Source organism: Martes martes (genome assembly GCF_963455335.1).
Source record: "Martes martes genome assembly, contig: SUPER_18_unloc_2, whole genome shotgun sequence".
Lineage (NCBI taxonomy): Eukaryota > Metazoa > Chordata > Mammalia > Carnivora > Mustelidae > Martes > Martes martes.
In genome coordinates, this window is record NW_027666703.1 from 23,700 (window position 1) to 94,719 (window position 71,020).

A 71,020-nucleotide genomic window follows, 5' to 3' on the forward strand; every position below is an offset into this window, starting at 1 on the left:
GAATGTGGGAAATCAGAGCCTTGTTTCAAATCTCCTGGTTTGTAAATGTTAGTACCCATTTTTAATTTTTTTTATTTTTTTGAATGCCCCCGTGAAAGCCTTCTGCTGTCCTCCATTGCCTGTCCTGGTGTCTTGGGGCCCTGGCCGTGGCTTGATCACTCCTGACAGCTCCCCAGGGCTCCAGATGCCTGTCTTTTTTTTCCCTGCCTTGGTCTGGAGTGCACCCGAGAAAAGGGGCTGAACAAAGTGTGGGCACTGTCCCTGTGGCTGCGGTGGTGGGGCTGTGGCTGCAAGGGCCCTCCTGGGATTTTTCCACTGTCCCCTGCCTCCCGGGCCAGCCTCTCTCCTCCCCCTTTTCCCAGCCCGTCCCAAGCCCGCCTGTCCCCAGCATGGAGGCGGGCCAGTGGGGGAGTGGGTGAGTGGGTGAGTGAAGCAGGACAGTGCAGGGCTCCTGTGGCTCCCCTACCCCTCCCTGCGATGGGCCCCCCTCCAGGTGAGGGCCCGGATGAAGACTGCAGGGGCGGAGCTCCAGGCATGCCATCCTCCCCACATAGGCCTGCTCGGAGTTCAAGTTCAAGGGTTCAGGGCTCGGCCCAGCCTCTCCTTTGCTTGGGAAGATCATTCTCTTCCTCTGATTCCCCACTGCAGTGAGGCTGGAATTTGGAGTTTGACCCGCAAGGAGGCTCTCAGCTGTAGGCGGTGCAGGAGAAGGTGGCCACTGTCCTCTCAAGCTCTGGCTGTGAGGGGAGAGGAGCCCAGGTGTCCCCCCTTCTTGCAGCCACCCTTGCCTCAGAAGCCACGGACGGGCCCCCAGGCAGGTAAGCCTGGCCTCTGGAGGAAGGTAAGATTCCCTGCCTGCCCCAGGCCCAACCTGACAGGCATTCTCCGAACTGGGGAGGCTGGTGTGGGAGCAGGAGGCTGCCGTGGCCTGGAGGACTCCAGCTGGGAGTGGAGGGTGGGGGCACGGCTCTTCTCCTTGGAAAAGGCTCATCCCATACCAGGGGAGTGGAGTGCTTTTGGGGGTGAGTGGGGTGGGGACAGCTGGTGGCACCAGGCACAGGTCCCTGTTACTCTGCATCCCAAGTTCAGACACTCAGCTCAGGAGTCTCAGATTCTTGTCTGTTAAAGGAGATTGTAAACCGCAGCCCTGCCCAGCCCAGCCCAGCCTTGCCCAGCCCAGCCCAGCCCAGCCCAGCCCAGCCCAGCCTAGCCTACAGGAGTGGTGTCTCCCAAGGCCCCAAAGAGAACTGCAGGTGGAAATATCTCTGTAAACAACAGGAGGCTGGAGGGATTCGGTGCAAATTTGAGTTTCACTGAAATGTGCTGGGCATGTGAGGGGGCTTCCCTTCCTGGGCCTGGCCTCGCTGGACAGTTACCCCTGAGGACACGGCCACCTGAACTCACAGACAAATGGAGAGCCGTTAAGAACCATACCTGAGTTTGCACAAATCATGAGTGGCAAAGCTGAGACCCAAGCCTCCCAGCCACAAGCTGAGCCCCAAGGTCTGGTTTTTCTGCCAGTGTTTGGCTGGATGATTCTGGGGACACAGAGGAGAGAGGTGCTTCCCCAGGTCCAGGGGATAGCACTTTGGAGAAGAGGGGCCACAACATGTGAGGGTGTATAGTAAAAGCTCTGAAAGCCGGCTTCAGGGACACCAAGCGAGTAAGACATACACAGTCCCTGCCTTCAAAGAGCCTCTGGTGTCGCAAGCACGGGCAGCAATGACCTGTACAAACCAGATATGGTGTTTGATTGACAATGAGGAAATGTCATGTTTGCTGTGACAGCAGATCGCTTAAAGACCCAATTTAATTTTTTTTAAATTTATTTATTTGTTAGAGAGAGAGCGAGCGAGCACAGGCAGACAGAGTGGTAGGCAGAGGCAGAGGGAGAAGCAGGCTCCCCGCGGAGCAAGGAGCCCAATGTGGGACTCGATCCCAGGACTCTGGGATCATGACCTGAGCCGAAGGCAGCTGCTTAACCAACTGAGCCACCCAGGCGTCCCAAGGACCCAATTTAGATTGAGGCTAGGGAAAGCTCTTCTGGGAATGGGACAGTAGGATGAAATCCAAGGGATGGGGAGGAGCTGCTCAAGCCAAGGCCATAAGGAAGAGCGTTCCAGGCAGGGGGAACAGAATAGCAAAGACCCTGAGGCCAGAAGTCACAGCTAAGGAAGAAGGCCAGTGTGTGGGGAGGGTGGGCCACAGAATTGCTGGTCAGTGGCCGTGCTCATCTGTTGATTGTGTCTGGTTTATGGTCCAAGATCCCTCTGGCCACCCTGTGAGGGGCGGATTGGAAGGAAGGAGGTCCTTGCTCGCGCTAGTATAGATGAAAGCTCTGGAAGTAAAGGTGAGGGAAAATGAATGGGTTCAGCCACGCTAGGGGAGTAGAATGGAATGAATTAGGGGCCATCAGATTGTGGGAGTTGAGAAAGAGACACTGTAAGTGCTTTCGTGCTGTGTTGGCATGCCGTGGCTGCTGCTGTCCTCAGGCACGTGACAGGTGCTCACAGACCACTGCCAGATAAGTCAATGAGTGAATCCATGACTTTAGGCTCTCGAGTGACCCATGTGAGGGTCAGGGTGGGCGATGTGGCCCTGCGTGAGCATGGTCTCCGAATCAGACGCATTTCATTGGGAAAGGCCATGTTGTCATTTGGAGGCTCAGTTCTCTAGGAAATCATGAGACAAGGTAATCACTGAAGGTTGTCACCCCTGGAATTTTCCCTGCCAAAGGTTCACGTGCCAAGCGGTGGTTTTGAGCTCAGGGGTTAAGCCTGGGCTGGACCTGGGTTCAGTCATTTACCAGCACTGTGACCTTGGGCCCGGGGCCTTGGCTTTGTTTTCCTCACCTGTTAAATGGGGTTAATCCAAGAGCTGACCTCTTGGGGTGCTGTGCATTTAAAATGAGATTCACACACACACACGTAGGTGGTAAGGATCTGCTGGACCACAAAATCCAGGCTCTTTTGTGTGTGTGTGTGTGTGTGTGTGTGTGTGTGTAACAAGGACAGAGACAGACCCAAGTATTCTAGACCTAATCATGTTATATAATGAACTTGCCTAACCTGTGACAGGTCTGATTACTGTCTCCATTTTTTTTTTAAGTAGGGGCTTTTTAATGTTTTTTTTAAAGAGTTTTGTTAATTTGTTAGAGAGGGCACAAGCAGGGGGAGGGCAGAGGCAGAGGGAGAAGCAGACTCCCACTGAGCAAGGAGCCCATTGGGGACTCGATCTCAGGACCCTGAGATCATGACCTGAGCTGAAGGCAGACACTTAACCAAATGAGGCACCCAGGCACCCCAAGTAGGGGTTCTGTTTCTTTTCTTTTGTGATGAAATGTTTCAAGACACACAAAAGTTAAAGAATAATGTTGGAACCCACCCCCTGTCTGTGGACGCACGCAGGGGAGCCAACCTACAGAACCAAATGGCCCACAACCCTACCTGCGACCACATCTCCCAGTCTTGTCCTTCCGCTGGGGTGTGGAAAATTTCCACATCTGCTATGGCAAATTATGTAAGGGCTACAACGCAAAGGGTGAGCAGCCGTCCCTGGGTGCTGGGCTTCCTTTGTTCTCTGGCCTATCGGTGACTGTGAGGCCAGGGTGTTCTCGCGAACAAAGCCAATGTCACAAGGCTGGCTTTGTCCAAAGCCGCACTCCCCTTAACCCGGCCCTCCCACACAGAGGGTCCCTCAAAGGAGGCGAAGCTGGAGCCCACCCAGCTTGGCCATCCTGGCCATCCTGGAGCAGTGCGAAGGTCTCTCATGCACAGGGCTGCACGGGGCTGGCAGAGGAACCCACCAGGACGGGTCCCAAGGCTGCCTTGCTCACTGCTCTGTCCTCTCTGTCTAGCACAGAGCCTGGTACCCGGCTGGTGCCTCATAAATGTGTGAAAAAGCAGAAGGATGGAAGGAAGAAGTGAAAGAGGAGAACAGATGGGAGGAAGGAAGGGGATAAAGATAGAGCAGCCAGTATTGGGTAATGCCAGCTCCTGCAGTTTAGGACCTGGGTTCGAATCCCACCTCTGCCATTTCCTGTGCCCTAGAAGCAAGGGGTGGGACCCAAACTTCCATGACTTCATGCTTCCCTTTTGCACCTGTAAGGGGACTGGTAACCGTGTCTCCCTGGCAGAGCTGACCAGATGCAATAAGACGACAGCTGTGAAGTGGGTCCCATGCCCCACACTTGCACAGTGCTCACGGGTTTGCCGAGAAGGGGTGCATTAGCCTGTGAGCCTGTGGCCGAAGCGGCAGCACTGGGGTTCCCAGCTTCTCTGGTCCCTGCTCCTGTTCCTGCCGTGCAGAAGGGCCAGGCCCTCCCGGCCCCTGGCGGGGCCCCCACCTCCCTGGGACTCAGGAAGAGCCTGGAGTCGGTGCCAGCCTGCCCAGGGCTGAGATGAATAAGTTGTTTATCCGCTCCCACCGCCCTCGGTGCCTGGCGGGCAGAGGCCTGCAAGGGGCAGCTGGGGGAGGGCCTGGTCCCACGGTTGTCCCAGTGCCCGCCCCTCCTTCCTCCCTTTCAAACCTGGTGGTTCTAGAACAATCTACCCTACCACCCAGTTCAGCAATCAGTCTCCACCTTGAACTGCTTGCCAAGCTCCTAGCCGTCACCTTCCCCAAAGCCCCTAGATTTGGAAGCTGGAGGTTGAAGTGTTTAAAAACACAGGCTGTGAAACTATACAGTTGTGGGTTCAAGTCCTGACTTTGGACATGATGCTAAACCTCCCAGAGCCACAAGTTCCTTGCCTCGCCTGTGGTGTACAATCACACTACCTAATAGGGATTTCACCCCTGAGATAACCTGACAGACCTTCTAGCCGCCTTCTCCCCAAGCCTCCGGAGTGTGCCTCTCCCTCCTTAATTATTATTATTTTTAAAGATTTTATTTCAGAGAGTGTGAGTGGGGAAGAGGCTGAAGGCGAGAGAGAGAGAGAGAGAGAGAGAGAGAGAGAATTTCAAGCAGACTCTGCATGGAGTGCTGAGCCTTTCGCAGGGCTTGATCTCTTGACCCCAGAATCGTGACCTGAGCCAAAACCGAGAGTCGGACACTCAACCGACTGAGCCACCCAGGCTCCCCTTTCCTTTATGGGCTTCTGTTCCCACTGCAGAGATTGTAGCCTCCTTCCCACTTCCTTGCACAAAGGCTTTGCAAGTGTCCGGTTTAGTTGGGTTCGTCCGGAGCACGTTATTATCCCATTTCACAAATGACGATGGTCATAAAATCTAGACTGAGGGGTGAGGGGAATCCTGGCTTCTGCTGCTTCCTTCCTCCCACATTAGGGCACAGTAAGTGTCTGAGCTGGGCAAGCCCAGTCGTGGCTGTCTTCCCTCTCTCTTCCCTCTTCCTCTCTGCCATCTTTCCTCTCTATCGGTGCAGCGGATCCCTGGTTGCTTGGGTCCTTCCTTCCCGGGAGAGGGCCACCACATCCAAGGTCTGAGCAGCCATGAGGATGCTTCCAACAGAACAAAGCAAGGGGCAGCCCCAGGGAGAAGTCTAGAGCGATCCTTGGCATGGGAAGGAACTTAAGATCCTGGAGTGCCCCCCTGAGGCATCTTGTCTAAGTGAACTTCCAGTTGCCTCATTAGGGCATAGCAGCGAGGTTGTTAAAACCACCGGCAATGCGCAGAATAATAGCCTTCCCATCCCATAACAGAATTATCCGGCCCAAAATGTCAATAGTTTTGAAGCTGAGGGAATTTACTCTAGAAACAAAGACCATCCTGCCCAGGTAATCAGGTTGTTCTGTCTGTGGGCAGCTCTGATCAGAAGCATGAAAGTACTCCCCAGTCCTTATTACCCTGTCAACTAATCACCAAACCCTATTGATTTTTAACACCAAATTACTTCTCGGATCCTCTCTCGCCCCCTCTCTACTTCATCTCAAGTCTGAGTCATTACGCAGTGACCTTGCTTCTGCACAAGCCTCCCCTACCCCGATCTGAGCACGTGACTCCCTGGTCCCTTATTCTAGAGCACAGGCGTACAGCAGACACATTGCTGCCTGTCAGAGATGCAGTGAACATGTATGGGAGCACTTTTGGTTGTGACCATGATTTGGGGGTACCACGGAGGCCAGAGATGCTAGACTCCCCGAAATATACGGAACTGCCCCATGCAACATGAACTTTCAGAATAGTCTACCAAACCTTCGTGTGGGTGAACAGCAGGCTTATAACTGAGACTAGAACCTACCTCCAGTTTACAAGAAAAACAATATGTTGGCTTTTTAAAACAAAATTTTTAAAGCAAAGAGTGTGCCTGCTTTTATCTTCACAACATTGTGTCAAATATTTTTTAGAGTGCTTGGTCTTAAAAAGATGGCAGGCATATCGTGGTAATTTCTTGACCTTTTTTTTTTTAAAGATTTATTTATTTGAAAGCACATGATGGGGGGAGGGACAGAGGACAGCAGACTCCCTGCTGACCAGGGAGCCTAATGCGGGGCTTGATCCCAGCCCCTTGGGATCATGACCTGAGCTGAAGGCAGGTGTTTAACCCACTGAGCTACCCAGGCACCCTGTACTTTTTCATAACATTTAAAATCATAGGGGCACCTGGCTGGCTCAGTCAGTAGAGCATCTGGCTCTTGATCTCAGGGTCATGAGTTCAAGCCCTGCATTGGACCTGGAGCCTCCTTAAAAAATAATGGAATCACAAAGTATGCTTACAAATTTAAGCATTTTGATGTATATACACTCAAACAACACACTTGAATGATCTGGGTTTGAATTGCATGGGTCCACTTAACACATGGATTTTTTTTTCACATGGATTTTTTTTCTTGATAAATACAGTGCAGTATTATAAATCTATTTTCTCTTATTTTTTAAATATTTTATTTTTTTCTCTATCTTTATTGTAAGAGTACAGTATATAGTACATATACAAAATATGTTAATCAACCATTATTAGTGAGGCTCCTGGTCAGCAGTAGGCTGTTTGTACTGAAGTTTGGGGGGATCAAAACTACCTGTGGATTTTTGGTTGCACTGGGGGTCAGCGCCCCTCACCCCCATGTTGTTCAACTGAGCTTCTGTGCTGCTGTTCCTTCGCAAATTTACTTTTTATTCTGAGTTTGGGGAGTAAAATGGCTTCTGACTTTCTTATTTCTCTTAAAATCAAAACTTATTCAGCATCGTAGGTGCAAGTGTCTGACGGCTCTTAGGGTCCGCCCACGGATGTTGCATGTTGATGCATTCATCATTTTATCATTAATTGCTTTCCTTTTATTTCTCTTGGAGTTAGAGCATCGACTTTTTAAAGCTTATTTATTTACTTATTTACTTAAATTTTTAAAAGATTTTATTTATTTATTTAATTGGCAGAGAGAAAGAAAGCGGGAACACAAGTAGAGGGAGTGGGGGACGAACAAGCCTGGGATGAAGCCCCGCATCCCAGGACCCTGGGATCACAACCTGAGCTGAAGGCAGAGGCTTAATGACTGAGCCACCCAGGGGTCCCTACTTATTTATTTAATTTTTTGGGAGGATTTTATTTATTTATTTGAGAGAGAGAGAGATTGAGAGAATGAGTGGGAGGAGGGGCAGAGGGAGAAGCAGAACCCCTGCTGAGCAGGGAGCCCAATGCAGGGCTCAAACCCAGGACATGACCTGAGCCAAAATCAGGAGTCGGACACTTAACCGACAGAGCCACCAGGCACCCCAGAATCTGGTGGTTTCTTAACTGTGGCATGCTTGTTCACACCTCAGTGTGTAGATGCTGTTGTCTTTGCCTGGGATGTCCCCAGGCCCTGCTTACACATCCAGAACCACTGACTCATTTTTCAAAACCCAGCTTATATGCTCCTGTTTGGATCTCTCCATTGACAATGAGGTGGTCCTTATTGTCACCCACTGCATCTTGTAGAAAATCTTATTAATCGTCATAATAATAATGGCCAGAATTTATGGGGCACGACTGTGTAAGCAGTGCACCTAGCCCTTCGTAGGCATGAGCTCACCACAGTCCCTCAGTATACACTCTCATTGCCCATTTAGAGAACTTGTCCCGGTTCTCAGGACTTCTCAGTGGTGGGGCCAGCTCTGTGGCTTCTAAGCTCAAATCCTTAACACATCTGCCACTAAGCACCTCCCCTATATGGAACATCTTTGTGCTGTTATCTCATGAGTGAGTTTCCCCATTACTGGGCTGCCCAGCATAGAGGTCAGGGACTGAGTCTTTTCATTCCCAAACCCCCAGAGTGTAGTCACACATTAACACAGGAATAAGTCAATGCCCAGATCACTGATGGTCAAAAAAATCACCCTTTGAAATTTTATTAGTTGCCAATTACCAGCAATGTAGCAACTTGAAACAACACAGGGTTATTGTTGGGGCCAATTCCACATTAAAACCTGTTAAACCCCTAGGGCCTGCCTGGGCCTACTTAGCCATAGTGAATCCACGTTGCCTGGGTAGCCATTTTGTTGTTTAATAAATGCCTCAGCAGTTACTGATACCGGTTCCAGGTAACTGTTACTAAAACACACACCTAAAACAAGGCCAGACAGGTGGAAACATCCAATCAGCCAAAGCCACATATGTAGATGTCTGCGGTTGTGCCCTATAAAACTAGCCTGTAAGACCCAGGGGTGGTCACTCTCTTTGGAGGTGGCCCTGGCCGGTCAGTCTGACTTCTAATGCTTGGCATAGAATAAAGCTTTGCATAACTTTCACTTTGTCTCAGTCTCATTCCCCTGGCCGGTCAGTCTAACTTCTAATGCTTGGCATAGAATAAGGCTTTGCATAACTTTCACTTTGTCTCAATCTCATTCCTTTGATAACGGACCCAACAGTTATTATCTTAGGGTTCTGCAAGTCAGAAGTTCTCAGTGGGTCTCACTGGGCTGACATCAAGGTGACAGCTGGGCTGAATTCCTTTTCGATGCTCTAGGGTGGAATGCATTAATTTGTGTTTCCAGCTTCTAGAAGCTGCCTGAGTTCCCTGGTTTGTGGTCCCTATTTTTCCATGTTCAAAGCCAGCAACATTTGGCCAAATCCTTCTCGCGCTGTCATCTCTGGTTCTCTCTTCTGATTTCCCTTCACTTTTTTTTAAAAGATTTTATTTATTTATTTATTTGACAGACAGAGATCACAAGTAGGCAGAGAGGCAGGCAGAGAGAGAGGAAGGGAACCAGGCTCCCCGCCGAGCAGAGAGCCCAATGCGGGGCTCGATCCCGGGACCCTGAGATCATGACCTGAGCCGATGGCAGAGGCTTTAACCCCACTGAGCCACCCGGGCGCCCCTGATTTCCCTTCACTTTTAAGGATTCTTGTGTTTGCATTGGGCTCACTCAGATAATCCAGGAAAAATCTGCAAATTTAGCTGTCCTCTGGTCATGTAGCTTAACATATTCACAGGGTCTGGGGATTAGAATGACACATCCTTGAGGGGAACATTTATCTGCCCACCACAGAAATCCCTTAAATTGCACACAAGTACAGGATACTGGGTAACAGCTTAGGATAGTTGTTCAAAGTATGGATTCGGGAGCAAGATCATTTGACTTCAAATCCCAGCTCTACCACTTGAGCCGTCTTACCTTAAGCAAGTAGCTCGACTTCCCTGTGCCTCAATTTTACCATCTGTAAAATGGGGATCATGACAGTAGTGCTCACTAATATTAAACACTTAGAATGATGCCCAGCGTGCAGGAGATGCTACATATATCACTAAATATGTGCACTTTCATGAGCCATCCATCATTCAAAGGAATAAGATCGTAGTGTCTAGCTGACCCTCAGACAAAGTTGTCAGCCTGACCTACACCCAGCTCAGAGGTTCCTCAGAAATGGGGAGTAACTCAGGTGTCTTGCTTTACTCACACTCCTGGAGTGGGAAACCATCTGTGCTATTCACACTGTTTATTCTTTTTAATATTTTGCCAATTGGCTGAATTGCTGAACTATCAGCGGGTGATTTGATGTGACTTCACTGAATTTGCTAAGTGAATGAGTGAGCAGATGGACAGACAGATGGGTAGGTGGCTCTGCCTTCTTGGGGGATGTGTCCCCACACACATCCCTCCATGGTTGTCCTCTCATCTGGGTGCTCCGAGGAGGCAGCTGTGGAGCGGGTGAGAAAAGGACCTTTGGTTCTGGCATCTGACAGGCATTTGCACTTCCCGCAGGATTGAGCATTTGCTCAGAACCATGGAGAGCAGCTCCAGCAGCCCTCAGCCCACCCAGTCCGATCCCCTGGAGGCTTTTCCCCAGAGAAACCTGGAGCCAGGTGACATCGCCGTGCTCGTTCTGTACTTCCTCTTTGTCCTGGCTGTGGGACTATGGGTAAGCCAGACCAGGGGAGGCAGGGGAAGAAACTCGCCCAAGGTCATCAAGTAATCTGGACTTTATGCTTGTAAAAATGGACTGAGTGTGGATCGTATGTCAGGTGCTGTCTTAGGCACTTAAGTTTGTGTTACCCCATGTACTTGCACAGATGTGTACAAAGAAGACACTACTACTGTACCCATTTTATAGGTAAGGAAACTGAGGCTCAAAAATCTAAGCTCCTTATATGTTAGTAAGTTAGCAGAGCTGCAGTTAGAATCTATATTTCCTTCACTCCGAAGGCCATGATATTTCTTTCTCTTTTAAGCGAGGGTTTTGTTTTGTTTTGTTTTAAAGACAATAAAGCCTCATGGTTCAAAAATAAAAGCAACTTGAAATGACAAACAGTGAAAAGTCTCACTACTGCCTTTCCCTCCTCAGGAAACTACTGTTATTAACTTGTTCGCACATTAGTTTGAGTTTCCTTCTGGAAATCCAAGCAAATATTATCGTTGTATTTACCTCTTTCTTAAATAGGAAGTAACTTATTATACACATTGTTTTTTTTTTTTTACCTTGCTATTTTTCACCTATCATGGTCCCTTGGCTGTCTTCATATCAGCACATAGATGCTTCCTTGCCTTCTGAAAGGTTGCACGGGATTCCATAACATACTTGTACTGTATCATTGGGATAGAGGGTCATGTGGACTGCTTCCTGTCTCTTACTGTTACAAATTATGTTGCAGTCAGCAAATCTTGTACACTCACTATTTTGGATGTGTGCAACTATAATGTGGGATAAATTCCTACAACAGATAAGATTGTCAGACCGAAGGATGTATGAGTCTGTAATCATTCAGACCTAGGTCTGAATTCCTAGCCCTTCTGCTATCTAGAAATATGGCACAAGATAGGTAACTTTGAGCCTCTGATAGGTAAGTTCTGAGCCTCAGTGTCTTCTTCTGTTAGATTGGTCTAATGACACCAACTTCATAGGAGATGGTAGGGATTACCCTGAGATGATGCCCTACAGTATTTAGCGTAGTGTCTGCGTGCTGAGCTACTGTGTCTCTACGAACACTCAGTAAATGGTACCCATCATGAGCTCTCCTAGATAAGCCATGGGTTGAGAACTCAAACACATTGTTGAGCCATAAGTATGCAGAGCAGGGAGTGGCAGGGGTTGGATCGGCCTGAAGAATTTACGTCTCTTCTAAAGCATTCAAATTAAAATCTTCTTAAACCATGGGTTTAAAAAAAAGACCCAAACTATATTTGATGTCCAAATCTGGCCTGCTGGACTCGCAGCAGGTAATTCATGGCTCAGGCACTCTGGGATGCCTCTGATTATTTCCCACCTTCTTCTCTGTTTCAGTCCACAGTGAAGACCAAGAGAGACACAGTGAAAGGCTACTTCCTAGCTGGAGGGGACATGGTGTGGTGGCCAGTAAGTGATCTTTGGTTCAATTAAAGTCATTTCTCAAAGATTCTTCGAGGGCTGATGTTCTGTTAGGCTTTGGTCTCGCAGGACTCTGGTTGTGTGTTTTGTGGAAGTCATGGTCTAGAGGAGGCTTAGCTCCGGTGCAGATGTATTTGAACAGAAAGAATTCATCAACTCACCCAAGGGAGAAATCTAATTAGGCTGGTTTCAGGGATGGCTGAGGGCAGGGGTTCGAGTGATGTCACTAGGACCTGGTGTCCTTCCCCATGCCCGTCCCTTTGTTCCTTCTTTTCTTCCTTCCATCTGTCCGTATCAACTTCTCTTCTTCTGGACAGGCATTATTCCCAAACAGGGTCGACTTCATGGCGATAAGATGGCAGACACTGCTCCAGACTTTTCATCTTCTCAAGCTCAGTCCAGTGTGGGAAGAGCACCTGCCTCTATGGCGGCATCCCTGGATGATACCTCATCTCTGGTTGGGTCCCTGCCCACCTCTGTGCTGGTCACTGTGACCAGGGTCGTTTGATCTGCTAATTGGCTTAAGCCTGGGTCACATAGTCAATGCCTGCGCTGGGTGGGGGAGCCTGGAACCTCCCCCCGAAGCATGTGTGATGAGAAATGAGAGGGGGCTAGAGGCCATTACTGAGACAAGGTAGAATAGATGTTGAGGACACAAATGACAAACACAGTCGTCGAATTAGTATTTTCTTTTTTTTTTCAACTTTTTAAAAAATATTTTATTTATTTATTTGACAGAGATCACAAGTAGGCAGAGAAGCAGGCAGAGAGAGAGGAGGAAGCAGGCTCCCTGCTGAGCAGAGAGCCCAATGCGGGGCAGCATCCCAGGACCCCGGGATCATGACCTGAGCTGAAGGCAGAGGCTTTAACCCACTGAGCCACCCAGGTGCCCCAGTATTTTCTTTTCAAGTGGATCTAGGGGCATTGCCAAGTGCATATACAAACATGTGTACATGCACACATACACATACATGCACACACACACGTGCACTCGTATGCACACAGGTGTCTACTTCATGGGCCCTGCGAAGGTGGTCTGGGATAATAGTTTGCTTATAATTGCCTAAAATAAGGATGAAATCTTTGAACTAAGAAGAGGGAGGACATCTCCCATTTGCAGTGAAGGCATTCACTGCAAATCCACTCAATATTCATTACAAAACATATTCTCCCTGGGGCACCCAGGGTGACTCATTGGTTAAGCGTCCAGCTCGGTTTCAGCTCAGGTTGTGATCTCAGGGTTGAGAGATCAAGCCACACGTTGGGCTCCTCACTGGGCATGGAGCCTACTTGGGATTTTCTCTCTCTCCCATCCATCCCTCCCTTTCTCTCTCTCTCCCTCTCTAATATATATATTCTCTGAGAAATATGTCTGGTACTATGCCCAACACTGGATACATCAGTGAGCCAGTCTTCACCCTCCAGGAGCTCTTATAATCTAGTGTTTCCCAAATTATGAGTAACAGTTACCCAAAGATTTTTCAGTTGCCTGCTGACACAGCATTAAATATCATCAAATGACATAGTGTGAATATACTCCCTTTCCTATTCTCTGTCAATCCTCTTGACTGTACAAAAGAAAAAGTCACAGTTTGGTACTAAGGTATCTTCACCTTTCTGTCCCTGGCTAATCTCTATGTTTAACCAAGAGAATGCAGGCCTCAGAGAGAAACTAGCTAGGATTCAGTAACAGAGATGGTGTCCCAGTTCGATGCCCAGAAGAGAAAATGTAATTGACCCGGCTTGGGCCAAGTTGGTCAAGTCTGTCTGGTCCAGTCCATTGAGACCAGGGATGGAGGTCATTGAGTATAGGCTTGGCCACTTACTGTTCTACCAGAAAGAGGGCTATCTACTTTGCTAAGTTAGAAGCAGAACTGGAATAGAACACAGGCTTTCTGATTCTCATCATGAAGCACCTTCCACAAGACCCTGTCATCCTTTCCCCAGAGACACTGCATACAGTTGTTCATGTCATGCACTGCACAACCGTATGGCACACAATTCATATTTTAGCCACCACAAATATGCGTATTTATTATGCCGGTATCTGATAGAGGGAAGTAAAAGAGTCTTGAGGAAGAAGAATTTTTTTCTAATTTGAAGAAAGAAAAAGGTGCCACATAGGCTAGGGATGACCCTGCCTTCTCTACTTCTTCTGTCTTGGTCCCTCCGGAGCATGAGAAAAACTGGGGTTGGGGAGAAGGTACCATAGACCATCAGTCCAAGATCTGACTTGTCCATCTGCCCACAGGTGGGCGCATCCTTGTTTGCCAGCAATGTGGGAAGTGGACATTTTGTTGGCCTGGCAGGGTCAGGCGCTGCTGTGGGCCTCTCTGTCACTGCTTATGAATTGAATGTAAGTATTTTACCAACGTGCATACAGCTCCCCTTTGCCTACCAGAGAGTCCTGGGGGACAATGTGAATTCCCTGTACTTTCATTTATTTGTTTTTTTTTTTCAAGATTTTATTTATTTATTTATTTGTCACAGAGAGAGAGGGAGAGAGAGAGAGAGAGAGCACAGGTAGAGGCAGAGGGAGAATCAGGTTCCCCGCCAAGCAAGGAGCCTGACTCGATCTCAGGACGCTGGGATCATGACCTGAGCTGAAGGCAGCTGCTTAACCAACTGAGCCACCCAGCCGTCCCTCATTTATTTATTTTTGTTAAAGATTTTATTTATTTATTTTAGAGAGGGAGCACGAGCAGGGGGAGGGGCAGAAGGAGAGAATCCCAAGTAGTCTCTGTTGCTGAGGGTGGAGCCCAAGGTGGGCCCCGATTCCTGGACCCCCTGAGATCATGACCTGAGCTGAAACCAAGAGTCGGAGGCTTGACCAACCAAGCCACCCAGGTGCCCCTACCCTGTACTTTTTGAGAAAAACAAGCAAGCACCAAAGGCAGACCTGGTCAGCAAAAAAATCAGCTGGTTCTGCAAGCTTTGGCCTTGTCTGGGTTTGCTTGATCCTGGCCCGGAAGACTGGGACCCCAAAAAACCAATATGTGGGAGAAGAGGGCTTAGAACCTCTCCCTTGTGGATGCAGAAGATAGAAGGTATCAGGGGACCCGAGAGTATGTCTGTATATTAGATCCAGTTGGCCATCACATAAATGTAGTGTGTGGTTCAGTGGTTCTCGACCTTCCTGCCACCACACAGAGACTCCAGAGATAGGACACATTATCCTGGGTAGCAGGGTTCATGCAGGGTATGATTTTCACTGAGGGGGCGGGCGTACACTCTTAGTAGTGAGTTTCATCTTCACAGTGACTAACAAATTTTTTTTAAACAAGCTTTATTTATTTATTTATTTATTTATTTATTTATTTATTTATTTTTACGTTGTCTCCACGCCCAGGGTAGGGCTTGAACTCACCACCCTGAGATCAAGAGTGACTCGCTCCACCCACTGAGCAAGCCAGACGCCCCCTCAGTGACTAAGATTTTTACAGTGCTCATTTTGTGCTGCAGACTTAGTACCCTACACACAGTACCCTAGGATAGGGTTCACTTAGCAAGCCCATCCAGGATCATTGAGGGAGGGCCACCCCTGGATGGCGGGGGATGACACGAGGTTTCGGGGGACACTGAATGAGGAGTCACAGGAAAGCTGCTATTTCCATGCTTCCCTCCTTCATCCCCTTCTCCCATTTCAACATGGAAATATGATGGCTCAGGGAGGTTGAGCTACTGAATCCGAGACAGAGCCAGGCCAGGTGACCGCCAAGTGCAGAGGGAATTCCAAACCAGCACCTCGATGTGCCTGACTCTGTTTTCTCGGGCAGGGCCTGTTCTCTGTGTTGATGTTGGCCTGGATCTTCCTGCCCATCTACATCGCTGGTCAGGTGAGTTGGGGTGCTCTGGGATAGGAAGAGCCTTTGGGAGGGCCACCCTTGTGTTCCCTCCCTCCCACCTGAGGACATCCACTAGCCAGTCCCTGGGAACTCCCCCACATGGTGAGGGGTACTGCCCAGGCGAGACCAGGGAGCCCCGTCCTTAGCAGCTCCCACCTGCTGCCCTGTGAAGGAGGTGCACACAGGCTTTCAGAGGCTGGAAGCAACAGGGGCTCAAAACCATTTTTTTTTCTCAATGCCAAGACACAGACACAAGACTCACAATGTCTTTTAAATGTTACTGCTTTTCTTCCTTTGCGCAGAAAACTATACAGACGGAGTTATTTCTGGTGGATGTGAAAGGTTAACATTTTTGTTCCCAAATGACAGTGCTTTAGACTTTTCGAAAAGGTAGTTTAAAAAATTGTTTCTGATCCGACAGCTTTACATCAGTCCTCCTGTCTAGACTTCCTTCTGTTTTAGGGATCCTATCACACAGGCAAGATTGTACTGTCCCATCGTGGTTTTAATGATGCAAGAACTGATTTTCACTTTTTATTGTGGCAGTTAAAAAAATACACAAAGTAGGGAGACCTGCTGAATGATAAAAGGAATCCTTTGAAAAATTACGTTGTACCAGATGTAGTGTGATCCTGTGTAAAGGGCAAGGGTACATGGGTGAATAACCTTGGAGATAATACGGAGTCGGAATAAGATAAGCAGGGCCGTAGTGGGTGGCTGGCAGGGGGCTCCCACCTCCACCTGGGACTAGCTCCCATGTGGGCAAAATATCTGGGGTATAATGACCCTGGGCTGGGACTGAGGGTCTCTGGGCCAAAGCATCAATAATTATGTATTAACACCTCCTGTGGAAAGGGGTAAAGATCGGTGGAGATGCAGGTTATTTCCCAGGTAGGGCAGCCAGACATTCTCGGCCACTTTCTCTGGCAAGAAAAGGTAATGTCATCTGCTGAGAGTGAGGAAGGAATTCGGGGGCTGGAGGTTGAGAGGCGGCGGGAAGACTTGAAATGGTAGCTGTGGTTGCTTCTAATAGGACAATGGGGGAGCAGGGACTCCTGGGTGGCTCAATCAGTTAAACTGACTAACTCACTCGTTCGCTCTGTCAAATAAAAATCATTTTAAGAAATAAAAACAGTGAGTAATTGGTAATACAATTGGGATGGGAGTGATAGATGCATATATTCCCCTGCACAGAACCTCAATTCCTCCACACCCCATCCGTCTGCCCCCATTTTCTCCTCCTTTTTTTTTTTTTAAAGATTTTATTTATTTGAGAGAGAGAGTGAGCACAAGCAGGGGGAGAGGGAGAAGCAGATTCCCCGCTGAGCAGGGAGCCTGACTTGGGACTCGATCCCAGGATCCTGGGATCCTGACCTGAGCCGAAGGCAGACACTTAACTAGTGAGCCACCCTCCTAACCCCATTTTCTTCTCCCCTCTTAAGTCTATGATTAAGAAGACCATCAGTGCTGCTGAGTTGGGAGAGGAAGGGGGGAGGGGAGGGGGAATGGTCAGTGCCGGGAGGCCACGTGCCCCAAATCAGGTGGGTGGTGACAGCTCAGCTCTGGCCGCCAGGTCACCACGATGCCAGAATACCTAAGGAAGCGCTTTGGCGGCAACAGGATCCCCGTCATCCTGGCTGTGCTCTACCTGTTCATCTACATCTTCACCAAGATCTCGGTAAGGTGGGGACCCAGCCTGGCCACGTCCCTACAGCATGGTGAGAAGACCGAATACAGTCATTGGTAGTGTGTCCTGCCCATGCATTTCCTCTCCTTGGGCAGGCTTCAGGGGGCTTGGAGGATGGGAGGGGTCGGGGAAGAGGGTACGCTCAGGGAGAGGAAGTTGGGAGAAAAGGTGGAGGGAAGGACACCTCTTTCCACTCCTGCCAGAGCTCTGGCAACGTGTCAGGATGGTGAGGGTTGAAGAACGGGGCTCTGAGAGCCCTGCCATACCTCGGTGGGGAGCTGTTCTCTTCCTCCCGGGATCGGGCAGTCATCAGGTATTCATCAGGTGTGCGGAGGCCCATGGAGACTGTCCCACCCTGGCCTTTGGTTGGATGGGCAGATTTCGAGAAAGAGGCCAAGAGCAGACCTGACTCGTGCTGATGCTGTCTCCGCTTCCAACTGGGGCTGGGGAGAGCCTACCCCAGGTGCGGAGAGTGGGAGTGGATGCAGTGCAGAGGAATTCCATTCAATCCAAACAACAATAATTGATTCTATGCCAGCAGCAGGCTTGAAAGATAGACGTTAGATGACAACATTCTTCAGAACTTTCCTCTCGGTCTGGGAAGCTACAGATGTAGGAAGCCTTCACAAGGGAAGTTACGACCAAGGATGATTACCAGCTAGGGAGAGGGGGCCTGGCATTCTGGATGGATAGACAGGGCTTGCTAAGGGAAGCAGGGAACGTGAAGGGAATGAGGGAAATGAGGTCAAGGGGCAAGCAGACCATGAAGCCTGAAATGCAATTTTAATGTTTTTATGTAGATACTAGTTTGGGGTTCATGGGGGCAGAGCCACTGAAGAATATTAATGGGCAGGAGAAGGATGACATGATCATGGCAGTATTTGATGAAGGTTGCAGTGTCGAGGACGGAGAGTAGAAGACCAAGAGTAGAAGCAGGAAGGCCACTGAGGAGGTTGTTGTATTAGCCCGGTGAATGGGTGTCAAATGTAATGGCCCACACGGCTCCAGTTTGAGACCCCCGATCTGGGAAGAGGTGGCTGAAGATAGGGCAGTAGAGAACTCTTCTGTATTTGCCAGAATCCAGGCTTAGGGGAGCCTGTGCTGAAAATGTCCCTCCATTCATTCATCCATCGATTTCGTGTCTCCCCAGGTGGACATGTATGCAGGCGCCATCTTTATTCAGCAGTCTCTGCACCTCGATCTCTACCTGGCCATAGTCGGGCTGCTCGCCATCACGGCTCTGTACACTGTTGCAGGTGTGTCTGAATAAGGGGTGATGCTTGAGAGCCTGTGGCCTGCCCCCATCTTTTCCTGGCCTATCTTCTGATGTTCCCACGTGTTAAAACCATTCATTCATTACACCTCACTCCACGACCCCCGATGAGATGATTTCTCTTGGCCGTTGTCCAAGGGAAGAGGGTTCCCTTTTAGAAAGAGGATTTAAAAACACACCAAAACTGCATCAAGCTATTTCCTATTTATTTATTGAAAAACTATTTATTGAGAACTGTCAGAGCTGAGCATGTTTCTCCACACAGACCCTGGAAAGCTAGTTGGTAAGCGACTCTAATTCTGGAGGCTGAGGTTGGGTGGTCTCCTCTTTCCCCATCAGAGCAGCATCACAGGAGAGAGACCAGCCTCTAGTAGGCCCCGGACAAGTATTTGGTTTGGAATATTTGCCTTCTTATCTTCACATTCTGCTCCAGCTTCATCCCGCTCTGCCCCCTCTTGGTGTAATATAATTCATTCCACAAATATATCTATATATTACCTAGCGTGTATGAGACATCGTGCTAGGAAATGGGGCACGGCAGTAAACAAAACAAATTCTTTACCCAAAAGGACCTTATATTCTAATGGGGATGGGGAGACAGACAACAGAGCATGAAAACCAAGAAATAATATCAGGACATATTATAATCTGATAAGTGCGCTGAAGGAAGTTTAAGCAGGATGAGATGGGGAGTGATAGGATAAGCAGGTTTGTTGTTTGTTTTTGTTTTTTTTTTCCACAAAGAATGTTCAGGAAAGGCCTTTCTGAGGCCTTCTTGAACCACATTTAAATGATATGAAGGAAGCTCTCAAGAGAAGCTCAGGGGAAGAAAAGTCCAGGCAGAGGGATGGTCACATGTAAAGACTCTTAGGATGTGAACATGCTTGCTTGGGGAACAAAAGGGTGGTCAGTGTGGCTGAGGCTGAGTGAGGAAATGGTTGTTCAAGTGCATCCTGCTTGGCTCTGGGGGGCCATTCCCACAAGCCAGAGAGGGATGTACCCCCGACCCTGTGTGGTACAGCATCCCTAACGATGCGCAAAAGGCCAGCCGTTGGCGCCTTGAAGGAGACAAAATGCACCTGGGTTTTATTCCAAGTGCCATGCATCTCCACTGGTGGCTCTAAGTGGAAAAGCAACCAAATTGAAAGTAGGCAGAGGCCCCTGTAGGATCTCAGGGGGTTCCGCACTCATGGAGGCCATGTGCTGGGAGCCCCAGGAGAGAGAAAGGCTAGTGGCCATAGTCAGTTTATCTTGGCCTTTCCTTGTTTGGGGAGTCTGTGTCCCCATTACGCTGATCTCTCTCAGGACAAGGGACATGCTGTTTTGTTTGCCTCTCTGTCCCTTCCACAAAGAGCTTGGCAGGGTGCTCACGAGAGATTTGGGGAAGGATTGAATAAGACACTGCACCCAGTGCCTGGCACGTGGTAACTGCTCAGTAATCATCAGTATAGGAACGATGCCAGCTTCTAGTGGCAGGATCTCGGGCTGGATAATTGCAACAGAGGGTCAGGGCCAGAATGGAGGCCGAATCTCTCTCCATGTTTGTGACGGGGACCCTATTCATGCTGGCAAGGAGCGAGGAATCAGAGTGGAACACCGCAGCTCTGTGCACACTTTTTGCACACTGACACTGCCCACGAATAAACGTGCTCACATGAGAGAATCATCTCTTTCCCCTTTGGGAAGAAGGAAGCAGGAAGTATGGTACAGGGAAGAGACTGGGAAGATCACCCTGTCCAGATGCTGATGGACTTGCTGCCATTATATGGTCATGATCAGCTGGTCTCACCTGGCTCAGTGGAGAAGGGGAGGTCGATGACATCTGGAATAGCTGGCTGGGGCAAGGTGGCCTCCCTCATGCGGCTGGTGGTTGGCGTGGGCTCTCAGCTGGGCTTCCCCTGTGTGAGCCATCACCCTCAGGTAGGCGAGGGTGGGCTTCGCCAGCATGGAGGTCTCAGGGCAACAGGAGAACAAGAGCAGAAGCTTCCAGGGCCTTGAGGCCTAGGCTTTGAGCTGCACAATATCACTCCCGCCATATTCTGTGGATCAAAGCAACCCATTTGGCCAAGCCTCTCATTAAGAGGTAGAGAAATCAGCTTTACCTCAACATGGAAGGAACAGCAAAGCCACACTCCCAAATGGGTATGCGCTCAGGAAGGAGACACTGTGGCCATCTTTACACACAACACTAAGTCTCCTCAGGCAGGTCTTGAAATTGCAGGTTCTGTCTGCTCCCCAGGGTAACTCCTCTCTACCATCATACCTGACGCTCACCTCGTGCTTATCCCCACCCCTACCCTCAGGTGGCCTGGCCGCTGTGATCTACACAGATGCCCTGCAGACTCTGATCATGCTTATAGGAGCACTCATCCTGATGGGCTACAGTAAGTGGGGCCCCAGGGTCACTTGGGTGGATGGCAACCGCTCTCTTGGTGACATCTGCTTTCATCACTGTGATCAGCAAGCCCAGGGTCAAAAGCATACCACGGGGCGTTCCTGTCGTGGGGAACTTCCTTCAGGCATGTTATTTTAGCTGGAAGAGAACTCAGCTTATGGAAACTTACTGTTTTGGTTTTTTTTTTTTTTAAGATTTATTTATTTTAGGGGGAGGGGGAGGAGAGGGCATAAGAAGAGCGAATCTCCAGCAGACATTCCCCCCCCAACCCTGAGCAAGGAGCCTCATGTGGAGCTCCATCCTACAACCCCAAGATCATGACCTGAGCTGAAATCAAGAGTCAGCTTCTTAACCAGCTGAACTACCCAGGTGCCTCGACATTTACTGTTTTTTAAGTAAAAATAAATAGTTCTTCCAACGTTGATATGGAAAAGTGATTAATAAATAAGAGGGGTTGGGGTGCCTGGGTGGCTCAGTGGGTTAAAGCCTCTGCCTTCGGCTCAGGTCATGATCTCAGGGTCCTGGGATCGAGCCCCGCATCGGGCTCTCTGCTTAGCAGGGAGCCTGCTTCCCCCCTTCTCTCTCTGCCTGCCTCTGCCTACTTGTGATCTCTATCAAATAAATAAATAAAATCTTTTAAAAAAAATAATAAATAAATAAATAAGAGGGGCAAAGGCACAGCTCTTCCTTACAGAAGAATTCCAGTGAATAAATACAGACAGACGCAAAGCTAGAAAATCACCGTGAGGACATCACAGTGATCTGCAGGCAAGATCAAACGATAAATTCTCAAGTTGGCAGGTGAAAGTTCATGAAGACACAGGATCTTTGCATGGCCTCAATTGTCATGCCCAAAATATTAATTGCAAAGGGAAAAATAGCCACGCTCCAAGGGAGCAAACTAGCTCACACCGCTGTAGCTAAATGATCACCGGGAATTAGGCATTGATATCGTGTAACTCCTGATATGGGGAGGAGGGTACAATGTATCCTCTGTGCCATGTTTGTCAACAAGACATAACCTCAGCTTCATCAGAAAGACCATCAGAAGTCCAGATTGAGAGACATTTTACATAGCCTAACCAGTTCCTCGTAAGTACTAAAGGCATGTAAAATAAAGACAGACTCAGGAATTGCCTAGGATCAGGGGTAGAGGGATATAAACAAGAGTTTTACCTTAAAATGGTGACTTTCTACACAGTTTCCATTTTATTTCTGTTCTTTTCATCTTTACAATAAGACTTCAAAGTAATCATGGAATAATTGTTTCACAACACGGACAGAAAAGGCTTATTATTAACTTTACCAAGAAGTGTTTCAGACCCTTAGAAGAAGAAAAACTTCACTGGTGTCCCATGTGTAAAGAGGAAATACAGATGAGTAACAGTTATGTGAAATGTCGCTGTCCTAAATACCAAACCTTTGAGCCTTCCAGGGCCACATGAGCTACTTAGAACAGGTTTTCAGAGGCAAGAGAGAACCAAAATAGATCTGCCAGGGTCTATTATTCTTAGCCAAACCTCTAGATCTTTCTCCATGAAAGGATGGGTTCTAGATGCAGAAGTTCCATTACTTAATTCATTATGGTCAGGCAGGAAAGAGTTTGCAGACCAGCCCCCAGGAATCCTCACCAATCTGTTGTATCTATTAGATGTTTGCCATCTAGTTGACCATATATGTGTGGGTTTATTTCTGTGCCCTCAGTTCTGTCCCATTCATCTATGTGTCTTTTTATGCCAACGCCATACTGTTTTGATTTCTACAGCTTTATAATATAGTTTGAAATCAGGAAGTGTGAAGCCTTCCACGTTGTTTTTCTTCCTCAATGTGGTTCTGGCTATTCGGGGCTTTTGTGGTTCCAGATGAATTTTAGAATGATTTTTTTTCTGTTCCTGTAAAAAAACGTCATTGGAATTTAATAGGGATTGCACTGAATCTATAGATTGCGGGGCATCTGGCTGGCTCAGTCCCTGGAGGATGTGACTCTTGATCTCAGGGGGATGAGTTCAAGCCTTACTTTGAGCATGGAGCTTACTTGAAAAAAAAATCCATAGATCACATTGAGTAGTGTGGATATTTTAACAATATTCTTCCAACTTATGAACACAGAATATTTGCCCATTTATTTGTGCTTTCTTCAATTTCTTTCATCCATGTTTTATAGTTTTCATTCCTAAGTATTTTAGCCTTTTTGATGCAATCATAAGTATGATTGTTTATTTAAATGTCTCCTTCCAATCATATGTTTGTGTATAGAAATGTAACTGATTTTTGTGTATTGATTTTATACCTGCAAATTTACTGAATTCGTTTATTGCTTCTAACAATTTTTGGTGGAGTCTTCAAGGTTTTCTCTATATAATTCCTGTGTTCCACAAACAGAGACAATTCTCAAGTACTTGGAGATTTTTCAGGTATATTTCTGTTATTGATTTTTATCTAATTCCACTACAGCCATAGAATATATTTTATATGATTTTGTTTCTTGTGAATTTGTTGAGGTTTGTTTTGTGGCCCCGAGACCTTGCCTGATTTGATGAACATTCCATATGTCCTTGAAAAGAATATGCTGCTGTTGGCTATACTGTGTTATCAGTCCCAATTAGGTCAAGAGGTTTGACAATGTTCAATACTCTATCTTTATAATTTTTTTCATCTATTTTCTCTATCAGTGATTAAAAAAGGGGTATTGAAGTTTCCAATGATAGTTGTTGATTTGTCCACTAGTCTTTGCATCATTTACTTTGAAGCTCTACTGTTAGGTGAATACACATTTAGGAGTGTTATACATTCTTTTTTTTTTTTTAAGATTTTATTTATTTATTTGACAGAGAGAGAGAGATCACAAGTAGGCAGAGAGGCAGACAGAGAGAGAGAGGGAAGCAGGCCCCCTGCTGAGCAGAGAGCCCGATGTGGGGCTCGATCCCAGGACCCCGGGATCATGACTTGAGCCGAAGGCAGAGGCTTAACCCACTGAGCCACCCAGGTGCCCAGGAGTGTTATACATTCTTAGTGATTCAATTTCTTTATCATTATGTGATGTCCCTCTTTGTCCCTGGTTGTATTCTTTATTCCAGGGTCTCCTTTGCCTGGTATTAATTTAGCCTCTCCAGCTTTTTCTTTTTCTTTTCTTTCTTTCTTTCTTTTTTTTTTTTTTTTGATTCAAATCCCCAAACTTACTTACTTACTTACTTTCTTTCATTTCTTTTTTTTCAAATTTTCTTACTTTTTCGGTGTTCCAAAATTCATTGTTTGTGCACCACACCCAGTGCTCCATGCAATACGTGCCCTCCTTGATACCCACCACCAGGCTCACCCATCCTCCTACTCCACTCCTTCCAAAACCCTCAGTTTGTTTCTCAGAGTCCATAGTCTCTCCAGCTTCATCTCCCCCTCTGATTTACCCCAATTCACTTTTCCTTTCCTTCTCCTAAGGTCTGCCATGTTATTCCTTATGCTCCACAAGTAAGTGAAACCATATGATAATTGACTCTCTCTGCTTGACTTATTTCACTCAGCATAATCTCCTCCAGTCCCATCCATGTTGATACAAAAGTTGGGTGTTCATCCTTTCTGATGGAGGCATAATACTTCATTGTATATATGGACCATATCTTCTTTATCCATTCATCTGTTGAAAGGCATCATTTTTTTTATTTCTTTTCAGCATAACAGAATTCATTGTTTTTGCACCACACCCAGTGCTCCATGCAATACGTGCCCTCCTTAATACCCCACCACCTGGTTCTTCAACCTCCCACCCCCCGCCCCTTCAAAACCCTCAGATTGTTTTTCAGAGTCCATAGTCTCTCATGGTTCACCTCCCCTTCCAGTTTCCCTCAACTCCCATCTCCTCTCCATCTCCCTATGTCCTCCATGTTATTTGTTATGCTCCACAAATAAGTGAAACCATATGATACTTGACTCTCTCTGCTTGACTTATTTCACTCAGCATAATCTCCTCCAGTCCCGTCCATGTTGCTACAAACGTTGGGTATTCATCCTTTCTGATGGAGGCATAATACTCCATAGTGTATATGGACCACATATTCCTTATCCATTCGTCCGTTGAAGGGTTCTTTCCACAGTTTGGTGACCGTGGCCATTGCTGCTATAAACATTGGGGTACAGATGGCCCTTGTTGAAGGGCATCTTGGCTCTTTCCACAGTTTGGCAACTGTGGCCATTGCTGCTATGAAAATTGTGGTACAAATGGCCCTTCTTTTTTTTTTAAGATTTTATTTATTCATTTGTCAGAGAGAGTGAGCACAGGCAGACAGAGAGGCAGGCAGAGGCAGAGGGAGAAGCAGGCTCCCTGCTGAGCAGCTGAGCAAGGAGCCCAATGTGGGACTCGATCCCAAGACCCTGGGACCATGACCCGAGCCGAAGGCAGCCGCTTAACCAACTGAGCCACCCAGGCATCCCAAATGGCCCTTCTTTTCACTACATCTATATCTTTGGGGTAAATACCCAGTAGTGCAATTGCAGGGTCATAGGGGAGCTCTATGTTTAATTTTTTTTGGAGGAATCTCCGCACTGTTTTCCAAAGGGGCTGCACCAACTTGCAATCCCACTAACAGTGTAAGAGGGTTCCCCTTTCTCCACATCCTCTCTAACACTAGTTGTTTCCTGTCCTGTTAATTTTGGCCATTCTAACTGATGTAAGGTGGTATCTCAATGAGGTGTTTTTTTTTTTTTTAAGATTTTATTTATTTGCCAGAGAGAGAGAGAGAGAGAGTACACACAAGCAGGCAGAGAGGCAGGCAGAGGCAGCGAGAGAAGCAGGCTCCCTGCGGAGCAAGGAGGCCGATGCGGGACTCGATCCCAGGACCCTGGGATCACGACCTGAGCCGAAGGCAGCGGCCTAACCAACTGAGCCACCCAGGCATCCCTCAATGAGGTTTTGATTTGAATCTCTCTGATGGCTAATGATGAACATTTTTTCATGTGTCTGTTAGCCATTTGTATGTTTTCTTTGGAGAAGTGTCTGTTCATGTCTTCTGCACATTTTTTGATGTGATTATCTGTTTTTAGGGTGTTGAGTTTAAGGAGTTCTGGGTCTTAAAGATCAGCCCTTTGTCTGTAGTGTCATTTGGGACTATCTTCTCCCATTCCGTGGGTTGCCTCTTTGTTTTGTTGACTGTTTCCTTTGCTGTGCAGAAGCTTTTGATCTTGATGAAGTCCCCAAAGTTCATTTTCACTTTTGTTTCCTTTGCCTTTGGAGACATGTCTTGAAAGAAGTTGCTGGGTCCAATGTCAAGAGGTTACTGCCTATGTTCTCCTCTAGGATTTTGATAGGTTCTTGCCTCACGTTGAGGTCTTTCATCCATTTCGAGTTTATCTTTGTGTATGGTGTGAGAGAATGGTCGAGTTTCATTCTTCTGTACATAGCTATCCAATTTGCCCAGCACCATTTATTGAAGAGACTGTCTTTTTTCTTGATTATCAGTGTTTGAATAGTATATATTTCTTTTTTTTTAAGATTTTATTTATTTATTTGAGAGAGAGAGAGCACAAGTGGGGAGGCAGGAATGAGGGGCGCTTGAGTGGCTCAGTTGTTACACGTCCGCTTTGAGCTCAGGCTGTGATCCTAGGGTCCTGGGATGGAGCACTGCATCATGCTCCCTGTTCAGCGGGGAGCCTGCTTCTCCCTCTCCTGCCTGCCACTCCCTCTGCTTGTGCTCTCTTTCACTATCTCTCTCTGCGTGTGTCAAATAAATAAGCAAACATCTTTTTAAAAAAGTTGTTATTACAGGGGAGCCTGGCTGGCTCGGACGGTGTAGTGTGTGATACTTGATCTCAACTTTGCGAGTTTGAGCCCCATGTTGGGCACAGAGATTACTTAAAAATAAATAAATAGTTACTAGACCTACTGCTAGGTCTTACTGTTTAAAGGAGCAAATAACTACTAAGCCACAGTTTTAATGTTTTGATGACTGCCTTAATATGTATGGTTTCCTTTATAACCCTACGTGTTTTGTATTATGCATCGGTTACTAATATTCTGAGAAGCAATACATAGTCGCTACCAGAGGCATCAAAAGAAGGTGACTAGCTTTCTTGTCAGCTCTGCTCTAAGTAGGATGTCACCCATCCAGCCATCCCCTTACCCTTGCTGGGGGTTGCTCTGAGTTTCTGGCCAACTTGGGCTTCCTCTGCATTTTAGGTTTTGCTGCAGTTGGCGGGATGGAAGGCCTGAAGGAGAAGTATTTCTTAGCCGTGGCTAGCAACCGGAGTGAAAATAACAGCTGCGGGCTGCCTCGAGAAGATGCTTTCCATATATTCCGAGACCCTCTGACATCTGATCTCCCGTGGCCCGGGATCCTCCTTGGAATGTCCATCCCGTCCCTCTGGTACTGGTGCACGGATCAGGTACGGGGCGTCTGATGAGGGAGCACCCTCCAGGATGCTGCTTTCTTTGTGGGGCTAGAGGCTGGGCTGGTTTCCTCTGTCTGTTCTCTTGTTTGCATCCCCTTTCCCTCTCCCCCCCGCCCCCACCCCCAAGCTCAACTACTCCTTCCTTTCTACTATTCTACATTATTTTACTTCTTGAACTTGTTCATGGGGTGACAAATCCAGGGCTACTAATATTTGCCAAGGGGAACTGGTTTTTGTTTGTTTTTAAAGATTTACTTATTTATTTAGAAAGGGAGAGAGAGAGAGAGAGAGCAGGGGGTGTGGCGCAGCGGGAGACATTCACAAGCAGACTCTGCCCTCAGCGCAGAGCCTGACGTGAGGCTTGATCTCAACATCCTGAGATCATGACCTGAGCTGAAAAGCAAGAGTTCGATGCTTAACTGGCTGAGCCACCCAGGCACCCCTGCAAAGGGGAATTCTTAATACATCTTGCTAACGTCTGGAAAGATCCAGTAAGCAAGAGATGATACATTTTAAATGGAGATTAAAATTGATATCTGGTATCATTTACTCAACAGATATTCACTAGGTATCCTCTTTGTACCAGACACTTGGAAATCAGGAGTAAACAAATCAGACAGGGCTCTTGTCTCCTTTGGAGCTCACCTTCTTCTAGTGGGGGGTAGACAGACAGTAAGAAAATTATATGGAATATTTAAAGGTGATAAATGTCATTTTTTTTAAAGCAGGGTAGGGAAACAGGGGTTGAGAAGGTGGGAATGCAGCTTAAAATAGGGTGGCGGGGTCCTGGGCTGGCTCAGTCAGTGGAGCATGCAACTCTTGATCTTGGGATTGTGAGTTCGAGCCCCACTTTGGGTGAAGAGATTACATAAATAGAATATATAAAGCATTTTGAAAAATAAATAAAACAGGGTGGCAAGGGGAGGTGGGACTGAGGAGTGACCCTTGGAAAAACAGGCCTCAAAAAAGAAAGGGGCTCGCTGTGATAGTTGGGGAACATTTGCAATGAAGGCAATAGCCAACATGTATAATAAGCCCTTTTGTGTTAAAGGGGGGAAGGATAGAGTCAATATTTGCATTTCTTATATCTGCGTGAAGCAGCTCCAGGTGGATGCAGGTAAAACGAAGAGTGGATACTCGTGGGCAGGGAGATAGGTGTCATTTTTTTTTAAGATTTTATTTGTTTATTTGACAGATGGAGATCACAAGTAGGCAGAGAGGCAGGCAGAGAGAGAGGGGGAAGCAGGCTCCCCGCCGAGCAGAGAGCCCGATGCGGGGCTTGATCCCAGGACCCTGGGATCATGACCTGAGCCAAAGGCAGAGGCTTAACCCACTGAGCCACCCAGGCGCCCCGATAGGTGTCATTTTGTTGCATACCTGTTTATACTTGGTCAGGTTTCAAATCCAGTGAATGTATCACCCGTTGAAATGTGTAAGGCTGAAAAGATAAGTTAACAATGGACAATAGTGATAGCACTTAAACATTTACTGCTGCTGTACTGTGGCCAGTCCCTGGTCTAACCATTCTACATGAATTAATTCTTTTTCATACCATCCCTCTTGAATTGTGGTTCCATTACTTGGACCAGGGGGTTGTCCTACAGGGGGACCCCTTCCTCTCCGGGCTCGTGGGTCTTCAAGGGGCACAGATATCTTCAAAATTCCTCAGCTGCCTCTTAAATTAATGTTTGTATTCTCCACATCATGGGAACTAAAAGCCAGAATTCTTTTTGGTCACAGTTTTGGATCTCCAGTAGGAAGGGCTTTGTTTTCCAAAGCTGTAAATGCTTTCCTCTCTGCTCCAGAGGGGTGGGCTAGGATTGAAGCCTGCATGCCTCTTTGAGCACCTTACTAAAGCAACAAGACATATTCTATAGACCCTAATATCTTCACATTCTACGACCACATTCTAAAGTGTTCTAGAAAGCCTCAGCAGGTAAATGGAGTTCTGAGAAATAACATATAACAGTTAAACCAGCTTCTATAAATTTTTTTTAAAGATTTACTTATGTATTTGAGAGAGAGAGAGAGAGAGAGAGAGAACAAGCATGGGGTGGGGAGGGGCAGAGAGAGAGGGAGAGAGAGAAACTCCAGCAGACTCCACACTGAGCGGGGAGCCCAATGCAGGGCTCGATCTCACAACCCTGAGATCACGACCTGAGCCGAAACCGAGAGTTAGAGGCTCAGCCAACTGTGCCACTCTCAGGTGCCCCATTAAACCAACGTCTAAACAAGGATGCCTAACTTCTCAGTTCCATGCTCCCCACCTTTCCTCACATAAGCCAATCTTACATTTTAGAGTCTTTCACTTATGGAATCCAAACAAATGTAATTGTGCCTGTCAGGGTGCACGTGGTTGCAAGTGACAGACCAAAAAAAAAAAAAAATAAAAATTAAACGAACTACTTCAGGGAAAGGGTGGGGGATGTATTAGCTCAGGCAATACAAACAGCAGGAAGTTGAATGAGCCTTCAGAAACTGCTGGAACATACTCTGGTTTCCCTCTCCATCAGCCGTCTTTACACCTGTAACTTCATTGTCTCACTGCAGACTAACAGGAAAGATGCTGGCCACTCCCCAAGGCCCAATCCAAAAGTCCTGTAGAAGGGTCTAGTATGGGTCAGGTGCCTACCCCTGGATCAGGCAGCTGTGCCCAAGATGATAGCATAGCTGTGTGGACAGGGTGTGGGTTTCAAAAGAAGGAGCAGGACACTCTAGGAAAACTAGTGTCCACTGTCAAAAAAAAAAAAAAAAGGGAAGAGTCCCAGCTTTGTCCTGCTTGTCCAAGCTTGTCACAGGACTTCTGTACCTTCTCCAGATGCTTCAACACTCAAAGCCTAAGAAAATAGAGAAAGTTCTGGGCTCATGTAGATTGAATCTGAAGGCTGGAGGAGGATTTGGGGGGATCTACTTAGAAAACACTCTGGAACAAGTTATTCCTTTTGAGTAGATAATGTTTTTTTTTAATTTGATACATATTTTTAAAGATTTAATTTGAGGGAGAGAGAGAAAGAGCGAGCATGAGTGGGGGGAGGGGCAGAGAGAGAGGGAGAAGCAGACTCCCCACTGAGCAAAGAGCCTTGATGTGGGGCTTGATCCCAGGATCCTGGGATCATGAACTGAGCTGAAGGCAGATGCTCAAATGACTGAGCCATCCAGGCATCCCAAGATAACTTCAATTTTAAGGGATCTTCCCCAGTATAGTGGTGGAGGTGCAGCCAGTGTTCTAAGCTCCTCTCATAGTTGGCAATTCTAATGGAGGCTGTTGGTGTTAAGGTGCTTATTTCCTTTGCCTCTTCTAGGAAGAAGTTCCATGGAAAGTTGTAATTGACCCACCTTGGATTCATACTTTTCCTCAACTGGTCATGGTAGCCAGAGAAGCAGAGAAACTCTATGTAGAAATCAAATTGGCCAAGTCCAACTCCAGGATAAAGGAGTAGGGAGGGCATGGAACAGGGTTCTTAGCTTCCTCAACTGCAGCACAGGGAATGGGAATAGGAAAGTGATGTTTCCTCAAAGAGAAGCGAGACAAACCAAGATTCTAAGTCCATGATGCCTACCAACAAGCTTTGCACACTTAGCCACTTCATCCTCCAACCACCCCACTGTTTTCCAGGTGATCGTTCAGCGGTCTCTGGCTGCCAAGAACCTGTCCCATGCCAAAGGAGGCTCTCTGATGGCTGCCTACCTGAAGGTGCTGCCTCTTTTCATGATGGTGTTCCCTGGAATGGTCAGTCGTGTCCTCTTCCCAGGTGAGAAGACAGTGGGGAGAAGAGATCATCTGTCTTTGAGTCGCAGACCCTGTGAAGTGTTCTAAACATATGACTGCCATCAGAGATTGGGACTGGAGTCCCATGTTGTGATTTGGCTGAGGTATCTCCATCCAGATATCTGACTCTATGCTGTTTCCCAAAGGGGTTCAACAGGAATGTCTAGTAGATGTCCCAGGCCAGTAGAGGGGAGACCCATCTGGGGCCTTGCCCGAAATGTATTTTTGACGCCACAAACTACAGGCTAAGATCTTGTGGTTCCAGATGTCAGTTTCCTGAAGACTAATATGAAAATTCCTCTTATGCTTTTTAGTACTTCATTTCAGCTCAGTTGTTTGGTTATTTTGGCCCAGTGGAACCCCTTTGGGGGTACTTAACAAAAACCAGGGATGTCAAAGCCTCTAGAATATTTACCTTAGAATTTTTAGTGTGGTAAAGTGATGAGATTTGCACTGTGTGGGTAAACAGGACTGGGGGAAGGGTATTATTGGGAGTCACCATGATGTCAGGAACTGCTGATCTGTATGGAAGAAAGCTCCTCTTTTTCTGAATCAGTGAGCTTTCCTCCCATATCCACCAAGGCTGTTATTTTTTTTTTTAGATTTTATTTATGTATTTGACAGAGAGATAGAGAACACAAGTAGGCAGAGCAGCAGGGAGAGGGAGAAGCAGGCTCCCCGCTGAGTAGGGAGCCCGATGTGGGGCTCGATTCCCAGACCCTGGGATCATGACCTGAGCTGAAGGCAGCCGCTTAATCGACTGAGCCACCCAGGGGCCCACCACCAAGGCTGTTATTAACTCAAAGGGGAATGTAAGGTAGAGTGCTCCCTCCCCTGCACTTTATCCTACACGATGTCATGCTCAGGTAAAGAAAGGATAGGATAGCCTAGAAGTTTTGTCAAAATAATTTAGGACAATAAGCCTAGGAGAAAATAATTGGGGGAGGAAAACGGGGGGAGCTGTGCTGTGTGCTAGACTCTGCGCTTCCCCCTTCTCCAGCCCAGAGGGCATGAAGAACCCAGAGTCACTGGTCCTGGTTCCAGGAAGGGTGCACAAGACTTGAGAAAAGCCAGGTCAGAGTGAGAACCGGGATTTGGGATTTGTGGTGACTTAATGGAAAATACACAGCTTTGGGTGAGGCTTGACATATGAACAAAGAACTAGCTTTAAACAACCTACCTTCATCATGACAAGAGTCTTACAGTGTGGTATTTCTGAATATGGACTCTGGTTTGAATGTTGCAGCCAGAATTCTGGCTCTGCCACTTCCTAGCCGTGTGACCTTGGAAAGCCACTTGCCTCTGTTCCCTCACTCATAAAATGAGGAATAATCCTTCATAAGGCTTAAAGCAGTTCTTGGCATGAGGTAAGCACTATAGAAATGTTTATTCTTATTTTTATGTATTATCTCATTTATTCCTCAAAGCAACCTTACAAGGTAGGTAGTGTTAGGGCTCTTTTCATTTACAGACGAGGAAACTGAACTTCATCCACTCATTTATTCTTCCATGTGTCATTGAAGAATCTGAGAGCCAGTGAACTACCAGGCCTTAATCTGGGAGACCTGGGGATCCTTAATACAAACAGTATCCCTGCTGTTGTGGGTCTCACATTCTAGTGGAGAGGAGACACACAAAGAGAAGAAATAAGTAAATGTGATGTCCATTGATTGTGAGGCAACAGTTGATCCATATGGGGGCTTTCTTTTTTTCTTTTCGTGGAGAGGGGCAGAGGGAAAGAGAACGAGTCTTAAGCAGGCTCCGTGCCCAGCAGAGAGCCTGGTGTGGGGCTAGATCTCATGACCTTGAGTTCATGACCCAAGCTGAAATAAGGAGTCAGACACTTGGCCGACTGAGTCCCCCAGGTGCCCTGGGTGGTTTCAAAGTACATTTCAGAGTGGATACAACAAGATTAATGATGGGTAGGATGTTGGGGATAAAGAGGAGCAATCTAGACCCCTCCTAGGTTAAGTGACTTGCCGAAAGTTAACCTGCCCAGTGCTCGGTGGGCTGGGGTTGGAACCCAGCTGCGTCTGCCTCCAAAGCCCAGCTCTTAATCATGCTATTGTCTGCCTTAGCAAATTACACCTTAAGCTTTGGATCAGTGTCTGGAAGATCAATCACAACACCTTGACCATCATTCTTTGTTTGTTTTTAAGATTTAATTAATTTATTTATTAGAGAGAAAGACACCAGCAGAGGGAGGGGCAGAGGGAGAAGGAGCAGCGGACTCCCCACTGAGCAGGGAGCCCGACATGGGGCTCGATCCCAGGACCCCAGGATCATGACCAAAGCTGCAGGCAGATGTTTAACCTACTGAGCCACCCAGGTGCCCCCTTGGTCATCATTCTTAATAGCCCGTCAATCAGCAATCATGATTAAGCGAAACAGTGCCAAGTTCTATGTCTCTAAGGACTTTTGAATGTAGCAGATGAGTCTGGTACTCATTAAGAAGCAAGATAAGATATAAATCAAAACACTCTAGCATATAGTACTAACAATAAGTGAAAGGAATTTGAGAGTGAAGTAGGTTGCGGAGGGTGAGGTCGGCATGGTATGTTTGAAGACCTGGACAGGTCCTTCTCAAAGTGTAGTTCCCCAGTCCAGCAGCAGCGATGTCACCTTAGAACTTGTTGGAAATGCAAACTTTCAGGCCCTGTCCGAGACCTACTGAATCAGAATCTCCTGAGGTTGGGGCCCAGCGGTCTGTTTCTGACAAGCTCCCCAGAAGATTGAGAAGCCCTTGCCTAAAGTGCCAGCCTCCAGGCCAAGCCACTCTACCTTCCTATTTCCATGTCTCCCTCTGTGTCTGCTCTTCCAGCTCCCCCCTGAATCTTCAGTTGGGTCCAGAAGCCACCCAAAAGGATGCTCCAATCCTGAGACATAATGAGCCTGAAGAACACCTTCTTCCACTTACCCATCTGAGAAATGGCACACACTTTGAAAGGAACCATAGTGGACATTAAGAGAGAAGCAAAACCACCCTCAAACAATAACATGCAAGTCTAGAAGTGTAGCCATTTACAAACCCAATCATCCCCATCTGAGCTCTGGAATACACTCAGGGTATGAGACCTCGCCATGATATTTACCAGCTGTTTGATTTGGGGAAGCATTTTCATCTCTCTGGGCCTCAATTTACTTGTCCTTAAAATAGGTGTAATACCATCTCTTCCCCCTGGAGTTGTGAAGAATACAATGAGATATATATGGATAGTCTTTATTTGTCATGGTGAACCCTCAGTGAATGTTAGTATTTGGAAATAGAAGACTTTGTGTTGTTTGGATGGGACCTTGCCAGAAGCATCCTTTATGCCAACTATCAGAGGGACTGATATGAGAACCCACACCATATATGAAATGGTTGATTAATTAACCCAGACAAATGGGTGGTTGTTACCCAATGGTGGGTTAATGACCGATAAGGCTGTTGGTTTCAGTTGTAGCTTAACTGAGCCAACTAATATGCTTAGGGGGTGAATATATTCTTTTTTTTTTTTTTTCTTCAAAGTAAGCTCCATGCCCAGCATGGAGCGCAGTGTGGGACTTGAACTCACAACCTTGAGATCAAGACCTGAGCTGACATCAAGAATCAGATGCGTAATGGACTGAGCCACCCAGGCACCCTGAATGAACATATTCTTTAAGCTGAACAGACAAGGACAACTGCCACAAACATGCTTTGTAAACTGTGTCTGTCACATTTCATGGTTGAAGGGTGCATGTCTGGAAGGTTAACCAACCTAAGTTTAACAACCAAAGGTTAAACTATGTAGTTAATTAAATTTCCCAGGGAGAGTCTTGGTTCTTCTCAGTGTACCTCGAAGAGGGGAGCTTTTGGGGGTGCCTGGGTGGCTCAACCGGTCGGGCGACTGACTCTTGGTTTCAGGTTGTGATCTCAGGGTCCTGGGATCGACCTCTGTCTCTAAAGTAAATATATCTTAAAAAAAAAAAAGAGAGAGAGAGAGAGGAGCCTTTGGATAAAAAGAGGTAAAGCCCGTATAATCTGAATATGAATAAGACCTTTGCCTGACTGGGAGGCTCCTTACAACATCCTAAGCATGGGGATGAAACTCTTCCCTTATCTTCTTTTAAGGCTTCTCAGAAGAGCCATAAAAAGCCAGGAACTTTGACCTGTCAAAGGCATTTTTCTCAAGATTGTTTCTGCTCAGGACTTCTCTTCAAATACCACTTTTGGTCTACAGTCTTAATTTTGTCTGAGGTTTGAACCAGAGCTTTGGGGGCATCTACCTCTGTTCTGCAGCAACTGTATTATTAATTGTGGCCACAGCACCCATTGGTAGATGTGAGTGAGGCGAGGGGTCCCAGCCTTTGAGAAGACATAACAATGCCTGGAGAAATTTTATGACGACGGGTTTGCCGGTGGACTTCCCAGTGGATGAAAGGGCCCAGGGCTGTATCCATTGCTTAGGTCTTCCCTTACATTAAAAAGAAAATGAAGATAGAACAATATTGCATTTTAAAATTGTGGTGTCCTTTAAGTGTTTACATTTATTAAATTAGCAGGTAAAAATATAGAGACTAAGTATACAAGCTCATGTGGAGATACTGTCAAACATCTACATTTGAGGTCTCAGTTAAATGGTCATTGTGACATTGATATTGCACTGGAACCGGGCAGGAAATTAGCATGAGCAGCGGAGGGGTTCACATTCACTTGTGAGCTGAAGTTCAAGGTCGGCGGACAGACAGCCCATCACCCTTCAAAATGAGGAGCAAGGACTGAAGACTTTGGATTGAGCAGATGGGGCCCCGGGGGGATGTATGGGAGTTATTTCTCAGTCCACCTGGTGGAGGAGACTAGAGAGGTAATCATGGACCCAGCTGGGGTGAGTGGTGTAGGGTAGGCATTGGGGTGTTGATGAGGAGCGCTGGTTAGCTCAGATATCAGGAGCTGAAGACGTCAGAAGGTGACGAGAAAGGTATCGTTCAGACACAGGTGCCAAACCTTTGAGACCATACGGATGTTCTGAAGACCCCAGTGGCCAGGATGAAGCCTTGGGTGGGGCGCCTGCCAGACTCATTACAGAAAAGCAGGTGCTCTCTTGGTATTCTCTGAAAAATTGGATTGGGAGTCCAGAGACCTGGGTTTCGACTCTGCCTCTGACGTGACCTTGCTGGATATTTATACTCAGGTCCCTCATCCTGCTTCTTTGTCTGTGCAACGGTGAAAGTAATCTCTTCCCTCATCCAGGAGCACAGTGATAGCTAGCCTCTGTCCCTTAGAAATTTGTTGAGCACCTGCTCTGTCACACACTCTGGACTCCAAGCAGGAGGCCTAGGCCTGTACGCTTGGGATGTGTTCGTTGTCATACTAGGAGGAGTTGAAGAGCTCCAGGTGCCGGGAAGGCTGGGTGAATTTATGCCAGAACATCAGAATGCTGTTCAGGAGAGCAAAGACCCGGTACAGAAATGCAGGAAGAGGAAGGCAGGGACATCCGGCCGGCACAGCTGGGTTGTTAGGAGCCTAAAAGGAGAACATTTCTGGAGGAGCGAGGGGAAAGGGATTTGGAAAATAATCATCCTATGTGGGGGAAATGACATTCTCCAGTGCACCCCTGAGGAACTGTAGGCAAGATGTGAATGGCATGTGTCCCCTGGTGGGGGTCAGGGGATGATGCATCCTGATGAGGGACATTGTAGAGAATGGCCACGAGGTGTCTCAGCTTTATTAGGGTGACAGTCATAACAGCTGAAATGTATTCAGTGCTTCCTACATAGCGGCTTCTGGGTCAAGCACGTTACATATATCATCTCAGCCAACCCCCAGGATAATCGTACCAAGTAGACTTACGTTGTTGTCCCATTTTACAGATAGGGCAAGGCTAAGTAGGAAGGTAATGGTTTGTAAAGTCTGGGATCCTTTTTTATTTCACCGAGCTGTACACATATAGACAGTCATCCTGTCTCCTGGCATGGGCCTGCATCAGGCCATGTTGTGGCTCGGCCTGGGCTCAGAGGGCCTGTCTGCTCACTCCGCACCTTGTTTCTTCCACAGATCAAGTGGCTTGTGCAGATCCAGACACCTGCCTGAAGGTCTGTAGCAACCCCTCCGGCTGCTCTGACATCGCATATCCCAAACTTGTGCTGGAACTCCTGCCCACAGGTAATGTCCACTCGCCCCTAGATGGAGTCCCCTGGAGTGCCCAGAAAGGAGGACCTTGGCTGGGCCCTGATCTGAGGGAAGGACAGGATGGGAAGGCAGCAGGAGGAAATGAGCTCTGGGCTGAGGGACTGAGCCCCGGAGCCAGAGACCTCAGATAAAACCCAGGTCCTGATTATGGCCCCCCTCCAGCCCCGGTTCCTCCTTATAGCTCCCACCCCAAGTTCTGCCTCCTCCCAGTGGCACCTACTGGGATCAGTTGGCACCATGGGCCTGGGGTAACGGGGTCATGAGTGGAGACAGGGGCAGTTAGCAGGAAAAGCCCGAGGCCCATAGACCTCCCTTTTGCCCCCAGGGCTCCGTGGGCTCATGATGGCTGTGATGGTGGCGGCGCTCATGTCCTCCCTCACCTCCATCTTTAATAGTGCCAGCACCATCTTCACCATGGACCTCTGGAAGTACATCCGGCCTCGGGCATCAGAGAAAGAGCTCATGATTGTAGGCAGGTAAGGTTGCACTGAGTGGGACTGGGGAAGGAGAGTGAAAAGTTCAGAAATCCAGGGAGGAGAAAGCTGAGCCCACTCAGAGGCAAACACTGACCCGCCACTCATTCTGGAGGCTCAGCCTCCTCTGATGGCAAAGGTGAGGTTCACGAGGACTCTGTGTACGAATAAGCCACTCATTCAAGAGATGTTCACTGAGCACCTACTATGTGCCGGGTGGCTGGACACAGAGCAGGCGGAAGCAAAGTTCAGTTTCTGCTTTCACAAAGCTAAAGATAATTAGAGAGAGAGGATAATTAAACAGAAACAACAACCCCAGTGAGTGCTATGAGGAGAAGCCAGGAGATGTAGAGATTCAGAGGAGTCCCCAGCCTGGAGTGGGTGGGACCTGAGGGATGAATAGGACTTAGCCAGGTAAAAGGGAGGAAGAGGTTCTGGGGACTGGGTGGGGTTGTGGGGTGGGGAAGGTTTTCCTACCAAGGCTTCTATAAGGTCCTGAAATCTAATGGGGGGAACGAAAGGGACCAAAATGGATGGTATGCAAATCTTATGTAAAATACATGCTAATGAGCATCTTGGGATCCCCAAGGGCTGTCTCAGCTTTGAGTTAGGGAAAGAGTTCTTAGTTCTGACACCACAAACATAACTTATAAAGGAAAAGAAACAAATGCATTAGACTTCATCAAAAGCTAAAACTTTTTCACTTCAAAAGACACCATTAAGGAAATGAGAAGACAAGCCACAGATAAGGAGAAATTATTTGCAAGCCACATAGCTGACAAAGACTTGGGATCTGCAATGATCTACAAAATGAGATTGTAATCCTAGAAAACTATAAGGACTATACCATGACATGCCCACTAGAATGGCTATAATCAGAAAGACAAACAAGGAGATAGAGAAGTTGGAACCTTCCTAACTTTGCTGGCGGGAATGTAAAATGGTTCAACCATTCAAAACAGTTCGGCGGCTTTTAAAAAAAATTAAACATACAGCTTATCATATGACTGAGCAGTGCATTCCCAGAAATGAAAACATATGTCTACATAAAGATTGCATTCCCAGAAATACGTAAAAACTCGAACACAAATATTCACAGTAGCTTTTGTTTATAAGAGAAGAAAAGTAGAAACAACTCAAGTGTCCACTGACCACTGCAGGATAAACAGTGGCGTGTCATGGTAGATCCATTCAATGGCGTGTTTTTCAACAATAAGAACGAATGACATACCGTGATTACGTATGATGTGTGGATGAACCCCAAAAGCATGCCACGTGGAGGAAACCGGCTGCCAAAGACCACATGTTGAATCCTGTTTCTATGAAATGTCCAGAAAAGGCAAACCCATAGAAACAGGAGTAGATAAGGGATAAATTTGTAAATGGAAGCAAAGGAACTTGTTTGGAATAACGGATGTTGTCAAACCTGATTGTGTCGCCTGGAGCTATGGGATTCTACTCTTAGAATAGGTGAATCTCGTGGTATGTAAATTCTACCTCAATAAAGCTGTAAAGAGAGAGAGAGCAGGAAGTATTTCTGGGGGCGATATGCTAACGAGGGGCTCTCTCCACCTGGCACTAGGGTGTTTGTGTTGCTGCTGGTGCTGGTCTCCATCCTCTGGATCCCCGTAGTCCAGGCCAGCCAGGGAGGCCAGCTCTTCATTTACATCCAGTCCATTAGCTCCTACCTGCAGCCGCCCGTGGCCGTGGTCTTCATCATGGGATGTTTCTGGAAACGGACCAATGAAAAGGTAACTCTGGATAAGCACCGCCCATGAGGATGTCTTAATGACATGGGTGGTGTTCCAGAGGATGAGTTCTGGGAATGGAGGTGTGGGAAGGGGGCCAGCTGGCCTTTGAAGAGCAACCACAGAGGTTCTGTTTGGATGCATTGTGTCATGAAACAGGGAAGCTAAATTTACAAGGAATGAGTATATTACACATGAATAATTAGTTATGTGTGAAAGATAAACAGATAAGGGGCTCCGATCCTTTTTAAATTACTGACCCCTACATCAACCATCCCTAGAAAGGCAAACTCTTGGAAATGGCTTGTCGAGGTCTGCAGAGGCCCAGGCTGGCTGCCCTGTAACCCCGGACGTCTCTAAGATGGCCTTGCTCTGATTTGCAGGGGGCCTTCTCAGGTCTGATCTTGGGCCTTCTCCTAGGCTTGATTCGGCTGGTCCTGGACTTCATTTACCCGCAGCCTCGGTGTGACCAGCCAGATGACCGCCCCGCTGTGGTGAAGGATGTCCACTACCTCTATTTCTCCATGGTTCTGTCTGCAGTGACTCTGATCACCGTGTCCATTGTGAGCTGGTTCACAGAGTCGCCCTCCAAGGAGATGGTATGTTTGGGTTTGATACTGTATAACCACTGAGACCCTTGGCTGCAAGCGACAGAAAACTGACCCAAACTGGCCTCAATGAAGAGGGTTTGATTGTTCAAGAAGCTGGAATATCCAGGATTGGGCTTTAAGGGACAGCTTGATTTGGAACCGAGGGCCATCCCAATCCATCCTTCATTTCTGCCTCAATTTTCAGGTGCCATACGGGACTGGCAGTTACCAGGGATTTTATCTTTTCTCATACTCATCAAGCAAAAGCAGAAACACATTTGTTCCAGCATTTCCGGCGGGGTTCCCGATTCCCGTTGATGCAGTTAGCTCGACACATGTTTACCCATGAACTAGTTCAGTCTCCGTGGCTAGAGAAATGCACGTGCTGAATGGCTGATTGTCGGGGGTGGGGGGGGTCCACCAAAAGCCCCAGGCTAGGGTTAAGCTCTTGGGGGCCAGAATGAAGGAGGGTGAGATCCCAACAGAATTAGCGCTGCTGAAGAAAGCAAGCCAGGGAAATGTCCATTTCGCGGGGGAAATGACCACTGACTGTGCAGAGTGCAGGGAGCTGGAGCTTGCTGGAGGTACAGTAACACGCAGGCATTCTCACACGTGAGGCTCAACACGGGGTGGAACAGGGGACCCTAATCTGATCCATCTCTGCTCCTTAGGTAAGCCGCCTGACCTGGTTTACTCGTCATGACCCCATGGTCCAGAAGGAACAGGTGCCACCAGCAACTCCCCGGCCTCTTACTGTCTCTCAGAATGGGACACCAGAGGCCAGCATCACGAGCATCCAGCTGGAGATTGTTCAAGAAAACATATCCAAACCCCACAGCTGTGAGTTGCCTCTCCTCGGTTACAGTAGAAACCCAAGAAGCATTAGGTGTTTAAGGGGAGATATTTCTACCAAATCACAAGCCAGAAGAGGGGTGTACTTGGAATGTTAGCCTCCCCTGACTCCCTGTGTCTGTTCTAACTTTCAACAGAAGCTCAGTGGAGAACAGTAAGAGCAAGTGGGTGTTGAGTGGCTTGCTGAGACATGGCTCCCTCAGTCCCCATGAGATCCCGCCAGGCAGGCTGGAATGCTATTGGCTTTCTCTAAATTGCTGGTTTCAAACTGGCAGCCTGTAGATATACTGTGGTGTAGTCCACCTACGATTTCAATAAAAGGTGAGCTGACATTGAAAACTTGGGAGATTTCACATAAAATGCCAGATTTCCATCTCCTTTGGAAACATGGGAAGATGTAACGACTCTGGGCCCCCATGTCTGCATGACTAACATTGTCCAGAGCTTGGAAAGCCAGCCCCTCAGACCGGGCTGTGCCCTTCAGTGAGCCAAGGTCCCCACCCATCCCTATTGCACCATGACCCTGCAGCCGTGGGCTGTCATTTACCATCACGTGTGGCCTTTTACATCTCTCAGTATACATGTACAGACAAACATTCTGTGGCTATGAATCCATGTCAACCTAATGATGGAAATCCAAGGATAGATCCAGAAGGCCATGTGTTTCAAGAAAAATGAGAGCATCTTTTCTGGCTCATATTTTGACAAGTTTGATAAGCAAAGTGGTTTGCCCTGACCATGTGACTGGCCCTAAAGGCCGTGGAGCTTGCAGCCCCAGCTCCAGACGGGGAAATGGTTTCCCACAAGAGTGCCCTTCCCTGCTTTGGGCTTCCTGGCAGACAGTGTGATAGAGAGGAGGGAATCAGACAGACTCGGCTTCTAAACCCACCTCTGCCACTGCTTACCAGCTGCGGGGCTTCACCCAAGTTAGTCAAATGAGGCTCCGTCTTTTCATCTGAAAATGATGACAAGTCTGAGAATACCACTGTTCCAGATTAGGTACTCATGAATACTTCCCAGAAAAGGTACGGAAAATATTTCTCACTGGGCACGGAACACAGCCGGTCGGTCCCTCTGCTCTCTTCTGACCTTCATTTGGGTTCTTTTAGGTGACACGACCCCAAAGCAGTCCAAAGTGATGCGAGCCATCTTGTGGCTCTGTGGAATGGAGAGCCTGGGCAAGGAGCCCCCAAGCACAGTGGAACCGGTCATAGTTTCCTTGGAAGAAAACCCCCTCGTAAAAACCCTTCTGGACATCAACCTCATCGTCTGTGTTAGCTGCGCCATTTTTCTCTGGGGCTACTTTGCTTAATGTGGGGGTGAACCCAGGGGTCCAGTCTCTTGTCCAAGCCCTGTTTTTGTAATGAAAGGAAATAAATAATAAAGCTTTGTTTGTTTACCATGAGGCTTCAAAGGAGTTCATGGGCCATTTTCAACGTGACATTTAGCTCTTTTCTTCTTAACAGGGAGGGGCGCCTGGGTGGCTCAGTGGGTTAAAGCCTCTGCCTTCAGCTCAGGTCATGGTCTCAGGGTCCTGGGATCGAGCCTCGCATCAGGCTCTCTGCTCAGCAGGGAGCCTGCTTCCTCCTCTCTCTCTGCCTGCTTCTCTGCCTACTTGTGATCTCTCTCTGTCAAATAAATAAAATAAAATCTTTAAAAAAAAAAAAAAAAAGGAATGCGGGGTAGAAGGTGGGGGAGAAAAGTGTCAAAGCTGCCCCTTCTCAAAAGGCTGTTCAGTCTTCTTGTCTATCATGCAACACCAAGGGGGAAATACAGAGGGATAAACAAGCGAAGAGACCCACTAGACCTCCCAGCCCGGCAGCAGACCCCTCGCCAGGGCCGAACACGCGAGCTTTTGAACTTGCCCGGCTCACCTTCAAAGTACAGGGAATGGGACCCACAGGCCACCACTCACCTTCCACTCCTGCTGACTTTGGGCGAAGGAGTGGCTTTATCCCAGGACTGGAATCACAGGCCACGGTGCAGGGCCACCCCAAAGATGGCATCAGGGCTGGCTCTGTGGGCCTGCCCTTGAACTTAGCTGCGCTCATGGCAGACACAGCCTGTGCAGGTCATTCTGGCAGATCCCAGCAGAGCCCAGAATGGAGAAAGGAGGACGGCTGGGACTGCATGGAACAGGGCTGGCCGCTCTTCAGGTCCAAAGCCCCACAGCCCCTCGGCCAGTAGAGATTTGCTGTGGAATTGCCCATCCTTCTGGCCACTTGTTTGAGGGGAAGCAGCCTTGTGGGAATTAAGCAGAGAAACAGTCAATGCCAGCACTTGGGAAGTGCACACAGTTTTCCCTGATTTTCTTAAAGCACAAGATTCTAGGGCACCTCCTCTGGTCTACTTCCCAGATATCATAACGAGAAGCAAGTGCCACAGCGAGGAAAGCTCTGGGGGACCAGACACTCAGCAGCAACTTCCTGGACATCAGCACCCTCCTGATGACCAGGGATGGCCACTTAGAGTTTACATTATAAAACCTCTCCTCTCTGATGGTGTTTGTGCCAGAATGGGACAGTGAGGTGGTGACTGTCCCAGCAGGGGTAATCACCCCTCTGTGGGACCTTGGAGATGCTTCCACCATGATGCGGTTATGGCTCCGAACACAAGCCAAGCCCCCACACCCCACTCTGGGCCTCACCCATTCAAGAAGATGGGCAGTAGCCTTGGTTTGGTATTTACCTTTGACATGCAGACAAAAATCAAATGATTATCATTTTTCTTTAGATTGCAGCTATTGGGGTTGGGAGATTTTAATAAATGAAGGAGAATGAAAACTGAAACATTCTTCAGATAGAGAAGGTCTGTGTTGTGTTTTGGAGCCAGCAATAACAAACCACGTGTGCCACTCTGGGGAGCGTGTCCAGCACGGACCTTCCCGGTCCCCAGGCACCCACACCATCTCCTTGGCAAGCATGGAATCTGGCTTTCCTCCTGAGCACCAGAGCTGTAGAGGGAGCACGTCCAAGGTGCCACAGAGCTGCCTGACTGTGGGCAGTGGCCTCCCTGGAGACGGGGCTCAAGGCCAATGAGGAACCGACACCAACACCCTTGGTGTCTACAGGGAGCCCAATCTACAGCCTGGGGCAGGGGGATGGCGTCTGAGGAGGAAGAGAGTCAGCCTTCAGCAAAGATAAATTTAAGATACAGGGGGAAATGGGTTTATAGGTATATATTTTCAATGATATTATTAAGTGCAAGAAGCACTTTGGGGGCACAGGAATCTTTGATGTCTCAGCCAAATTCTGTTTGGTGAGGTGACAACATGCGCACGCGCACATACACACACACGCGCGCGCGCGCGCGCGCCACAGTTTTGCTTCCGAGAATTATAAAGTTTTCATATAAACCACAGAATATATTTAATTCAAATTAAACATGAAACTAGAATAATGTTCGGGTCCTTATCAAGTAGCAATTACATTGTTTAAAAAAAAAAAAAAAAGAACAGTACATTTCCTTCTACATTCTGGCGATCCAACAAGGCACAAGTCACATCCAGCTTGCTGAGGTGACGGATCCAGCAGTCACCATCAATGCTCACGGTTTGGAGGGGGTCGGGGAGGCACGACCATACTTCATACAAAACGATTCTGCAGCAATGGTGAAGGAGAAGAACCTCCCTCCTAATATATAAGAATGAAAGTCCAAGTAGCAGGAAGTAGGCGATTTGCATAATGCATGTATTTTATTAAATAGATTGTTCACGCACTACTTCTTCTTCATTCCAAATTGCCTTTTGTGCCACCTGCCTCAACGGCAGTGACAAAGCTTCCTATGCGCGTCTCGGCAGTAATACTCCTTCCATTCTAGGTACTTCTTTTTTCTTTTTTTCTTTCTTTTTAAATTTTTTTAAAAAAATTTTTTGGCATGATTTCTTTCCCGTGTAAAGAAAGCCAACGTCTTCAAGACACAGATCATTCAGCTTAAAGTGTCAGCCTCCACCTTGTCCTGAGGCTGTGGGAAGGCAAAGGCCTGCAGGCCAGACCTTTTTCCCTTCACTGAAAGCTCTTCACTGTTTGGTCTGCGGAGAGAACCCTGCACCTGCCTGATTCCGGGCTCCACAGCGGAAGGGGGCGGGGCAGGGGCGTGGCTTTCTTCACAGGGCGGTGCTTTCTGTATCGTTGTCTATATCCAACAGAATGCGTCCGGGCAGGTCTTTGCTGGCTGAGTCTGAATGCATGTCAGGAAAGGTGCTGCGAAGCGGCTCTGAAACTCTAGAACTGGTGTCTGGACAAAAACAGGAGACATGCTGTCAGCGTATGGTAATGTTCACGAGGCCGCCCGACGGCGCTCTAGAAGAGAAGCTGGACGGTCGGAGTCAGCCCATGCACACACACTTTCGCTCACTACAGGCACCGTCAGCCCCTGGAAGTTGAGTCAAGCCTCTCAGACCCCAGGGCAGCCGAGTGGCACAGCCCTACCTCCTGGTTCTTGGTGGCCCTTCCCGGGAGCCCTCAGACATGCAGCCTTTGCAGGGGGCGCTCCTTCTGCCCAATGAGAGGAAACCTCATTCTTTGCACCAAGCCTCTTGCACGCTAACTAAAACCTCTTCACAAATCAGGGCTGCCGGGATAGGTGCGCCTCACTGGACAGAGCCCCCTCCTCTGGGGCCCAGGAGGCCGTCCTCCTGTTATTCATGCTATGCCAACCTCAGCGCCGGTGACATTTTGGGCTGGCTCAGTGGGGGCTGGCTCATGCCCTTCATGCATGAGATGTCAGTGGCAGCCAGCCCTCTCACCCTCACTGTGACAAAGGTGTCTCCAGACATGGCCAGATGTCCCCTGTCAACCCCTGGGTGACAATCAATGAGGTAGATCACCAGCCTCTCACAAATACCGATTTTCTCTTCTCCTTCTAATACTTAGACTCCAGTTTCTTTTTCATGTCTTATGTTGGCAGGAATTCCTCTAGCGAGAGGGCAACCAGAATCCTCAAGCCACCAGTCCCTCACTCCTCAAAACCCACAAGACACATCTTCACCTGTCATGGCCAGCCTCCTTGTGAGGCTGGAGAGGCTCAAATGCATTCATTCATGAATAAGTACTTACTACCTGAGACGGCACAACAGTGAACAAGCCAGACCCAGCTTTAATGAAGTCGGGGGTTCAGTGGGGGAGATGGCCCCTGATCAAGACAGAATCATTTGTTTCTCTAGTAGGTGTGTGTTTGAGCAAACTGTGAGGGCCTGGTTAGAGGTTTTAGGACTGGTGCAGGAGAGAAGGGAGAGGTTCAGATTTGCTGTAGTTTCATGTTGACAGGCTAGAGTGTGCTGGGAGTCTCCCCAATATGTTTAAGAATTACTCATAATTTCTCTTTCATTTGTTCCTTCTCCATGCAGGCTGGGGGCACACGCATGTGCGTTCAGTGGCGGGGGGGGGGGCTCACTGCTTTGAGACTGTTTCCTGCTCGTGCACAACCCTACAGTTCTGAGCCACAAGATCTATCTACTACCTTTTCTCACAAGGGCTCCTGGGTTGGCGGCCCCAGCTCTTCAGGTTTCCTGTGCACCACAACTCAAGAGAAATTTCAGATGTGTGGAGGTGCCAAGGTGTGAGAGGGTTCAAGTGCTGAATGCACTTGACAATTCCAGTCTTACGATAATTGTAAAACCAACTGAACTGTGCTGCGTTGCAGTGTCCAGTGGTGCAGTCAAGGGTGGGCTGTGTGCACAGAATAGGGATCCAAATGTCTCAGACTTAACCTCAGCAGAAAGGAAGTCACGAAGAGCAGGGACTGTGTCTGTCTAGCTCAGGGCATCCCCAGTGCCTAGAACAGTAGCTGCTTAATAGCTGAATCTCAATAAATGTTGTGGCTGGCCAGTTGGACGGGTAAATGACGAAGAGCCCTCCAGCTCAACCATCTTTCCAATCCTCCTCTCCTACAGCCTCAGGCAGAGTAGTCACGTCTCCAAGACAAGACTGGTACAAGAAATCCATTGCAAATTCAATCCCTAACCCAACAAGACAGATGGTGCAACCAGTCAGCGTCTCTCTTTAGCCCAAAAAGTTTATCAGAAACTACGGAACTGCCATGCCTGGTGGGGACGCGTGATGCAAAGGTTCTATACGTGCTGATTAGATTTCTACTTGTTAATATGTGGATTTCCATGCAAACCAACATCAATTAGCCACAGACCCTTATCAGAAGACAGATCTTTTTCCTTCCTTCCTTTCCACTGCATATAATTTCTGGATTTGTACTTTCCTGAAATTCTCTATTTATGATGAATACACACAAATTCTACACCGGGGGCAAAAAATGTGTGGTGGGAGCATAAGGCCTCCTGCCTGCTTCCCTGGTTCGCCTGAGGTTGGCAGGTACATTATTTCCCAGCCCTATCCCCCTGCCCCTTACGTGAACCATTTTTATTTTTTATTTTTTTAAAGGCAGCTGAGTTTATTTTTATTTATGATTTTATTATAATTTTAAAGTTTGGGGGCACCTGGGTGGCTCAGTGGCTTAAGCCTCTGCCTTCGGCTCAGGTCATGATCTCAGGATCCTGGGATCAAGCCCCACATCGGGCTCTCTGCTCAGCAGGGAGCCTGCTTCCCTCTCTCTCTCTCTCTCTGCCTGCCTCTCTGCCTACTTGTGATTGCTCTCTCTCTCTGTCAAATAAATAAAATCTTAAAAAATAAAGTTCTAAGTAGGCTCCATGCCCTGAACTCATGACCCTGAGATCAAGAGTTACCAGCTCTACCCACTGAGCGAGCCAGGCTGGCTGAACCATGTTTAAAAAGAAGACAGCGAATCTGTTCACACACAAGAAGTAGGAAGAATCAGCGTGTGTGCAGAGCTAGCTTTCAGAAGGAGACGACTCTTCATCACGATGGTGGCACTGCCAAGCAGCTACCACACACCAGACATGGTCCCAGGGGCTCCACACACAGCATCGTGTCAGCTCACTGGCCCTGTGTGAAATGACCCCAAAGCAGCACTAGTATACCAGTGTCGAGGTAAGAAAGGGGGACCCTGAGAGACTCAGCTCCTCACACAGGATCAGAGCCAGATGGGCTGGACCCCGGAGCCTGGATTTTCATTGGCATAGTGCTCTCCCTCCGGCCCACAGGACTTTGTGCATCTGCGGGTAAGGGCCTGACAGAGCAGACAGCTTCTGAGGATATAACGCAGGAGTCTTAAACACTCTGGTTCATTGTAGCAAAAAGGGGGGAAAAGGTTATTTTACAAAGATTCCAATATTTACCTTGACATGATTCTGATGTCTAGTTATTAAAAATAAACTGCAAGTAGAAGCAGAAGCCACTGAAACGTCCAACTCTGAGCAAAAACCCATCTGCTTAACGTTAGACATTCATTGGAAAAGACGGGTTGTCAAAACTCCATCAGAACATGGGAAGGAGCATAGAATGTAAGGTGAAATTAAAAAATGCAAGATCAAAATCTATATATGCAAAATAGTTAGAATCATACACTCCCTGGACTTCTAGGGGGAAAAAAAAAAAACTAGAGTAGAGACACAAATAGAATACAAATAGTGAACTCCTCCAACTGTAGAAGAGCGCCTTCTTATTATTTCTAGTTTCCAAATCTCCTTCAATATCCGTGGTTAGTTTTTTTTAATGCATGTCTTTCAGGATATAAAAAGAGGTTAGTTTTAAAAAAGAACACCACGAAAACTAGTGAAGTGTTGAGTTTGTTTAAGGACAATCCCGAGAGCGATACGGCATACCACTGCGCAGAGGATGGGGGCCTCGTGGATATTCTCAGACTCATGGAATATCACAAAATATTAAGAAATGTCTTTTACTCCTGAGCATTGTCTTTTTAACCTACAAAAGAACTGATATGGGGAAAACCAAGCAGTGCATCAGAATCTAAACAGGGATGACTGGGCCCCAGCCCTAAAAGGCTGTGTCTGGGCATATGAGTTTTTAAAGCGTTGATATATGAATCTAATACACAACTCTGAGCATCTATTTTTTTCCCAAGATGAAAATGATCATAAATGGCTACCGTTTACTTAAGACTCCGTGTATATTAAGAACTGAAAGACGTTCTCTTATTTCATCTGATTTCACCCCTTCAGGAGAAATTCTCATCAACATCACCCTCTTACTCATCAGCCAGGTCGTGCCTTGTCTGACGTTACACAGAGCTGCAATTCTAATTCAGGCACATCCGAGTCTACAAGGTCCTCTTTCTATTACATCTCAAGCCTGCCCGGTATAGACAAGAACAGGAATGAGAGAAGTAACAGGGCCAGCCCTGTGAGCACCTGGCACACGCTGTGGACACGCTTTGTACTCGGGGTGATAGACAGCAAGCATGAACGAAGCCAGCCTCCATTAGTACATGCACTATTAGTAGGGATGCAAGCAGGCAGGGGGAGCGTGCCTGGTTAGTAACAGGCGTTAGTGCACAAACATGATCATCAAGTAGCACAAATGCTTTGGCCAATCAGGTGCCTTTTCCTTACCATTAAATATTCCAATTTCAGTTCTTACTGAATATGGCAGGTCATACATCTAAATTATTTAATAAAATGTTGAAATTAGAACACTCTTGGCTAGAATCTATTACTTTAAAAACAGCAAGATGTAAACTCTCTTACTTTCACAGCTAAAAGCTTGGTCGTGCCTTCTACAGTAATGACCAAGAAGAGGTTCCAGTGACATCAGAGTCCCTCCGTTCTCCCCGGGCTGCGGCTCAGCTGGCCCAGGTTGGCTGCCAGAGGTGCCTGGGAGCAACAGTCTCACCCAAGAGTTTATCCTAAGCCCCGGGCCTTAATTCTACTTTTGGGGGATTAATTGCTCTAAACAAATAACCTGTTTCTAGGAATCTGTCCATGCTTTTCCATGTAAAAACATGATGTCGTCATAAAGAACCACCTTCCTCGGAAGTTATGTTGAAATACCCAATGGCCGTATCCAGGAATGGTTAATAATAGAGGATTCATGAGTCCTAAATGCTGGCCTTCGGTGTGCTCCCAGGGGCAGTCCAGGTGATTTTAAACAACTGAAAGTTAATTCTGCAATACAGAGGTCATTGTGGTGACCTGGACCTTCTTGAGTGTAGGAGAATCATAACATAAATTGGTTTTTAAATAGTTCACTAATATCTTAAGGAAAAGTAGTTTTCATATAAAATTTCCCTGACCTGATAATTATAAAGTACAGAGCCTTATGGGGTTGTACTGGATCAGTAAGATGGCTTTCTGGAAGAAATACACCTGAGCTGAGAGTGGTATTAAACAAAAGACATGGTTCTGGTTTGCAGTTTACTGTCAAAAAGACGGAAAGATCTAGGTGGAGGGGGGAAGTTTGGTGTGTCCCGAGTACTGACATGTTGATTAGGGCTCAGTCACTTCACTCTTATACATGACTTCCATACCCTGTCGGGCAACCCCAGGTTTCTCTGGGTTATAAGGAGTGGGGAGGGGGACTCACCACCATGCCCTTCTCTGTGTCCTAAAGGTCGCACTCTAGTTCCCCTATTTCTGATTTCTCCAGAAAGTCTTACTCAGACCAAAACTGTGAATACTCTGCCGAAGTAGCCCACCGTAGGTTTAAGGCTCAGCTCAGCGGATGAGAGCAACGGTACCCATAAAGAGAGCCTTATGGTGTCCAAACGCGGACCCAAAGGCAGGATTTAGATGAGCCTCACGGTGCCCTTGGAAAAGCTCATATGGTTTAAGAAAGCAAAATGTAAGCATGCTGGAATGCAAAGGAATTTAGTGTGGGATCTTTGGGGGAAGATTTTTTTTTTTTTTCTTTTTTTGGTCCTCAGAATTTCAAACATCAAATTAAGAAGCTCCATGCGGTTAACTTGCACTTAAGATGTACAATTAAAAAAACTAAAGCTCAAGACACAGGGAACACAATTTTCTGGGCTGACTGCACCCGAGTCCTCTTTGGTTGGAAGTGATGAGCCAATCGATGAGAGGTAAATCCCTGAGAAGAGCAGGACCCTTTAGGAAAGGCTTACCAACAAGAAAGAAGACACTCCTCATATCTTACGAGAGTTGCTTGAAATCGGGTTCTCAATCTACGGACATCTACCTCTTGAACTGCGAGCACAGCAGCTCAGCATAAGGAATGTCTAACGCTACAGAACGGTGGCAGGGGCCTCACGGAGCTGCTCCTGAGCACAGAGTCACAAGCACATTTGCAAAACACAGCTAAGCAGGAGCATTTGGAGCTGTGGAGCGAGCTGCTTGGGGGGGGGTTACAGACCTTAGTCCTGGGAACCTTCCCCACCTGTGAGGGCATCTATTGGGAAACAAACAAATAAACACACCAATATGGCTTTGTTTTTCAAAAGTAAAAGCTGGAGTGTCATCAGAAATTATTAACCATTTATAATAGTGCATTTATGCAGTATATTCCTGAAAAAGAAACAGGGTTATCAAAAGATAGACTAATTGGTTAACCCTCATCATTTGTGGTACCAGTCTGGGGGATACCACTGGCTCGTTTCAGCAGAGAAGATGTGTAGTACAGCTGGTCAGCCAAGAGGTATATTTCAACTTCTTCTCTAAAACTAGCTCCACGTAGGAAATTTAAAACTAAGCTGTTGTGATTCAAAGCTCCTAATTGCCATTTTAAAAAACACATTAAAAAACCCCCCATCCACCCCATCCTTAAATCAAATAGTATATTAGAGCCCTAAGGGTGGAACTTTTAAAAGAAATCATAATTAAATAAAATGATCATGTTCTAGACTGCCTGTAAAAAAAAGAAAAACACCCCATTAGGTAGCCCACAGAAATGTATACAATCATCACTACCCAAAACAGGTTTCCGCAGGAATTATGGGAAATTCTTGATCCTTCCCTCCCTCAACACTCAGGACTGGTGCTCTGATGTGCTCATGCCCAAGACCTCCCTTCCTGGAGCATCCAAATGGGCACAGATCACGTTTTTTAAAGTTATATCTGAAATGCTTCATTTACTATGAACATTTTTAGCTTTAGAAGGAAGGTAAGTATCTTAATGGGGAATTCGCTAAGAAATGAATTTCATGCTCATGTTGTACAATACCTTCCACCAATTAGGTCCTTATACTTGGAAAAAGGTAAATGTAGATAGGTCTTAAACACATATGATACTATAAGTCAGAGGCCCGCCAACTTCAAGGACCAGGTATTAAATATTTTCAGGCTCTGTGTGCCAAATACTCTCTGAAAGGACTATACCACCGTTACATTAGCACAAAAGCAGCCAAAGGCAGTTTGTTAACAAATTAGAGTGGCTCTGTCCCAATAAAACTTTATTTACAAAAACGGGCTATGGGCTGGATCTGGCCAGTGGGTATAGTTTGCTGTCCCCCGCTGAAAACCAAGGCCTAAACGAAAGGGGAGAGTCTGGATGCAATGCAGTGTGGAAGGGGGGGAAGATCGGAGCTGATTTCTCACTTACCCGTGACTATTTTGGAGGCAGTGGGAGCAGCGTTGGTGAGGGTGCCGTCCCCAGCCAAGTGGGCACCAGGAGGATGTGGGGGTGGAGGCATGCTGGGTCGGTTCCTCGGCTTTGGTACTGGTCTCGGTCTTGGTAAGGTTCCGGTGTGTGGCTGTGCCATCTCGGGATTACTCACCGCCTGGGTCTGAGAAGCTGGCAGGCTGGGGTTCTGTTTTCCTAAAGGTGGAGTACTGGGGGGCGTTGGAGTCTGGGGAGGGGTGTGAAGCGGCTGCTCAAGTCCAGGCTCACTGGGCAAAGCCACGGGAGCGGGCGGGCCTTGGCTACTCGGTTTGCTGTGCCCCATCAGCGCGGCCTGCGTCGGGGGCTGCGGTGGTGGGTGATTGGGAGCTTGTATCGGGGACAGGCTGCTCGAGTACCTCCGGGGTGCAGAAGGCTGCGAGGTGGTGCAGGGTTGGCCGGGGGCCTGGCCCACATGCTGGGCGGGAGGAGAAGGGCTTCGCGTGGTCGGCTTTGGTGACAGGCTGGGTACGTGCTGAGATGTTCCTGGAGAACTCTGGCCCCCGGGATGGCCAGGAGGTGGGTTTCCTGGTTTCGGGGGTGCAGGAGCAGGTTTTTTAACAGCTGCACAAAGGGGAAAACACCTTTCAGTGAGTAAAGCCAGCACCGCCTTTATCAGGTGAATCTCCCAATGGCTGATACTGAGCTCCCCGGGGAAGGATGCGAGCAGGAGGGCATTCAGCTCTGTGGTCTGCCTCCTCCAAGGCCCCCCCGCCCAGTCTAACCAGGAGAACAGCTGCTGACAAACGTGAATGGAGGACGTCCTTCAAAATGCCTGACTGGCCCTCCCCGAAAGCTGTCAAGGCCATGAAAACACAAGGGAGAACAAAAACTGTCACAGCCCAGAGGAGACTCAGGAGAAGAGGCGGCTGCATGCACCGTGGTCTCCTGGATGGGAGCGGGTCTGGGACAGAACCTGGCCCCTGGTGGAACAACTGGTGAATTCTGAACAAAATATGGAGTTTCGTCCATAGTAAAGCAGAGGGTTGGTTTCTGGGTGGTGATAAATGCACCTTGGGGACCTGGGTCATTAACACTCGGAGAAGTGGGTGGGAAGCATTCGGGAACAACCAGCACCGCCTCTGTAACTTCTCTGGAAATCTAAAATTATGCTCAAACAAGAGGTTTACGGATCAAAAAAAAAAAAAAAAAAGTACCTTATATACACACCGACCTTCAGAGCTTTAAAGACCCATTGTTTATTTTTTTATTTAAAAAATTTTTAGTAATCTCTATACCCAATGTGGGGCTTGAACTCATGACTCTGAGATCAAAAGTTGTATGCTCTGCTGATGGAACCAGCCAGGTACCCCAAGGTCTGTCATTTGAAAAGTTTAATATGAAGAGAACTATGTGAAGGGGGCCACCTCCCTAGATGTAATCGATGCTCTAAGGCCAATGAGCTGCCCACTTGTCAGTGTCCTGCCCGCCCAAAGAATCAGGGAGAAGCAAGAGGAGCTAGAAGAGGGTGACCCCCAAGCATGACTGATCTGCCTATACATGCACCATGGCCCCTTGCCCTAAGCCGGCTTCCAGAGGGCTTAATTTTTTTTTTTTAATAACAGAAATTCTACCACTTCTGGAATCATTTGAATTAACAGATATGCTCTGGATACAAGTACAAGTAAGTCTGGAAGAGTTGTCTTAGCTAGATTTCTCTAAGGGGGGATGAAGCAAACCACCACCCTCTCCATACCAGCTGAGATCGGCATCATTAAGGGGGAAAGGGAGCAAGGGGGCAAGGGGGCAGAATTTGGTACTGAGGAGGGTGAAATCAAAAACATGGAGACCTGGTTTTGGGCTGGGAGAGGTGGGCAGAAAGGAGAGACATTAGCATTTCTCAAATTGTACTGAGATCCTACTAATCTTCCCCAAAAGCGATAGGGAAATTAAGGAGCATCATTTACCCCACATCACGAGTACCAAATTAGGCCCCTTACATAAACTGAAGTCCCATTTAAGTCTCACTTAAGTCCCATTAGCTCCCTACAAGACAGGCATTGTTATACCCATATCACAGTAGAGAAAACTGAGGTTCAGAGAAGTCAAATATTTGCAAAAGATCACAGAGCCAGTAACTGGCAGAACAGAGGCTCACAACCATGCTCTGTGGACTCCTTGGACTCTTTTTCAGCTCCTTCCTCCTTCCTACACTGGCTGGCTCTCTGCTTACAGGGCTCAGAATTCAAGAATGAAAAGGGTAGGGGCGCCTGGGTGGCTCAGTGGGTTAAGCCGCTGCCTTCGGCTCAGGTCATGATCTCAGGGTCCTGGGATCGAGTCCCGCGTCGGGCTCTCTGCTCAGCGGGGAGCCTGCTTCCCTCTCTCCCTCTCTCTCTGCCTGCCTCTCTGTCTACTGTGATCTCTCTCTATCAAATAAATAAATACAATCTTTAAAAAAAAAGAATGAAAAGGGTATAAAGTCTGCTCTGCTCTGCTGGCCTAGAACTTTTGACCTTGGACCCTGGAAGACCTTTTCCCACAGAAATAACTATGCAGCCGACAAAGAAAGGACTCTTTGGAATAGTAGCCATACTCTGGTTACCATAAGCAACTTAAAAAGAAAAATGTCTAGCTTTCTATTCTGAGTGGTATTAACTGTAAATTCACACTGAATAAAAGACCATTCCTGGCACGAAAGGGTGCCAAGGGAATGAGGAGAGGAGGCAGGGGAGTTGGGTGCCAGGGCCATGGGAGAATGGTGGACCTTGTCCAAGACAAAGCAACGAGGTAAAAAATTAAATTTAAAAATTTCAGATCAAGGGAAAAATGCCCTGAAAGAGAGTGATGTGACAGAAGAAGACTCGGTGAGTCGCGGGGATGGGGCTGGGCATTAGTCAGAGTGGGACAACAGGGAGGGCCCACGGGGTGGGTAATCTCTGAGCTGTGACCTGAATGCTAAGGAACCACGCGTGGAACAGAGCAGAGAGCCCAGAAATCAGTCCACGAATATGCGGCCAGCTGATCTTGGACAGGGCACTGAGGATACACAATAGGGAAAGTATGGTTTCTTCAACAGGTGATGTTGGGAAAAGTGGATATCCAGAGGCAAAAGAATAAAACTGGACCCTTATCTTACACCATAAATGAAGATTCAACTCAAAATGGATTAAAGACTTAAACATCAGAGGGGTGCCTGGTGGCTCAGTTGATTAAGCATATGCTTTTGGCTCAGGTAATAATCCTGGGATCCTGGGACTGAGTCCTGCATTGGGCTCCCGGCTCAGCGGGGAGCCTGCTTCTCCCTCTCCCTTTGCCTGTCACTCCCTCTGCTTGTGCTTTCTCTCTCTGACAAACTTAAGAAAAGAAAAAGGAAGAGGGAATGAGCTCAGTGCATCCCAGGAACAGAGAGCAGACCAGCAATGCTGAAGCTTGGGGAAAGTGGGGTGTGATAAGTGCAGGGCCCAAAAGCAGGTCCCACCACACACGGGGGAGGTCTGCACAGAAGCCACTGGAGGGAGAGTTTCAACAGAGAGAGGACATGATCTGCCGTGTTTTAGCACAACCTCCCTAACTGCTGAGCAGAGGACGGTAGGGATATGGGTGGTAACAATTCAGATCACACAGCATTCAGGACCCAGAAAGCCCTGACCTCAATCTAGAGGTTACAGGGGCTTGCAGATCCGCAGAACCTGGCTACGACAGAGGCTGGGGTGGTTTCCAAGCAGAGGGTGAGGTTGGAATACCAGATTCCTGGAAAACTGGGAGCATTGTTTACAAGAAACAACTTTTTGTTTGTTAGGCTTTGTGGCTTAAACATACTCCTAAATGCCTGCCTTTCAGCTATGAGTTCATTTCTTTTTAATGATTTAGCTCTTAAATGACTGATTTTTCTGCTTGCCATTTTTTAAAAAGATTTTATTTATTTATTTGACAGAGATCACAAGGAGGCAGAGAAGCAGGCAGAGAGAGAGGAGGAAGCAGGCTCCCCGCTGAGCAGAGAGCCCGGTTCGGGGCTCGATCCCAGGACCCTGGGATCATGACCTGAGCTGAAGGCAGAGGCTTTAACCCACTGAGCCACGCAGGCGCCCTTGCCATTTTTTTTTTAAGTAATCTCTACACCCAATGTGGGGCTTGAACTTGAGACTCCAAGATCAAGAGTCATGTGTTCCTCCGACGAAGCCAGCCAGGTGCCCCTCTCCTTGCCATTTTGTAACAGACATGGCGATGCTCTCTCGGAAAGCCTTGCACCGTGAATCCCTGCACTAACCCAAGAAGTCTGCACATCCCTCCCTAAGGGAAAGGAGTAAAGGTGGCTACTTACCTCGGCGCAGAGTGTGCGGGCTAGGGCCTGCGGAATTGTGCCCTGGGCCGACAGAGAGCTGATGGGAGCCAGCTGCGGTCTGGGCCTGGTTCTGGCCAGTGGCCATCTGACTGCTGTTTCTCCCTGGGGCAGGGGCAGGTGCGGGGTCCTTGGGTTTTGGTGGACTACGGAGAGCAGAAGTCAAGTTAGATGTCAGGTACTCCCCGCGAAAGTCAGTCAGCATGCTATCAAAACACCAGATCCCACCCAGACTTTACACCTCCGCAGGCAAGGAGGGCATCAGGAATTTTCAATAATTTGCACTGGGTCTGCAAAGCCACTGTTTATTTGGGGCCACACAGAGCTAAATATTTTAGGAGATTCACTGCCTCAATTGTCTTCTAGCTATTCTGCTACTCGAATATCATGAGACACGCCATTTGATAGAGGCCAATGAGGAATTTCTAGTCTGCTTGTACTTAAATTGGGCAGTATTAAAAAAACATGAAAGAGCTTCTGGACTTCCAAAGAAGGAGATATGACGCACACAGTGTACAAAACAAAGCAAAGCTGTGGCAAGATCCCAACAGTCTAAATTATAAAGTGCTGGGTTATTATCACTCATTTGCACTCTAGGAAAGAGTAACCCTTGAGCCTCAGCGATGGCTCCCAGCCCCGAGCTGGTTAGCAGCAGGGTGGACAGAGATCAGAACGCCGGCCAGTTCCCAGCTCAGAACTTTGTACACTAAGCTTTATAGCTGCATTTTGTCGGAGTCACCAAAGAGTGAACGACATTCGACATTCGGGAAGGGTACACAAAAATACCCACAGGGCACAAAAAAACAAAAGCAAACTGACGACTGACATTCCATTTGTCCTTCTGCAGGGCGTTCTAGTTATTGTCTGAATGCATTTAGCCTTGATTAAGCAAACCGAAGGCTACAGGTAAATGAAAAATGTTTTGAGTCTGCAAATACTTGTTTTTCCCCTCAACAAAAAATTAGAGCTGAAACAAAGACGTGTGTGGAGTGGCAGTTTCGACAAGACAACATGGAGCTCAGGATGTGCCTAGGAAGCCTGGGGAGATGGAAGCCTTCGTGATTTTTAACCAAAATGTGAACTTCAACTAATTCTGTGAGTAAAAAGGAGCTCAGGAACACACAGAGCAACCTGAATTTGGCTGTGAGGCTGAAACGCCATTCTTATCTCCTAAGCAGCTGGCGTCAGACCCCACCAGGCACTCCCTCCCCATCCCGAGAAGCTGGATCCTTGTTCCATGCCTTTATTTTACTTTATATGCGGTTATTTAGTGCTTTCTAGATGGCCACAGTAGAGAAAAGGACAAGAAAAATCGCAGCACACACTCCGTAGAGGGGCTCATCTTTTACAGCACTTCTAGTCCTGAACTATCTGGCATACCACCTAAAGTGGCCTCTGGTGGGGAAGTGAATTCAGGCAGATTAGATGAAAATCTCAAGTTCAAAGGCACTCTTCCTTAAAGCTGTATCTTGTACCCCATTCCAGGTGGCTAATCAAAAGATTAAGCAACAAAAGGGCCTCTTAAGAAAGTCCATCATCATATTTTCTACCTTGTATTTGCCAATCAATTTGCCTGTAAGACTGAAAGCGAGGGGTGGGGGAGGCCTCAGTCACTGACTGTGCCTGGTACGGCACCCAGCACACAGTTACTCAGTAAATCTGATTGGACGTGGATGGGTGGATGGATGGACGGATGGATGGATGGACTGATGGATGGATGGATGGACAAAGGGACGGATGGACAGACGGATGGATGGGTGGGTAGGTGTACGGATGGATGGATGGATGGATGGATGGATGGATGGGTGGGTGGATGGATGGACAGATGGATGGATGGATTGGTGGGTGGACAGATGGAGAGACAGATGGATAGATGGGTGAGTGGGTGGACGGATGGACGGAGAGACGGATGGATGGGTGGGTGGACAGATGGACAGACGGACGGATGGATGGGTGCGTGGGTGAATGAATGAATACCAGCAATGCTCTAATCTAAGTAACTCATTACATTCAAGTGTTAATTGCTTAGTGTACAAGATGACAAAAACAAATGGCAAATGAACACTGAGTACACATCAAACAGGGAAAAGAGGTTTATAATAGAGCTAGCCACCTATTGGCTTCCAGCACCAAAGCAGGATGGTAAAGAATGCAAACAAGTGTTGCTTCTTTTGGAAAACAGGAAAGAGAGCAAGCAATTTACAGTCTTTTTTCCCATCCTTTGCCAACCAGAAGAGGGAAGGCAGATCTGGTTTACTCCACGCCGAGCAATTCTGTGGGCATGGAGGCTACGCCCGCAGGCCAGCACCTGCAAGAAGGCTGGGGCATTGAGACCAGCAGAAGCTGGTCTTCTTACCTGTCGCCCGAGCTTGGCCCCTGCTCCAGTGTGCCCGCAGAGGAGGGGACCGTCCCACCCCCTGAGCTGCTTTCGGCCCTAGAGCTCTGGGGAGGGGGCTCTGGGCCTGCAGGAGCCAAGGTGCTGCCATCTGTGGGCGGGAGTGGTGGCTGGAAAGCTGGGGCTATGTGCTTTCTAGTTAGAGTGCCACCCCGCCGGTGGGCCTGGAAGTCCATAAGCTTCACACCAAAGCTACACAGAAAGAAGAAACAGTCAACACAGCATGCAAGCCGACTAGTGAGACAGAAGTCCATCACTCCACACGTGTTACAACCCACACACGGCAAGAGCCACCCGACTTGCCCCGCATGCAGTGAGGCAGCAAGGACCAGACAAACGGTCATTGCTATTACCGAGGCAAGCAGCTTGCCTTGGCTTTAAACCTGAGCAAGCAACAGACCTGGTACTGATCAATGTCCTGTCTCAGTTCAGGTGTGAACAGCTGAAAGCCCACGGACAGGCCTCGTCTGGAGTGGGTGACACCACGTCAGCGTGTCTACCTACCTACCACCCAGTGGCCTCCACACTTCCATGTGTTTGGCGGACGGGGTGGCAGCCGAGGGCAGCATCAGGACGTCACACCACACTGCCTCCTTGGCTGAGGTGTACGAGCACTAGTGTGAGTGCATGTGAAGAATAGATCTGAGAGGATTCGTGATCCCGGGAAAAAAATCACTGCTTTCGGGAAGGAGATGGTGGTTGGAGGTCAGGGAGGAAGAAGATGGTGGTTGGAGGACGGGGAGAAGGAAGATTCACTTTTCACGTAAGCAAACTTACGTGATGGAGGAACTCTCAAGCTTTTCAGTTTGAAAAATAAAGACGTGTAGCTCCCTGAGCTCGCGTGTGCTGGGTCAGTTGGCAGGAAGAACCTACCCCGGGAGATAACCGAGAATCGCATGTGCCAACCATGGCCACGACGCTGCATGTTGTGACTTCAAATACATGAAGGCTAACTGTGCAGTGGCCAGTGTGTCATCAGGAAGCAAGACCTAGTGTGCGAATGGGGCTTCAGAGAAGTAAAACTTCTGCACATAAGAAATGTGGGTTTCAGAGGGACAGATGGGAACATAAAGTATTGGCCTTTGCCTGGACAAAACAACAACAACAAAACAAAAGGAAACAAAAAATCAAAGCTCACTATAAGATCAGGCAATGAAAAGAAACTATGAAGTTTAGTTGTGAATCTGTTTACTGGTTTAGTTGTAAAACTGTGTCCGGTGATGTTATTCCGTGTGTGTGCGCAAAGCACATCACTCCGCAGGCCTAACTTGACCTTTCGGGTGAATACAGTGGCATTTCATCATACGGACTTAATGGTTGGCCTCCGCAGGCACAAAACACAAACAGCCTCATTAAGCATTGAAAATCCCACTAAACTCGCCCGTGGAGCATAGAACAGAGACTGACGTCTCTCACTAATGCCAATGCAGCCGTCTTTTTTCTTCCACGGTCGGCAAATAGAGAAGTCCCTCCAGCTGAACACCAAATTCAGCGGCTGGCTTCCACGAAGGGCCAAGTTATACCCAAAATAGGTCTCTTTAAACACCAAATCCGACAACTCATGTGCGAGGTGGGTTATTCTCCCATCTGTCCACAACATTTAAATTTTCTCCCACGTTTCCTCTCCTTTTCCCCCATCAGGTACTTTTAAGTGACTTCGTAGCATGTGTATGATGCTTATCACAGACCAGGTGAAGCGTGGACGCGTATGGAACAGATGTGTACTGACACATCTGCCTTGGGGGTCACGTTTAATGTTTGGAACGAACTAGAGCGGAATTCCTGAAATATCTGGACCTAACAGTCATGGGTGCACCGTGGGCCACTCTCATACTACAGGTCCATTGAGGCAGTACCAGATCCCGAGGGTTTAATAATTCTTCTACATGACATCTGCTGCTGGAGGAAAGTGAACAGCTATAAACACACCTCTCCTTCTTCACCAAGTCCCCTTCCATGACCGCCATGCTGGCAGGCCGCTTTCTCTCGAGGGTCCCTGAGTCAGAGTCATTTCCAGTGTGAGATGAGTGATTGGAATTCGGGGTGACCAGAGGCACAAATGCTTCCGATACGTTAAATTCCACCTCTGCAGGGAGAAAGAGAAACAAATGTGCAGGTACACCTCAGAAACAATGCAGGTTTGGTGCAGACCGCTGAAATAAGGCGAGTATCGCACTGAAGTGAGTATCACAATAAAGCGAGTGTGATGATAAAGCAAATATCACGATGAAATGAACAATCCAATAAAGTGAGCATCACAATAAAGCAAGTCAAATGGCTCTTCTGATCTCCCAGTGCACATCAAAGTTATGTGTGTACTATGCTGCCATGTGTAAGTGCATTATGTCTACAGACACAGGCACATACCTTAATTAAAAAATACTTTATTGCTAAGAAATGGTAACCATCATCTGAACTTCCAACGAGTTATAATCACTGATCGCAGATCACTATAACCAATATAGTGAGAATGGAAAAAGTTGGAAATACTGCAAGAATTACCAAAATGGGACAGAGACATGAAATGAGCAAATGCTATTGGAAAAATGGCAGCAAAGGCAGGGTTGCCACCAACCTTCAACTTGTAAAATAATGCAACATCTAGGAAGCATGGTAAAGTGAAGTGCCACGAAACAAGGTCGGCCAGCACGTAAGGTGTACAGCATATGGGCACGCGAGGCTTAAAAACTACCCCAGCCCTCCCTGTTTCACAAGTGCAACCCCCTGCCCCCTCATCTTCTCAATGGTTTGCCAAGCCAGGGGGAGGAAGTAAACTGAGATAAGGACAGGGTATGATTCAGAATATAAGTTACACAATTCCTCTGCTTTCTTCTTTGTAAAAAAAAATTTTTTTTAATTAAATTAAAAAAAATCATGGAATATGGAAGAGGACAATAAGCATGGATTACTTAAAAAAAGAAAGGTATTTACAGTTTGATATAAAATGCAAATAAAAGGCAACAGCAACTCCATACTGCCTATAGCAGTTTTTCTAAGACTTGTTTTCCCAAAGAAATCTTGGGCAAAATGCCAGTATTCATCCATGCATCATGTACTTGTTGAGAACCTCCATGAGTGAAGTGTGATTCTCAGTGGTGAGGAGACCCTGGGAAAGGAGAAACGAGCTTGCCCTGGTGTCACGGGAGGTGACAGCGGGGCCACTCTGGGCAAAGTACGGGGCAGCAGGTCTGGACTCACAAAGCTTGCCCTAGCAGTGTCCCTGAAGGGGTTCATGGAACCTCCGAAGATCCCAGGACTATAACAAACATAGTCTGAAAACCTGTCACCTATTGCCTGAAGTCCTCTTTCTCTGACACAGTCAACTCCCACCTTCACAAAATGGCTCCAGTCAACCTATCCAGCTTCATCTTCCACCTTTACAAAAACCCGGCTCTCTGGCCACAGGAGCCAAAAGCCGTCTTCCAAGTGGAAAACTGCAGATCCGGTGTCACCCCTTCTAGAAAGCAGTCCTGGTTCTTTGTGCCCAACATCCGAGTTTGTATAACCATCCACCCTTCCTTCTAAGACGTGGGACAGTATCTGCTGCTTCCCCGATGGCAGACAGCATATCTCACCAGCACACATGGCGCCGGGGGTACTGAGTGCACACTGGCTGAGTGGACACCCCCGGGGTGAAGTGAAACAAAGCGAAATACAAGATAATGTGGACGCCAGCATGTCAAAGATGGACGCGAGGGGGTCTAAAAATAAACGTGAGCCAGTCATGGAATTGCGAAGGGGTTACTAAAGCATTTTCTTCTTTAAAAAATTTTTATACCGTCACTGTGCTGATTGGGCAGTCTGTGAAGTTAAAAAGTTACGTTACCTTCAGGGAAGAACCAGTCGGCGTGCTGGATAATGGGCTCGATGACCGCAACCACGTGGACAGAGGTGGCTGCTGCCATTTCGGCCAGAGTTCTGCGAAGGACATTCACAGTTAGACCGCTTTCCCCAGGCAGCCTCTAATTTCTGCAGGTTGTGTCAGAGCAATTTAATTATTTTGGTTTTTGTTTTTTTTTTGAAGATTATTTATTTGAGAGAGAGCGAGCAAGCGCATATGAGTGGGAGGGGCAGAGGGAGGGAGAATCTCAACCAGATTCCTTGCCAAGCTGGAGCCCGACACCGGGTTCGATCCCAGGACCTGGAGATCGTGACCTGAGCCGAAACCAAGACTCCAATGCTTAACTGACTGCGCCACCCAGGTGCCCCCAATTTAGTTACTTTAAACAAGAAAATATTTACGCACAAATGCAACAACTAGATCCATGGGGCTCTGGCCTCAGTGTATGGCAGTGACGCCCCAGGAGGAAAAATCACCCTGACTCGGCTGTCACTCCTTAGTCTGCAATGCGTTGGGTTAATGGTATGTCTAAATGCTGATTTTATGTTGGTTTGGAACAGGGTTGCAACCAGGCATTTTCCCACTGGAGCAGTGTTGCCCAAGGTAGTCATCTCATACGACCCAAGACACCACCGACAACTCTGCCCACAATACAAGCGAGAGTGTGCACTCTTTCGGTGTGCACGTTACATCGGAGAACCTGAGCCCCCGTGTTTACACAAACTCCTAATTAAGGCTGTCACATCTGTGGACTGGTCCCAAGATGCAGGTTTGGAAGTTAAGGGTGTGAATGCCAAGGTTCAAAAGGAAGAAAACAGGTAAGAATCATTATCCCTGGTGTCAAGGAGCTCACGTTCCAGTTCAGAGTCAGAATATCACAGAAGCCAAAAAGCTGCAAAGGCCTGACATTTATGGAGCACCCAACCATGGTGGTCGCAGGAGCGCGAGGAAGGTTCAGGACACAGACTGTGGGTCCCACCACTTCCCTGCTGTGCAACTTTAAGCAAGTTCCTTGTCCTCACCTGTAAAAATGAGGACAGAAGCACCTACTTCAAAAAGGTTACTTGTGAGGATTAAAGGAGGTCATTATAATGCCACCAAACAGAGTAAATACCAATGTTGGTGATTTCCCACGGACCCCAGGATCATGACCTGAGCCAAAAGCAGACACTTAACCTACTGAGCTGTCCAGGCGCCCCCCCACCCGCCAAATTATCTTTTTAAATGCAGTTGGTCAACTCATTTTTCTGCTTAGAAACCTTGATGCCGGGCACTTGGGTGGCTCAGTTGGTTGGGTGACTGCCTTTAGCTAGGTCGTGATCCTAGAGTCCTGGGATCAAGTCCCACATCCAGCTCCCTGCTCGGCAGGGAGTCTGCTTCTCCTACTGACCTCTCTTCTCTCATGCTCTCTCCCAAATAAATAAAATCTTATAAAAAAAAAAAAAGAAAGAAAGAAAGAAAGAAACCTTGATGCCTCCCTGACCATTTATGACCCAACATAAGTTCCCAAACCTCCACCAGATATAGGAGGCCCTTCAGAACCTGGCTCAGGCTTCATATTCCTCGGGCACAGTCTCCTGGCTCCAGTGCTCGGGTCATATGAGACCATGTGACCCCACCTCCACCACCAGGCCCTTTCACACACACAATGCCTTTGCTCACTTGGGCCACACCTGCAGGAAGCTACTCATTCATCCAAGTATAACCCAAGTGCCTTTTCCTCTGTAGGGCTCTCCCTGCACTTCTCACCCTGAGCTGTGCTCCTTCGGTAAGCACTGTGGCCGTCGTGCTTTACAACATCTATGGCATCCCCGGTGCCACGGCCATTCAGCTGCCTGCCTGCCCAACAGGCAGGGCCCTCTGCGGACTGCACACGTGACCTGCCTCCGGGATGGGACCCAGCTCATGGCAGCGTTCCGAGAATGTCGGCTATGTGCAAAGACCAGGCTCATAAGCGCAAGTCTGGAAGTGCATCTTACCCTAGAACGGGGGTCTGTCCCCCTGCAGCACAAAGACGAGATTAAAATACCGTGATGTGCGGAGAGGTCACTTACCCTTCAGTTTTGGCCCATAATAAGTTAGGGCCTAACACAATTGCAATGTTGCTGGGAGTCATTTTATTGACATCGCTGGTCTGAGCAAGCTTTGCAAGGAACTTGATTAAATACCTGGGGGAGAAAAGAGAAGAAAATATTTGCAGGAACAGCATCCTCCAGCCTTGGGTTGCTCAGGTACTAAGTGCAGAGTGGAGTCAAATCAGAGTCTGGCTCAGGTTCTGTATCTTACAAAGTCCTGTGCTCTCTGTTTCAGATGACAGACTCCGTTAGGGCTTGGAAGAGGAAAACAGCTCACAAGAAGATCTCCACGATTCAATCCCTATTTGCTGTGTATTTCCCACCATTTCTCCTTTATGTCCTATCTATCAACCCCTCAGTAAATTACAATCTGGTTAACAGGTGGCTTGATATGTTTTAATGTAGACATGAAAAGATACAAGTAGAGGGACATTGCTTAGACGAAGCTGTATTTGAAAATATCTTATGTGGTAATTATGAAAATTTCCAATTTACCGTATAGTTATAGTCTCTCCTATACAAGCACAGCACTATAAAAACAAAAAATTAAGAATAACCCCACTATCTATTAATAGGGGGCTGATTAAATAAATTAAGATATATCCATACAGCTTAGTTTAGTGGTAGAACCAGGACTAAAATTAAAGGTCAGATAACATGCCACAAATTTCACTGGTAGAATATGTGTCATTTTGGACCAAGTCCTCTTCTACCATTTTCTTTGGTTTTCAATACTGTGGGCTACCTTTTTTTTTTTTTTTTTTTTTAGATTTTATTTATTTATTTGACAGACAGAGATCACAAGTAGGCAGAGAGGCAGGCAGAGAGAGAGGAGGAAGCAGGCTCCCCACTGAGCAGAGAGCCCAATGCGGGGCTCGATCCCAGGACCCTGGGATCATGACCTGACCCGAAGGCAGAGGCTTTAACCCGCTGAGCCACCCAGGCGCCCCTGTGGGCTACCTTTTATCCTTCTTCTCTTTACACTTCTTCAAAGTCATATTTTAGGTCAAAAGGAAAGTGGAGATGAAATTCTAGAAATGTATTCCATGGTAAATTTTCTTAGAAACAGTAATCCCACAAAGCAATACATAATTTCCAGTTCTAGACATTTCATCTAATAGGATGATTTATGCTCTATTTAAAATAAATTCTATAGCATATATAAAAGCTACTGCAGAAAGCAGAATTGTTGATTAATTTTTGCCTTTTACATACTGGACAATTTATTTATTTATTTTGTAATTTATCTAAGTAAGCTCTATGCCCAACGTACGACTTGAGCTCATGACCCTGAGATCAAAGAGTTGTGGGCTCTACTGACTGAGCTGGGTCCAAATCCAACACACGGTCAAGCCAACTTTCCACGAGAACTTTCTCCTAGTAGCTGCAGTGGTAGGCTGACCAGGGGATTTAGCTATCAATGCAGACCTGATGTGGATACGTCATACGGTGATATGTTTCACAATAACATACATCAAATCCCACTGCCAGCAACCCCCAGTTCCTCTCCGAAGCACTTGCTCGGTGTGCTTGGACTGAGTGACCTCTCCTGCAGATGGCACCTTTCTTCATCCCAGAGTCACTGTGGCTTGCTGGCTTAATTTGCAGGATGCCAGTCATACATACCTAAAGTTAACAAAATTTTGTGGTGGCAACTTTTGACATGTTCTCCACAAATCCTGAAGCTTTTTGTCTTGATCCTGCACACTGAAAAAAAAAAAAAAAAAAAGCAAGCCGTATTCATAACCCTTCATTAGGACACATCATTAGCAACCCCTGGGTTAATAACAGGCAACGTAAACAGCAATGCGCTCGATGACAGAGAAAAGCACAGCTGGAAAACAGGACGGGTTTGGAAATGAATACATATGGAGTCAAATACTTCACTCTGAGCCATGAGTTAGCCTCGCCAAGACTCGGTCTCCTGATGTGCCCGCCTGCAGAAAGAATGTTGATTCTGCCCAGTGACGGGGAGGTTCTAGAGGTATAACCCGCAAAACCATCTGTGCCCATGCCTGGCACACAGGAGACAAGACACCGCTGAAAACTCTGTCCCAGAAGGTGCCTATCTCCATGAGCAGCTTCCTGGAGCCCAGATCGCTTGCTGGCCCAGCCACACAGGTGGGCTGGCCGAGCTCCCAGGCACCCAACCCCCCGCGCCTCTTCCTGCCCTTAACTCCGCCCAGAGGCTCCAGGCCCAGCAGCCCCGTCCTGTCGTGAAGCAGTCGCAGGAGCTCTTCCACTCTATGGTTTCCACGTGCAAACTTCCATCGACACAAAAGAGGGCTGGAGAGGGTGTTAGCCGTCGCCCACACAATGTAGCTTTGGACCTAAAATGTCCTCCACAACTGGACCGATCTGGACTGGCAGGTAGCGGGTAAACGTAATTATATGTTAGAGGCTAATCATTGTGTCATCAGGATGCTGACCTTTCTCACATATGGAGGATCCATACACCCAGAAATAGACACCTGCTTCGAAAAGTGTATTTTTTCATGGGAACCATGTTGGGAGTCTTGGAGCCTAGAGAAGACTCCGGTGCAGGAGGAGTGGAGCAGGCTACCCAGCAGAGGAGACCCCAGAACGCTCTCCTAGTCGACACTGCTCTTGGGTCCCATTTATTCAGTCCCACAAAAATGGACATTTACAATAGGTGGGGCCACAGGCAGATTCCAAGTATATGACTGTGACTATGAACTTACTCTGATATGTGTGTGTATATATATAAATTTATATATATTTATATATATAAATTTATACATATATTTATATAATATATTATATAAATATATAAATATATAAAAATATATAAATATATATTTATATATATTTATATATTTATAAATCTATATTTATATAAATATATTCTTTATTTTTATATCTTTATATATATAAATATTTATAAATATATATTTATATAAATATATATTTTTATTTTAATATATATAAATATATATAAAATATATATATATAAATAAAATCTAAAAAATATATACATATGTATTTTTTAGATTTTATTTTATTTGTCAGAGAGAGAAAGTGAGAGAGAGCGCGTATAAGCAGAGGAAGCAGCAGGCAGAGGGAGAAGCAGGCTCCATGCCGAGCAAAGAGCCCGATGCGGGACTTGATCCCAGGACCTTGGGATCATGACCTGAGCGGAAAGGGCAGACACCTAACCAACTGAGCCACCCAGGTGTCCCTGACTTTTTCTTTTTTAAAGATTTTATTTATTTACTTATCAGAAAGAGACAGAGCACAAGCAGGTGCGGGGTGGGGGGAGCAGCAGGTAGCGGGAGGAGAAGCAGGCTCCCCACTGAGCCGGGAGCCCAATGCGGGGCTCAATCCCAGGACCCCAGAATCATGACCCAAGCCGAAGGCAGACACTTAACTGACTGAGCCACCCGGGTGTCCCTTACTCTGACTTTAAAAACCTTAACAACAGGGGTAGAGCCACCTGCCACTAAAGACTAAATGATCAGCCCCAGCTGCCCACCTGCTGGGAACGGGTAACAGTGGCTAAAGACAAGGGAAGGGTAGGATGGGAAAGGAGATCTGTTCCTTCTCCCTCAGGGTGAGGAATTAGGCCCCTATGAGAGAAAGGGAGTCAGAACCATGAGGCACAGGCTAACAAGGAGGCAGGCTGGCCGGCCAGAGAGCAGCCTCTGGGGCTTTGAGGACAAGGCTGCCAACAGCTCCTGGCACAGAAGCTGGGCATGGGGGAGAAGGAGCAAAGGACAGGGATACAGTCTTTGGGGCAGACAGGTCTGGGTCTGAACTCCCACTCTGCCAGTTACTTGCTGTGCCCTGGGCCCCGTACCTCCCCTGCCTCAGTTTCTGCAAACCACATCTGTCATTTATGTCGCTGATCATGGATGACAGGAGGTAATGGGTATTAAGATTAGTAGGTACTAAGTACACAGTAAGTGTTAACTACTATTACTAGTACTGTCAACACTGTATTACTGCACAACTGAGTCTCCCCATGGCTTGCCAGGCACATTGCTGCTGGCCAGTATGACACCTGTCCCCATGACAGGGCTTCCCTCGATCTAAAAGGGGTTTGAGACCAGCTGCTCTAGTAATACGGGTCCCACTACATGTCTTCATCCATATACATCATGCAAATTGAAGCCAGTGCGTTAAGTGCTCATGTTCCCACACTAATAATAATACTCAATATTTTCACCCAACACGTAAGAACTGAGGCACATATTACTTAACACATGTGCTATTTTAATGTTATTTTATGACCCCTGAGAGTAAGATGATTCACAAAGGGGATATAATATCCTGTCATTTCCTTTAACTTTGAAAACTCTGGGTTCTTTAAACTTACCTTGCAACTTGTGTCCATTCTTCATACAGATTAAAAGTCATCAGAGGTTCAGGCAGTTCCCGTAAATAGGACTTTAAAGCACCTGAAATTGTTAACATTCAAGGGGTAAGCCTGGGAATCTCGGGATGTATTATTTTTGCAAATTGAAATGATCTCAGTTACAAGCTGCCGAGAGTATCTGGAACACGCCATGAATCAGCGGGAGCAGTTACAGAGCATGGGGTGTTCCTCAAACAAATCCTGGCCCTTGCAAAATAGATTTGAGGGGTCAGTAGAAAATCAAATTGGCTTCAAAGTAACCTTCTCATGGACATCATTTCCCAGGCAGATCTAGACTATGAAAGAGAAAGAAGGGAAGGAAATATAAGCAGGTCTCCAAATATTTGGGTTAGAAGCTACCTTCTTCACCTTTACTTAACAATCAGGGAAACAAAGAAACCCCCCAAAACAGGAAAAGGTGTGTGTGTGTGTGTGTGTGTATACTTTTATTCAGTTCTATGTGTCATTTCACCTTGTCCAATTAAACCTATATAGGGAGACTATTTCAATTTTATCAGAATCTGAAAAGGAACACTGGATTTTTAAATGGTGACGTGTCTGAGATGGAACCCACCCCCATGAGGGCGACTCCTCACCTGCAACAGCATGGGGGTCAGAGTAGAACTCATCCAGGTGAGAAGTAGAACAGTCTAAAGCAGCTTTCAGTTTCTTTAACTTGGAGGCCCCAGCCCCAATTCGGAAAAGGCCCTAAAGACAACAAAAAGCCATGAGCGGCAAGTTCAAGTTGTGGGCTTTACGCTGAGCAGCAGCATACATTTGATGAAGAGCTTTCCACCCCGACCCCGACTCCCACACACCTCATCTGTGAGGGCGGGGATGCTGCCTGCCTTGCGGGGTGACCGGGAGGGATGATGGGACCAAGCATAGGCAGGCAGAGGGGCAGACAGATAGGCAGAGAGCAATTCATTCCTGATCGGTGCGAGCTCTTGTCCTGCCCCATTGCTAAAATATCTGTGCCTATTAGAAATCTATTTAAATGCAATATTTTAGGGGCACCTGGGTGGCTCAGTCAGTCCTGGGATCAAGCCTCGCATCGGGCTCCCTGCTCAGCAGGCAGCATGCTTCTCCCTCTGCCTGCTGCTCACCCTCCTTGTACTTTCTCTGTGTATCAAATAAATAAATAAACAAAATCTTAAAAAAAAAAAAAAAAAGAAATGCAAAATTTTAAACTTCCACAAGGTGGACTGCTACAGATTTTTTTAATTTAGGATTTTTTTTTAATTGACATCTCATGAAAAGTTGCTAGACTAGGCTGCTTGTCACTTTCACTGCCCTAAAAGTTACTTAGAGAAAAACACATGAAGGTCAACCAAGAAAGGCAGGACTATGAAGACACCGGTCCAGGTGTTATAAGATGTGGGTTTTAAGCAAAATTAATCTGGGCAAGGTTTCTCAATCAGTAGTACTGACATTCCAGGCTAGGTAATACTTTGTTGTGGGGGGCTGTCCTGCACACTGTGAGACATTTTAGCAGCAGCCCAAGTGTCTACCCACTAGAGCCAGTGGCAAATCCACTTTTAAAATTGTGACCATCAAAACTGTCTCCAGACCTTGCCAAATATCTCCCAAAGTGGACAAAATTGGCCCCAGCTGAGTAGCTCAGATCTCGGCTACTAGAAGTTGGGTTCATATCAGTGGGGGAGGGGGCAGTAAGTGGAAGCAAACACAAGGGTGGCTTCTGGAGTGTCCCTTAAT

At 47.3% G+C, this 71,020-nt stretch overlaps 2 protein-coding genes across 4 annotated transcripts in view; one reads left to right on the top strand and one right to left on the bottom strand.

The window, feature by feature from the left end:
* Positions 1 to 10,156: 10,156 nt before the first annotated feature.
* On the top strand, positions 10,157 to 42,309 carry SLC5A11 (solute carrier family 5 member 11; the record flags this gene model as incomplete). 2 transcript variants are annotated; one of them, XM_080831731.1, is made up of 15 exons in its annotated part: positions 10,157 to 10,291; positions 11,651 to 11,722; positions 13,986 to 14,090; positions 15,511 to 15,570; positions 17,153 to 17,257; positions 18,417 to 18,522; positions 20,843 to 20,923; positions 27,101 to 27,306; positions 30,929 to 31,064; positions 37,101 to 37,208; positions 37,561 to 37,711; positions 39,291 to 39,459; positions 39,840 to 40,055; positions 40,718 to 40,886; positions 42,008 to 42,309. In XM_080831731.1, the coding sequence occupies 15 exons, from the start codon at positions 10,157 to 10,159 to the stop codon at positions 42,208 to 42,210; spliced, it is 2,022 nt and encodes a 673-aa protein (XP_080687857.1). In that variant the 3' UTR covers positions 42,211 to 42,309. The 2 variants fall into 2 exon arrangements, with proteins under 2 accessions (XP_080687857.1, XP_080687856.1); XM_080831730.1 differs by lacking the exon at positions 10,157 to 10,291 and having other exon boundaries at positions 11,674 to 11,722.
* Positions 42,310 to 44,068: 1,759 nt separating this feature from the next.
* The window catches only part of ARHGAP17 (Rho GTPase activating protein 17), an 86,209-nt gene continuing 59,257 nt past the window's right edge, over positions 44,069 to 71,020 (bottom strand). The window contains exons 11-20 of one of the 2 annotated variants that reach the window (XM_080831724.1): positions 69,901 to 70,012; positions 69,266 to 69,347; positions 66,556 to 66,636; positions 64,909 to 65,022; positions 62,840 to 62,931; positions 60,943 to 61,099; positions 58,975 to 59,205; positions 56,601 to 56,764; positions 52,283 to 52,903; positions 44,069 to 45,134 (exon numbers count right to left, since the gene is read on the bottom strand). In XM_080831724.1, coding sequence (XP_080687850.1) covers positions 45,004 to 45,134; positions 52,283 to 52,903; positions 56,601 to 56,764; positions 58,975 to 59,205; positions 60,943 to 61,099; positions 62,840 to 62,931; positions 64,909 to 65,022; positions 66,556 to 66,636; positions 69,266 to 69,347; positions 69,901 to 70,012 — 1,785 coding nt within the window. In that variant the 3' untranslated portion in view covers positions 44,069 to 45,003. The remainder of the gene's footprint in view (positions 45,135 to 52,282; positions 52,904 to 56,600; positions 56,765 to 58,974; positions 59,206 to 60,942; positions 61,100 to 62,839; positions 62,932 to 64,908; positions 65,023 to 66,555; positions 66,637 to 69,265; positions 69,348 to 69,900; positions 70,013 to 71,020) is intronic. The other variant, XM_080831725.1, reaches the window with a different exon arrangement.